This window comes from Agelaius tricolor, unplaced genomic scaffold (assembly GCF_023055355.1).
Source record: "Agelaius tricolor isolate 1412-34295 unplaced genomic scaffold, bAgeTri1.0.p SCAF_29, whole genome shotgun sequence".
NCBI lineage: Eukaryota > Metazoa > Chordata > Aves > Passeriformes > Icteridae > Agelaius > Agelaius tricolor.
The window spans coordinates 5,743,206-5,815,059 of record NW_027269289.1 but is presented as its reverse complement, the minus strand read 5'-3'; the positions used below and the strand labels follow the sequence as shown (position 1 = coordinate 5,815,059).

Below are 71,854 nucleotides of genomic sequence, written 5' to 3'. Positions count from 1 at the left end.
CCTAATTCAAATAAATTATATGTATGCATTTATGGCTACAAACAGCAGTGAAACCCCCCCCCCCCCGACAAACATCCAAATTGCTGAAATTCTCTGCCCCCCCTGCAGATCCACTAATGTTTATTGTACCCAAGAGCATCCATTTTCGCTCCCCTGCTATATATACACGCATGACGTTTCCATATGTTCTGCAGCTCAGCTCCCTGGTAACATCCACCCTCCAGGGGAGGGGGAGAGCCTGGAAGCAGGGGGGGAACTCAGAGAGAGACCCCAGGTCGGGCAGGAGCACTGGAGCTGAGATTTTGTGCTTCCTCCTCATCCTCATCCTCCTCCTCCTCCTCGTCGAGCACCTGAACCCAGCCCGTGCTGCCACACGGAGATGCCACAGCAAACACCGATTTTCCTGCCCATGCCCTGAAGCAGAAAACCTTCTCCTGCTCCTTTTTCTTTTTGGTTTTTTATACAATAGCCATTCCCAAGGTGTGAAATCTGCAGGAGGGGTGGGGGACAGGTTGAGGGAGGGGGTGCTGCATCTGTGAATATGATTACAGGTTTAAAACGTGTGAAGTCTTTTCAGATTTAATGAACCAGAATGTGACTTTCATTTTGGCTGTGCATATTTTGAACCCTAATATATGTTTATTTAGTCTAATTAATTGCCTTTTTTTTTTTAAATTTTCCCCCTCTGAAAGGTACCTGCTCAGCTCTCCCAAGTATTTTGCAGTACCCACACACAACAAAGGCTGTTCCTCTGCAATGCACTGGCTGAGACCTCCTCCTTCCTGGGCTCTGCACGGGAGGAGGAGGCTGATTTGAGAAGGAAACACTGCTCTCCAACAGATTAGAAAGTCATTTTCCCCTCCTGGGTTGATACTGAGGCGCTGCATTTACCTGATGTGGTTTGAGCAGGTGCTGTGGCTGGGGATGGAAAAGTCAGACAGGGGGTGAGGAGCTGTGCAGAGATTTGGGATTAAGGAGAGGCAGGGAGAGTGTGAACACTGCCCAAGTGACCTCCTCAGAGAAAGGCAGGGATTTGCATTTCTCCTCTGTGATTTCGGTCCTCCAGCTCAAGGCAGGACAATAATATGGCAAAATAAACCAGGAGGAGGAAGTCCTTGAATGGCAGCAACAGATACCAGCATGCAACAACCCACTGAGCCACGAGCCCTTGAGGAGCAGGGAGCACAGGCTGGCAGCTTGGAGATGGAAAAGCTGGCACAGCCATGAGGGAAATCCTTCCCAGCAGCTCCAAGACAAAGGGCAATGCCAGCCAGAGCCAGGGCAGGGGATGGGAATGCTCAGCCAAGGCATAAGGTGCTTAAATTGGTGATGTTGTACGGAGCACATATAGAGCCTTCCATCTGGTGACCCTCCTCTAACTGCCTTTGTCCTGCCAGGTGATGACCTGCTCAAAACCCTTTCTTATTTATTCATTTATCATTTCCATCGTGCTCTGGACATGATGCAGCAGACAAAACCTCGAGTCCTGAGCGTGAATCCGTCCTGCTCATGTGATCCCCATTGATCACAAATAGAAAATCTGCCTGCACTGATGGGCAGGATGATCCATAAACCCCCAACCAAGAGAAAGCTGCTGACCTGCAGTGAGTATTTGCAAAGCCACCTCCCTTTTCTGCTCCCTGCAGACCAGGGGCTGATCAGGCAAATCTGAAACCCTCATCGGGCACTTTCTGATCCCATTTTCCTGCCCTGGAAAGCCTTCACCCCAAACACCAAACAGGATTTTTTTTATTTTTTTTTTTCCCCCTCTACTACGAAAAGTTTTCAGGACAGGAAAACGGTTTCCTGTCCAGACCAGACACCGGCTTCCTGCAAGCTCTCCAGCAGATCATGTAATCCTACGCCCCTATTTGTAAAATGAAGATGATCGATTGCCTTTGTCTCCTCTACTCCAACGTCCAAGCTGTGGTCCTTAAAGCAGCCATGTGAGCAGGCATAACTCTGCCCTGATCTCACACAGCACTGCAGTCAGGCTCATAAATAATGGCAGAGTTACGAAAGTAGGATTTACAGTAATGCGTCAGAGCCCGGGATGACAAAATCGCCTGGGTTTACTCTGAATTTACATGAGAATAAACAAGGCCAGACTTTTGCCCTCATTCTGCACAAGGACCCCAGGTTGTGTGTCTGTGTTCCATCTCCTCACCCCCACAGCCTCTTACGTGGAATTACATTTATTTTAACGTGAGGGATTGGGAAATTGAAGATTCCCCCAGGCACACGGCTCGGTGGGCTCTGCCCAGAGGTGGCTGTGGGTGATGGATGGGGATGTGGGGAGGGTTTTGCTCCATGACTCAGCCAGAGCAAGCTTTGGGCTGTCCCTACCCATCCATGTGCCCCCCAACAGCAAGAGAACACTCAGCACACCTCACCCTCTGGAGAAATCCACACAAACTCACCAAAACCAGCTCTGCTTTGGGAGGACAGAGAACTGAAAGGGTTAACTGGCAGCTCTAGGGACGAGCTCTGGTTACACAGAGAAAATTTAAAAAAAAACCCACAACATTTTGGACATGAGCCATGAATGGAAATGCTCTGAAAAGGGGAGTTGGTGAGGTCAGACCTGGTAGGAACGAAATGGGGGAGCCAAGAGCCCTCCTGCAGTGGAGGAAGGAGCTTTGCAGGGCAGGATGGGGCAGGTTCCTTCCATCCCACAGCCCTGACACCTCCTCAGCCACCTGAGGCTTCCAACACGGCCCACATGGCTCCTGCTGCCTCTCCAGAGGGCGACTCCAGCGCGTGGAGCTCCAGGGAGATGCTCCAGACTCATGTCCAGGGGAGAGCCAGGAGTCACCGCTCCAACCCTGCACCCCACAGGGATCCATGGGATCCATCAGCTTTCAGACCCCCAAAATCCCATTTTTCATTTGCTAACTGGAGCACTGACCCTCTGGAGCACACCCAGCTCTGACAGAGCACCCCAGGGGTGGGGTGGATAGCTTTAGGACTTTGATTGTGTTTAGGGTGAGGAAAATGGTTGCAGTTATTGCAGCCTGTAGGTAGAAGTTGAGGAGGGTGAGTTTTAGGGTTGTGGATGATAATGATTGCTATTCAGCCTAGGTGGGAGATGGAAGAAAAGGCCGGGATTTTCTGGATTTGTGTTTGGTTGAGTCCTATTCATCCTCCCAGGGCTGCTGAGAGGACAGCCAGGATGCACCCAGCTCTGACAAAGCACCCAGTGGTGGCCACAGAGGGGTCCACGAGCCACTGCAGAGCCCTGGAGGACAATCCCTGTGTCCCCACATGGGCTGACAAGGGACAGGCTGGGATGACTTTCCAGGAAAAGCAACGAGTAGGAGGAGATGACAAGGAGAGGCAGCAGCCCCGGGAGGTTGGAGAGGGAGCTCCATCCCTCTGGGGATGGGCTGTGGCTGGATGTGGTGACCCAGGAGGGGCTTTGCTCCCGTGGGGAGGGGGATGGCTGGGTGGTTATGTAAGAAAACCATCCCTGCTGCAGCAGCACGGTGACAGCAGAGGCTTCTGAGGGAGAGGCAGGCGAATCTGCTGACTTGGCTGCTCCTCTGTCACTGCTGGCAGCACAAACAGGGACAGCGTTACAGCCAGGGCCTGCAACAACGGGGTCCTGCTCAGCTGTGCTCTGAGGAATTGATATTTTCTGCTCAGAGAGCTCTGCACAGGGCGTCAGGCTGGTGGGGTCTCTCCAGGGCTGGGAACTCAGCTTTCCCACCAGCTGCTCTGCCATCTCCTCCTCCTGCATGGAATGGCTGGGGTCAGAAAGGTCCATCAACTTGGAATGGTCTCATTCAGAAAGGACCTCAAACATGGAATAGTTGGGGTCAGAAAGGATCTTAAACATGGAATGGCTGGGGTCAGAAAGGACCATCAACTTGGAATGGTCTCATTCAGAAAGGACCTCAAACATGGAATAGTTGGGGTCAGAAAGGATCTTAAACATGGAATGGCTGGGGTCAGAAAGGACCTCAAACATGGAATAGTTGGGGTCAGAAAGGATCTTAAACATGGAATGGTTTGGGTTGGAAAGGACCTCAAACATGGAATGGTTTGGGTAGGAAAGGACCTCAAACATGGAATGATTTGGGTAGGAAAGGACCTTAGGAATGGTTGGGATACAAAGGACCTCAAACACGGAATGGTTTGGGTAGGAAAGGACCTCAAACACGGAATGGTTTGGATCTGAAAGGACCTCAAACATGGAATGGTTTGGGTAGGAAAGGACCTCAAACATGGAATGGTCGGGGTTGGAAAGGACCTCAAACATGGAATGGTTTGGGTAGGAAAGGACCTCAAAAATGGAATGGTTTGGATCTGAAAGGACCTTAGGAATGGTTGGGAATACAAAGGACCTCAAACATGGAATGGTTGGGGTCAGAAAGGATCTTAAACATGGAATGGTTGGGGTTGGAAAGGATCTCAAACATCATTGTCCATCATGGAGTGGCAGCTGCACAGTGGAGATTTCTTCCCTTAGTGTGGGGAAAACTTAAAGGGATTCACAGCAGTGATGACAAACCCACAGAACCACACATGGGATGGGGCAGGACCAGGGATACCCCAACTGTCCCAGGATGTCTCAGAATTCTCAGGGATATGCCAAGATCCTGGGGATATCTCATGATTCCCTGGATATCTCAGCATTACTAGGGATATCTCACATCTCACCATTCCCGGGACATCTCACCATTCCCGGGACATCTCACCATTCCCGGGATATCTCACCATTCCCAGGATATCTCACCATTCCCGGGATATCTCTCAATTCCCAGGGTATCTCACCATTCCCGGGATATCTCACCATTCCCGGGACATCTCTCAATTCCCGGGGTATCTCACCATTCCCGGGATATCTCACCATTCCCGGGATATCTCATCATTCCCATTCCCGGGGTATCTCTCAGTTCCCGGGATGGGGCCGGACCCGGGGCGCGCCTCGGGCTCGCGCCGCGCCCCGCCCCTCCCTCCTCCTCGCCCTCCCATTGGCCGGCGGGGCGCGGCCTCAGCCAATCAGCGTGCGCCTTCCCCGCCACGCCCTGGCAACAGGGGCGGCCGCCGGCCGGGTTCATCTGAGGTGCGGCGGCGGCGGCCGCGGAGCGGGGCCCGGCCCCGGCACCCCCTGCCCGGCCCCGATCGGCAAAACCGGCCCGGCCCGGGGGCCCCGAGCCCCCAGAGCCCCTGCCGGGCTGCCCCGGTACCCTGAACCCGCCCCCGGCATCGCCCGCCCCGCGCTCCCAGCGCCGCGGGCTGTGCGGGTTCCGTGGCACATCCCAGTCCCGGGGTGTTTAATGCTGCTGGGTATTCGGTGTACTTCTGTATTCAATATAGTTGCCTATTTAATGCATTTATATATTGAATATAGTTGTATAATCAATATACTCGAATACACACATATTGAAAATACTTATATATTGGATATATTTATATATTGGATATACTTACACATTGAATATACTGACATATTCAATATAATTATGTACTCAATATATTATATATTTAATACACTTATATAATCAATATATGTTGAATATATATATTTATATATCGACTATACTTATATATTGAGTGTACAAAAACATTGAATATACTTACACATTGAATATACTGACATTCAATATAATTATATACTCAATATACTTATATATTTAATACACTTATATAATCAATATACTTATATATTGAATATACTTATATTTAATACACTTAATATAGATTGAGTATACTTATATATTAAGTATACATAAACATTGAATATACCTACACATTAGATATACTTAAACACTGAATATACTGACATATTTAATATAATTATATACTCAATATACTTATATATTTAATACACTTATATAATCAATGTACATATATACTGAATATATTTATACATTCAATATACTTATGTGATCAATGTACATATATATTGAATATATTTATACATTCAATATCCTTACATACTCAATATCCTTATATACTGAATATACCCCAGAAAAAAATAGAATTAAATATATATATATATTTAATATACAGATGCAGCCTGCTGAGGTTGCAGAGTGAGAGAAGAGCTGGAATCTGTCGCCAAAAAGGTTTTAGATGAGGTTATACGCTGCCATTCCCATGTAAAGATCAAACCCCTCTGCTCGCTCTCCTCCTCGCTATCATTTTTAATTAATGAAGGCAGCAATGCCTGCGGATACGGAACCGGGGAGAGAACACCCTCCCCATCCCTCTGCTGCATTTCCTTTAAGGAAAAAAAAAAAAACCAAAACTAAATAAAAATGGCAGGGAATGATAATAAAATCATAATCTCCAACTGTAATCGTGCAGCAGCTCCAGGTGACCGAGCACAACATTTTGGTGGTTTTTGCACTGGGGACGAGGGGGTTACGGCTCAGGGCTGCTCCCTGTGATTTATGTAAAACATTTTAGCGCACCGGAAAAGAGACAGCGGAGAAAATCCAATTCCAGATGATTCAAAAGGCACAAAGACAATGGGAGAAAAGGACCAAGTTCAGCTCATTTAAATGCTGTTAATTGTCCATTCCCATAGTGAGACGGTTCCTTCTGCAAATGAGAGAACAAACCCTTTAACGATGGGTTAGTTGTTTTTTTTTTTTAATTATTATTTTATTAACACCGTGCCAGAACTGAAGTGAACCCAAATAATCTTAATCACTGAATAGCCCTCGCTGTTTTATGGCTTTTTTAAAAGAAAGAGGGAGAAGAAAAAGAAGGAAACCCGCAGATAACTGGCACAAAGAGGTTGGAAGTCACTGCAATCCGCACCCAGACCTCTTGGAGGTCTCGAGCACCGCTAGAAATGAGGGGAAAAAAAAACCAACAAAACAAAACGAACCAAACCCTTCGGAGAGGGAACAAAGTTCCATTAACTGCTCGCCGGTGAGGGCTGCAAGGGGGTGCCTGCACCTCCAGTTCTGCTGGAGGTGTCCCCCACTTTATTTCTCTTTATCCTGTTCTTTATACCTGTCCCAGGCTCGGGGTGCTGCTGAATTTTGGGCTCCCCTCTGCTTTATTTCTGTTTTTCCCGTTCTTTATTCCCATCCCAGGCTCGGGGTGCTGCTGAATTTTGGGCTCCCGACAGCGCTGGTCGGAGGCTCTGGCGAGCCGCCCTCGCCCCTCGAAGCCCTGACTATAAAAGGAGAGAGGAGGGAGGGCAAAAAAAAGGGGGCACAAGAAGGAGAAACACCATGGAGCACGTGTAGGGCAGGCAGAAATGCAGCTGAAGCTGGCAGGGCACACAGAGCTGGCTCTGATCCCTCCCCCGGGCTAAAAAACCCCGAGATGCTCGCAGGGATGCGGGTGAGGATCCTCCTCCTACCTCTGCGTCTGTCCCACCTGTGGGCTTCAGATCCCTGCAAAAAGGGATTTAATTCCCTGCCTTTTGTGCCTCGGTTTGGGCTCTGCAGGGCAGGAGTGGCAGTGCTGGTGCAGGCAGAGCTGCTCTTCCCCAGCAGCACAAAAATGCGAGCGAGGAAAAGCAGATTTTTCTGCAGGAAACAGAGAGATCTGCGTCTGTGGTTGGGAAATGCAGAGGGAAATCAACCCAGCGTGGCCATTCCTTGCCCTCACACCTCTAGCTGGGCTCCCAGAGGAATTCCTGGGCTCTGCTCTTGGAGCACTGCTGGGACAGGAGGAAGGGATGAGGCTCTTGCTGGGACTGTGCCCAGAAAAGACCCCGAAAATACCAGGACTGTGTTTTCCCTGCTCTTTTCCGAGTCCATGCTCCCTTTTGGTGTGGCACGAGCTCTTCCCTACCTGGACTGACAACAGCCTGGCTGGAGTCACCGGCTGGATTGTCACAGACACGTTTTATGAAAAATCCTTTTCTTCAGGATTTTTCCTCCTGAGAAGCTGAGAGGCCTCAGGAACAAAATGCAAACAATGGTTATCTGCTGCTGTGGAATGCAACAGGTGCAGCTGGGATTGGGCTCATGTGGTTGTTTCTAATTAATGGCCAATCACAGCCCAGCTGGCTCGGACTCTGTCTGAGCCACAAGCCTTTGTTATCATTCTTTGCTATTCTATTCTTAGCCAGCCTTCTGATGAAATCCTTTCTTCTATTCTTTTAGTATAGTTTTAATATAATATATATCATAAAATAATAAATCAGCCTTCTGAACCATGGAGTCAGATCCTCGTCTCTTCCCTTATCCTCAGACCCCTGTGAGCACGGTCACACCCTGGATGTGCAAGGAAAGGGCGTTTCCCAAGCAGGAATGGCACTGGCAGTGAGGAGCACAATCCCAGCCCCATCCCCACTGCACTGCTGCCAGGAAAAGCATCCCAGCATGTCCAGGCTATAGCAGGGGTCAAGACTCCAGCTCTTCTCTAAGGATCTGGCCACTTCCTTTAATTTTCCATCCTTCAATTCCCCACAAAATGGAAATACATTCAATATTTGCAAATCCCGGGCCTCTCCGAGGAATTGCTGTCGTTAAGGGCTCCACACATCACGGGGAAAACATTTGTTTTTGCCATTAGGAGAGCCAGTCCCCCCTCAAACTGCAAGGCAACATCTCTGTTGTGTGTGCCTGACAGTGTTCCTGCCCTGCTCCAAAGGGAAAAACGGGAGCCTTTCACTCCCTTTCAATGGACTTTGGAACAGGCCCCTCATGCAATATGCATTCACTCATATAGTGCTGGCAGAAAAGGCTCCTGAATGAGACAAAATATCTAATCAGCTGCATTTACCCCATGCTTCAGTCCCCCACCTGCACCAGGATTATATTTGAGAGCGTGCAAACTGTACCAGAGTTTCCTCTATAGCATCAATCACCACATTATGCTGCCACATTTTGCACTGGGGAGGAAAAGCAATTTATAATTTGAGGCAGCTTCGAGTTAGGAAGCAACTGATTACAGCATGAGAAGTTTGAGGCTCCCCAGAATATCCTAAACCCCACAGCTCGTGTGGGGGTTTAAATGGTGCAGCCTTAAAATGGCTGGGAATAATAATAGGGAAATATTCCAGGCAGAGTTCTGGTGGATTTGGAGATCCTCATCAATGGAAATGTCATCTCCAGTATTTATATCCCATTTCTTGGGAGTGGAAATGCGCTTTTTAAAAAGCTTCAGTCCTATAGGGGAGATCTTTTTTGTTTTAATTTTAAGGTGAGACACAGATCAGAACAACAAAAAGCTGGAAGTATTTGGGAGAGCTGCAAGCCTACAGGCAGAATTATATTCCCTCCATGCTGAAACCAGCAAATTTGAGGAAAATTTTGGTGTGGTGGGCATCAAACTTCAGCAGTTTTGTGCTTCTGTTTCTATTCCATGTTTTCCACACTGACCTTGACAGAGAGTATGTTGATTAAATTTGTGGACAGCACAGAGCTGGGAGAGCCCCACCAGCATGGTAAGGTCAGAATTAAGCTTCAAAATTGTCACATTTTGCACTGGTGAGGGAAAGCAATTTATAATTTGAGGCAGCTTCGAGTTAGGAAGCAACTGATTACAGCATGAGGAGTTTGTGGCCCCCCAGAATATCCCAAACCCCACGGTTGAAATGGTGCAGCATTAAAATGGCTGGGAATAATAATAGGGAAATATTCCAGGCAGAGTTCTGGTGGATTTGGAGATCCTCATCAATGGAAATGTCATCTCCAGTATTTATATCCCATTTCTTGGGAGTGGAAATGTGCTTTTTAAAAAGCTTCAGTCCTATAGGGGAGATCTTTTTTGTTTTAATTTTAAGGTGAGACACAGATCTGAACAACAAAGAAGAGCTGGAAGTATTTGGGAGAGCTGCAAGCCTACAGGCAGAATTATATTCCCTCCATGCTGAAACCAGCAAATTTGAGGAAAATTTTGGTGTGGTGGGCATCAAACTTCAGCAGTTTTGTGCTTCTGTTTCTATTCCATGTTTTCCACACTGACCTTGACAGAGAGTATGTTGATTAAATTTGTGGACAGCACAGAGCTGGGAGAGCCCTGCTACCATGGTAAGGGCAGAATTAGCCTTCAAAATTATCTGGATAAATTGAGAAATAAACTGAAAGAACTGTCTGAAATCGAGCATGGGTAAAAGCACCAGATATTGGACAGAGGCAGGAATATCCCAAAGCATAAATGAGAGCCAGGGTGGTGATGAGGAAGGGACCCAGCAGTGGTGAGGAGCTGAGCAGGCTGGGGCAGAGCCTGCAGGATTTCTGGTTTTTCCCTCAGTGAAGGTAATGGGGCTTGCAGGAAGGTGGGGAAGGTTCTCACATCCTGGACAAGGGATGTAACACAATGCACAGTGGGAAATTCAAATTTAAGGTTTGAGTTTGATTTAAGGTTTGAGTTTAATTCAATTCAAGGGTTTGGTGCCACCGTGGAGGTCGGGGAAATTCATCCTTCCCTCAACCAAATCTTGTCTTTGCTTGTTGGGTGCTTTTTTTTTCCACAAATGAGCCAAGAAAAGCCAAAACTACAGAGAAATTCCCTTTCCATGCCAAGACAGAGGCTCCAGTAGCTTTGTCCTCACTGGGAATTCAGTGATCCTGAGTTTGGATCCCTGTGTGCCCCCTCTGTGCCCCTCTGCAGATGATTTTGGGTTTCTGTGCAAAGGTGTGGGGATCATTTCCCTCATGGAAATTGGGATAACTGCTGTTTTACAGGTGCTGCATTGCTGCTCAAAAACAGCCAGAGTGCTCTCAAAAAAAAAAAAAAAAAATTAAAAATATCCAACCACAAAGCTGCATTTGCTGGGGGTTAAAGCATCTTCTGGCACTTGGAGGGTTGAGGATTATTTTTCCTACCATGCCACCAACTCTGCAGATGATTTTGGGTTTCTCTCACCCCAGAGGAGACACCACAGCACCAGGCCAGTCCCTGATGAGAAAAGCACCCTGGGAGTGCAGGGTCTTGTCCTTCCCCATCACTAATTATTAATAATTAACAGCAGATCACCTCAGCAGTGCTGCTTCCTCCTCTGCAGGGTAAAAACCCCACTCAGAAACACCCAAAGCTTTATTTTCCCTGGCAGATTCAGACAGCATTTTAGGATTTTTAGGTAATCCTTCACATCCAGGAGGGCAGGGAATGATTCCCCCTGCTTTTATTTCTGAGGAAAACTTCTGCTATCCCAACCCATGGCCTTTGTGGGCATTGGGTACTGCAGAAATAAAGCACAAAAATGGCAAATTCCTGCTAAATTCAACCAAATATCCAAGAGCTGCACTCCCACATCCCTGCTCCACAAGCACTCTAATGGCTTTGGGGGCCAAATTAATGTGAAATCTGTTTTTTCTCAAGGCATCACCATCACCTCAGAAGTGAAATACCACGAGGAGATCATAAATGTGTCCTTGAGGTGTAAAAGAAAAGCAGTGAAAAAATATGAGCACAAATAAAACCACTGGCTCAGGCTGCACACTCTGAATATTGATTTTTTTTTTTTTATTTTTTTTAATCCAAAACAGTGTCTTCCTTTCAGGCTGAAGGATTTATTGCTTTATGGATAACTGTTAACCTGACACTGACTGAGAAAAGTGATCATAACTTGGGGGCTGTTCTCTTCCACTGAACATTTAAATAAAACCAAGAATAATAATAAAAATAAGATTTATAATAATCAAAATTAATAATAAAAATTATTAATAAAAATAAAATAATGCTAATAACAATATGAATAATAATAAAATAATAATAGTAATAAAAGCACGATAATAATAAAAATAATAAAATAATAAAATAATAAAATAATAAAAATAATAATAAAATAATAAAAATCATATTAATAATAATAAAAACTAATAATAAAAATTAATAATAAGAAGAAAATAATGATAATAACAAAATTATTAATAATAATAAAAAATAAAAATAAATATAATGATAATAAGATAATGATAGTAATAACAATGATTAATAATAATGATAATAATGATAATAATGATAATAAAAAACGATAATAATAATGATGATGATGACGATGATGACGATGATGATGATGATGATGATGATAATAATAATAATAATAATAATAATAATAATAATAATAATAATAATAATAATAATCCTGCCCTTTTGCCCAGGTAGGATTCACACCCAGCCTGTGCTCCTGGATTTTCTGGGCATGCTGGGATCCAGCAGCTCTGGAATCAGTGGCCACCTCCACGCCACAGCTGAGCTGCAGCTCAGCTTCTCCAAGCCAAAAAGTGACTCCAAGCCAATTTTTTGGGAACACTCTGGTGTTTCCCAGCTTGGAAAATCCACCCAAATTCTGCACACAAAATTCTCAAGATTAACTCCTGCAAACTCCGCATGGACAAAAGCATTTCCTCCCTGGGATTTCTCCCTGAGGGAAGCAAAATCAACCCCAAAATGTCAATTTTTGTGCCCAGATTCCTCAAGATTAACTCCTGCAAACTCCACGTGGACAGAAGCTTTGCCCATCCTATGATTTCTCCCTGAGGGAAGCAAAATCAACCCCAAAATGTCAATTTTTGTGCCCAGATTCCTCAAGATTAACTCCTGCAAACTCCACGTGGACAGAAGCTTTGCCCACCCTATGATTTCTCCCTGAGGGAGGCAAAATCAACCCCAAATGCTGAATTCTGCACCCAAATTCTGTGCAAAAAATCCTCAAGATTAACTCCTGCAAACTCCACGTGGACAGAAGCTTTGCCTACCCTGGGATTTCTCCCTGAGGGAAGTAAAATCAACCCCAAAATGCTGAATTCTGCACCCAAATTCCTCAAGATTAACTCCTGCAAACTCCACATGGACAGAAGCTTTGCCCACCCTGGGGTTCTCCCTGAGGGAGGCAAAATCAACCCCAAAATGTCAAATTCTGTGCCCAAAATCCTCAATATGAACTCCTGCAAACTCCACGTGGACAGAAGCTTTGCCCACCCTGGAATTTCTCCCTGAGGGAGTCAAAATCAACCCCAAAATGTCAAATTCTGCGCCCAAATTCCCATCTGGGTGGGTGCAAACGGGACGGGTTTCCACCGAGCTGGGACAACTCTTGAACGAAAAACTCAGGAATTTTTTTTTTTTTTTTTTTTGTGCTTTTTCTCACAGAATGAGGGGAAAAAAAAAAAAAAAAAGAGAAAAAAAACCCCCAAACAACTGCCTGTCCTGGCTGCTGTGCCAGAGCCTGCCCTGAGTCTGTGTGTCCCCAGCATTCATTAGTGATTACATGCCCCCCGAACACCTGCGAGAGCAGCTCATAAAGCACGCATTCATGGGCCCTGGCAGCACCAGCCTGGGAACTGCAGGCTACAGGGCCACACTCATTGTATCTCCAGATAAAAAACATTCTCTCACCCAGCCCTCTGAAAATAGAAGCTGGCTGAGGTTTCAGTTCGGCACCACGGGGTATTTAAAAAAAAAAAAAAAATAAAAAAAAAAAAGAAATCAAATCAAATAAAAAGAAGGGTTATATTCACCTCGGTTGCTTTTAAAGTCAGTTCAGTGCATGGCTGGGGTGCTGTTGGTGCAGCAGCAGCCTCTGCCACACAGCAGGGACAAATCAGAGTCCCCAAGTGTTTCCTTGCTGCAGCATCTGGCAGTGCTGCCATTCCGTCCCTTGCACTTCCCATTTATTCCTCTGACAGGGCTGCAGTGTCAGGGTGGGCAGCACTTCCCCCTGGAAATATCAAAACACTCAAAGAAAATAAAAAAGGTCGTTAAAAGAAAGGGGAAAAAAAGCAGCTACAGCACTTAAGTGAAAAGGAATCCTGGCAGGGCAATGCTGGAGCACAATGGTGCCTCACACTGGGGCAGGGTGGGGCTGGGTGCTGCCAGGACCTGGCTCCAAACCTGTCCCCAGGTGCTGCCAGGACCTGCAGGTGCTCGCAGGTCCCCATCGCAGGCACCCTCAGAGCAGACACAAATCACACTGGGGACACAGGAGTGCAAACCCAGGGCACTGGGAACGTTCCTGTGTCTGCTCTGGGGTGCCCCAGGGCAGCCCTGACTCTGACCCTCATCCATGGAGAAAGTTTCCTAAAGACTTCAGGATAGACTGGAACCCACAAAAGTGTGAAATGGATTACAGAGAGCAGTGCAGGTGCATCACTGGGTGAGAAATTGAGGATTTGGGGTTTTTAGTGTGCTGTGGATGGCAGCAAGATGGAGGGCACAGGGCGCTGTCCTGGGTTTGTTCTTCACGCTGCTTCTTCCTCCTTCTCCATGGGTTTGGTGGGCATTTTGTAATTGGGCAGGAAAGTCCTCATTGCGGGCTCTGTGGGATCAGTTATTGGGTTAAAAGGGAAAATAATCCAGGTGTCAGCTCTTAATTGGAGGGTTTAGTCTTAAAAGACCTTGGAACAAGAGATTGTGGCCATTTTGTGCCTTGCTGCAGAACTCATGGTTGTGAGACTGTTTTGCTGATAAGAAATAATAAATAAACACCTGAGTCTGAACATGAACCAGTGCCTCAAGTGCCTTCAATCCAGACCCAGAGAAACCCACAGTTCCCCAGCCTGACTCATTCTCCCAGTTTAGGTTTGGGGTTTTTAGTGTGTTGTGGATGGCAGCAAGATGGAGGGCACAGGGCGCTGTCCTGGGTTTGTTCTTCCTGCTTCTTCTTCCTTTTTCTTGGGTTTGGTGGCATTTTGTAATTTAGCAGATGCTGGCTTATCCAGCATCTCTGTCAGGTGTCTTCCAGCCTTTGGGGTCACCTCTGGGTCCACACCTGCCCAGGGTGAGCCCTAAAGAATTCACAGAATTCACAGAATAACTGGGCTGGAAGAAACCTTAAAGGTCATCGAGTCCAACCCAGCCCAAACACCTCAACCAAACCAGCACAAACCTCATTTCCTAACTCAGATCCTCATTTCCTAACTCAGATCCTCATTTCCTAACTCAGATCCTCATTTCTCAACTCAGATCCTCCCCTCCCACCACAAAAATGCCACCTGCCAAAGAACCTGGGGAGATGCAGCTGAGCAGTGCCCCTGTGCAGAGTCCCAGGCTGACAGGAGATGTTTTAACATTTATGATTCTCCAGGATCCGTGGAAAACAGCTGCATTTTTAAAAACCTCTTCAAAGACTCGCTTGACACAGATTTCCCAAGCAGCCAACCTGGGGTTCACCTCATGTAAATTTTATTCCCTTAAAAAATTCAATGTCTGGTCTGAAGCAGCTATTTAAAGTCCCTCTCTAAGCAGTGGAGAGGCATCACTGCCTCCAGAGGGTTCCTTCTCCCATCCTAAATCCCCCAAATCATAGGATTAGAGCAGGGAGCAGCATGGAAACATGTCAGGAGCATTGCACAACTCAGGAGCAGCACCAGGGGGGTTTTCATGGCTGCACAGAGGGCAGGAAAGCTCAGCTTTCACCTCAAAAGGGAGAGGAGAACCAGGGCAATGCCCTTCTGGAGCAGTGAGCAGTGGAGAGAAAGCATCCCAGAGAATTCCCCTCTGCCTGTCCAGGAGGACCCAGAGCCAGGGAGGGGCTGGAATGTCCCAGCCTCTTCCCAAGCACCCCCCAGACCATCTCAGCCCTTCCAGGCCCCTCTGCACATTGCCCAGAGCCCCAGCCTGGGGAGGGGACAGAGCCAGAGCCGCCCTCCAGGCTGGCAGGGAACGGCAACCTTTGGGGTCACCCCTGGGTGCACACTGGCCTTTGGGGTCACCCCTGGGTGCACACTGGCCTTTGGGGTCACCTCTGGGTGCACATTGGCCTTTGGGGTCACCCCTGGGTGCACACTGGCCTTTGGGGTCACCTCTGGGTGCACATTGGCCTTTGGGGTCACCTGTGGTTCCACACTGGCCTTTGGGGTCACCTCTGGGTCCACACTGGCCTTTGGGGTCACCCCTGGGTCCACAATGGCCTTTGGGGTCACCCCTGGGTCTACAATGGCCTTTGGGGTCACCCCTGGGTGCACACTGGCCTTTGGGGTCACCTCTGGGTCCACACTGGCCTTTGGGGTCACCCCTGGGTGCACACCCGGCCTTTGGGGTCACCCGTGGTTCCACACTGGCCTTTGGGGTCACCTCTGGGTGCACACTGGCCTTTGGGGTCACCCCTGGGTCCACACTGGCCTTTGGGGTCACCTCTGGGTGCACCCTAAGCCTTTGGGGTCACCTCTGGGTGCACATTGGCCTTTGGGGTCACCTGTGGTTCCACACTGGCCTTTGGGGTCACCCCTGAGTCCACACTGGCCTTTGGGGTCACCCCTGGGTCCACATTGGCCTTTGGGGTCACCCCTGGGTGCACATTGGCCTTTGGGGTCACTTCTGGGTCCACATTGGCCTTTGGGGTCACCCCTGAGTCCACACTGGCCTTTGGGGTCACCCCTGGGTGCACACCCGGGATCCCCAAGGCTCGGCTTTGGGATCCCTGTGACTTTGAGGGTTTGGGAAGCGTCACTGATGGTTGGGAAGCTGCAGGAGGACGCCAGGCACAGGGACCTGCATTTCAAGGGTCCTTTTGTAGGGTGGGGTGGAAGAACCCACGAGCTCCAGCCACAGAGCTGGACACTCCCAGATCAGTGCCCTACATCCCACACCCCGAGCTGCCTCAAAATCCCACCTTTCCCACTCTTCTGCTGTTCAGGAAAGTGAAGAAAATACCATCTTCTTTCAAAGAAGGAGGGGAAAAAAAGGAAAGGAAAATATGCAGCAAACTCTCCTGTGTGTGTTTTTTGACTCAGTAATATCTGTAGCCAATTTTCCCAAGAGACACAAACAAACACATGCCAAACCTGAATATCAATGAGGGCTTTTTTAGAGCAGGCACATTAAAATGCAAAACAGGAGATAATGAGATAAAGCAGCAACTTACAGGTTTCTTAATTCCAGATTTTGAGAGGGAAGTGGCTGGAGGAAGGGAGCTGGTGGAGGGCTTGGCTGGAGGGGTGAGGAGGGACTTGGGGGGATCAGGGAGCTCGTGAGATGCAGGTGAGAACATTTCAGAGCTGTGACCTTGAGCCCTCCTCTGGGGGATGATGTTCTGAGCCTGTTTGGAGGTTTTGGAGGGGCAGGAGCAGCACGGAGGGTTGGGAGGGAATTCAGAGTGGGGCACCCTCACACCCCACACCTCCCCCAGGGATGGGTCCTGGTTGGTTTATGTTGGAACCCAGGGAATTCCTCTGGCTGCCCTGGAGGGCTCCAGCCCCTGCCCAGGGGGCTCAGAGACCCTGGCACAGAGCCCCAGACCCCCCTGTGCCTTGGATTGAGCCCTTGGAAAAAACAATTACCAACCTTTAGATGGAGAATTGCAAAATGAAAGTTTAAGTAGAATGATAGTGAATGTATCACAGGGTGAAAAATTGATTTTTTGGGGTTTTTAGCATGGGGGTTCAGGGTGCAAGATGGAGGAATCTGGGCATGTCCAGCCTTTCTCCTTCTTCTTCTTGGCCTCCATCTTCTGCTGTGCTGGTGGCACTTTGGGATTGGTTTAGAGTAGAAGCTCAGTGTCTAACACAGGTGATGGGTATTGGGAAGTTATGGTAAATATTGTACAGGTAGTTTTGAGTATAAAAAGATAACACCACCCTGGGGGCAGGCAGAGTGCCTGGAACTGTCCTGCTGGATGGACCTTGGCTGGACAGGAGAAAGAATTTTATAGATAAGGAACAATAAACAACCTTGAGACCGAGAACTGAAGAGCTCTGACTCCTTCTTTGACTGCTGGGCTGGGAAAAAGAGAATTTCTGACACATCTGGGGTCACTGTGAGCAGCAGAGATTCTGAGAGGTTTAGGGAGAGATGCCCATGCCTGAAGTGAGGTGCAAATGAGACCATGTGATGGCAACATCCAGGTTTTATTAAGGTGGGTTTTATTTAACAAGAAATGTGAAAAAGAGAGAGGGAAGGAAATAGGAAAGGGGTCTCAGAGAGGGAGAAAGAGAGCAGAGGAGAACCTGCTGGAACTGGATGATCTTTGAGGTGCTTTTCGAGCTAAACAATTCTAGAGGATGTGCATTTTACCTTGGTATTACTACAGCAACAACAACAACAACAACAACAATAATAATAATAATAATAATAATAATAATAATAATAATAATAATAACAAGAAATGTGAAAAAGAGAGGGGGAAAGAAATAGGAGAGGGGTTTCAGAGAGGGAGAAAGAGAGCAGAGGAGAATCTGCTGGAACTGGATGATCTTTGAGGTGCTTTTCGAGCTAAACAATTCTAGAGGATGTGCATTTTACCTTGGTATTGCTATAATAATAATAATAATAATAATAATAATAATAATAATAATAATAATAATTTGCTAGTACCAGTGCCACATCACCCCCAGCCCATTGCTGCTCACTGTTCAACACAATCTGCAGCACACAAAAATCCCTCTGGCACAGGAGGGGACCCCAAGGAGGGGCAGAGCACCCAACCCTGTGGGGTGGTGGGTGAGGTTGGGCTCTGGGACAAGCCCAGGCCGGGCTGACAGCGGCCTCAGAGCCTTTCCTGGGCTCAAAGCAGCCATGCTGAGCAGCAGAAAGGTGGTTTTGTTCCTCCTTTCAGAGCTCCAGCCCCTCTGAATGGCAGCTCCGTGTTTTCCCACCCGCAGCCCCGTAGGTGACACTGGAAAATTCGGGGTCACTTTGAGGAGGTGACATTTTGGATGCCGGTGCCAAAAAGATCATGAAAGGAAAACGAGAAGAAGAATGAATGAGAGGAAATGGAGAGAGGGGGAAAGCACAAGAAAGAGCCATTATTTAACCAGACCTGGCCAAGGGTAAAGGTTTTAATTCTTTCCAAGTGCCATATGTGGTTGCCTGTGGGGGAAAGGCAAAGCCATATTTATCTGACTGAACCAATAATTCATATCTGTTTCAGAAGCCGGCTTTGGTGGATTGTAGATCTCCAGCTGTTCCTAGTCTAGGTCCAGACTTTCCCTGTGGGAATCACTGTAGCAACACGTCTGACTTATAGGATTCATATGGAGGGGGAGAGGAGACCCAGAACTGTAAATTCAAACCGTGTGCACGTTACTTCTATGCCTTCAATTCAAAAGCATTTAGGGGCTTTTCAAAACACTCCTTTCACTACAGGAAAACTTCCCCCACACTCACAATTTAAAGGAAACAGATCTTTCATGTTTACCCTTCCTGTTTCTTGTAGGAGGTCTTGAAATAAAGGTAAGAATGCAAAGCCGGTTTATATTTTTCCAATAAAATTTGGAGCAGTTGCCCTGGTGGACGTGTGTGTGTGTGGAGGGGGATGGTGGATGTGTAACTGGGGAATAAATCACAGTGTCAGGATTAAACAAAGAAGGCTCAAGAAATGCTTTGACTTTCCTTTGCTTTGCTAAAGGCTGGTCAAGATTATGTCTCCCCACAAATTTGTTTTTTGACACACACGCCCCTCACAGCTTAAGAACCACCAGGGAGTAACACAGGAGTATTTTAAATTCATTTTCACAGCAGAAACTTGGGCATTTTCTCTTACCTGCTTGAGGAACTCCCCCCTTTCTCCCTGGGGACACGGAGCTGGTGTCACTGCTGGTCAAGATTGTCTCTCCTCAAATTTGTTTTTTGACACACACACACACGCCCCCCTCACAGCTTAAGAACCACCAGACAGTAATACAAGAGTGGTTTTAGTTCATTTTTTACAGCAGAAACTTTGGCATTTTCCTTTCCCTGCTTGAGGAACACCCCCCTTTCCCCTGGAGGTGGCCAGGTCTGCATCTCTTGGTGCTTCCTGATGAATGAGCCAGACCCAAGCACACAGACAGGAAAAAGAGACCCTCACCCAAACCCCGTCCTGCTGGAAATCCAGGGAGGACCATGCAGTGAGGAAGAGCAAATTTCCCTCAGGGATAGGCAGCTGAATCCCTGGCAGGGCCCTGAGATATCCTCCTCTGGACAAAACAGTTCTGCCAAAGGGCCAGAGCACAAGTCTGGCTTAAAACTGACTTTTCTAACAGGTTTTGTCTCTTTATTGGTTTCAGCAGCCAGCCAGGTGCTTCACAGCTACTGCAGGAGTCTGAATTAGGCACAGAAACCCAGAATGGTTTGGGGTGGAAAAGAACATTAAAGATCATCTCATTCCAGCCCCTTTCCATGCAGGCTCAGCCCAAATCTTCACTTGGTCTGAGCAGGATGAGCTTCAGCAATTCAGGGGGCACCCAGCACTTGGAAGGATCTGTGAAATTTTGGCTGCAACAGTCCTCAAGCTATGGATTCATGTTTTCTATAACTGATCTTAGCATCTCCCCTTGAAAATGTCAATGATGAGCTGCTGCTTAATGGTAATAACTTTTAATTTGCACCTCAGCAAGGGCCTGCTCAGGTGAGTGCTGGGACACCTCCTTAGGTGAGGGACAATATTTCTCTTGACTCTCAAAAAGCCAAAATCTTGTGGTGCTCTTAACCCAGGGGGTGAATGGTGGTAGAAAAAGCAGGGGGAACACTTTTAACTGAGTTTTTGGCCAAGAAAAAAAGTCCTGTTCCGTTTCCTAAAAGGGGTTTTCGTGGAGAACGCCCTCATTTCAAGCCCTGCTCTCAAAGGCCTCGCTGGTGAATCGGAGCTGACACAAAACTGCTTCTCTCTGAATCTCCCTGGCTGAGGTGCCACGTTCTGCTGGGTGATAGATGGGACAGACAGTGACAATTCCTGGCTGGTTCCAAAGGCTTTGCTGCCTCTCCTTGGGAAGGCAGGAGGGAACAGCCCAGCCAAGGCAGAGCTGGGAGCAGCAGCCCCCACACCAGGTCCTGGATCATGGCACAAATCCAGGATCAAATCACCCATCTCTCGTGGGATGCTGCACAGAGGGACCAGAGTGGGAGCTGAAGAGGTCCAGCAACACCATGGGCCACTGAAAATCTGTTTTACACCAGTTTGGGAGGCATATTTGAGGATATTTTAAGAATAAGAAGCAATGCTGTGTGGAAAACCACCTGCTCTGGGTGGGGCTTCCACCTCACCTGAGCCAAAAATGGGGAGCCCTCCCCCAAAAACTCTTCTCTCTGCACTGAAACCCTCAAAAAAAAAAAACCCAAAAAAAACCCCTGAACTTCTCTTTCCATCCTTCCCTCTCTGTTTCACCTTTGCTAAACGCATTCTAGCAATATTTTATTGGGTTTGGAGACCTCCATAGATCTCCTCCTCCTCCTCCTCCTCCTCCAGCAATTTTACACACAAAATGCTGGAAAAATTCACCTTTATGTTCTTGAGGGGGAGGTTTCTGCAGGGTAGGAATAAATCCACAGCAGCCAGCATCTGTCCCTCGTGTTGAACCTGGAGAGAGGCCCCAAAACCCCCATGGAGGGTTTTAAACTGGTTCCACTGGGCACCCCAAACACTCTTCTCTCTGCACTGAAACCCTCAAAAAAACCCCCAAAAACCCTCACTGAAACTCTCAAAAAAAAACCAAAACAACCCAAAACTTTACTGAAACTCTTTTTCCGCCCTTCCCTCTCTGTTTCACCTTTGCTAAATGCATTCTAGCAATGTTTTATTGGGTTTGGGGTCTAGAGTTTGGAGATCTCCGTGGATCTCCTCCTCCTCCAGCAGTTTTACACACAAAATGCTGGAAAAATTCACCTTTATGTTCTTGAGGGGGAGGTTTCTGCAGGGTAGGAATAAATCCACAGCAGCCAGCATCTGTCTCTTGTGTTGAACCTGGAGAGAGGCTCCCCAAAATCCCCATGGAGGGTTTTAAACTGGTTCCACTGGGCACACTGGACCCACAGGTGCAGCAGCCTGGCATCAATGCCACCTCCTGCTTCATTTTTAGGGACCTCCTCACTTCTGCCCTAACAGGATCTGCAGAGGATCTGCTGCCTACAGTCCTCCAGGCTTAGGAACCATGCTGCAAATTCAAAAAAAAAAAAGAAAAATAAAAAGGGATTAAATGTTTTCCTTTCCTTCTCTGGGCTCAGCCATTCCCCACCCCCTCCAAGGCTGGCCCTGGAAGGGGATTTTGCCTTTTCTCAGGTGATGGGGGAGGGATCCAGGGCTGGAGGCCCCAAACCCTGCTCTGACTCTGCTGCCTGGAGCACAGAGCTCTCAGAAAACACAGATGAAAGGGAAGCTGGGGGAGGGCTCCAGACTGGGAGGAACAGCCCTGGTGGCAGGTCCTCTGGCAGGGGTCAGGCTGCAGGACACAGAGGAGATATATTAAAAGGGGAAGCTGAAGGAATCTAAATAATCAGGCTCCCCACTGGAGAATGCCTTGACAAGAGGAGATGCTGCGGGAGCCAAGGAAAACCGACTCGCACAGAGGGGCAGAAAAGTAAAAACTGCCTGCACAGAGGGGCTGGGAGACCATGGGGACCTGGGAGGCACAGGGGGAAGGGCTGAGAGCTGGAAGGAAATTAAATAATAGCCTGAAATTCCCAGGTGAAGAACAATGGAATTGAAAACAGAAAGGCCCCGGGAGATAAACAAACCCGGACGGAGAGGCCAAGCACGGAGAGGCAGAGCTGGGGGCTGAGTTCTGCACCCTGTCCTGCCACCCCACCTGGGCTGGAATGGGGTGCAGCCCTGCCAGGCGCCCCACAAGATTGGGGCAGGTCCCAAATACCTGCCCTGAAAGTTCTTAGAACCTGAACCAGCAAAGCCACACGAAGAATATCAGTTATCCCTATTTTTGTGAGGCACGGAGAGATTACACCCAATTCCCATGCCCTGAAAGGATCTTTTACTCTCTGGTTTTCTTCCTAAAAAGACTTTTCAGAGGATAAAAAATGCCCCTACTTTCTCTGGCACAGCCCCACGGAGAGTTTGCTGCGAGAGGAGGAATTAAATCCATGCCTGAGAATCCCAGGAAGGATCCCTGGACGTGCAGGGCAAATTTCATGGAATATCCAGCAGGAAACAGCCTGGGAGACAGAAATCTGTGGAACAGCCCTGAACAACTTCTGACACAGGTGTTACAAACTGCTGGAGCCTCTCTGGCTGTGACAGATGTGTTTTGATTGAGGACATGGTCCTTGGAGGGTGGGAAATTATTGACTTGGAACCAAACAGCAGATTTTTTTGTTTTGTCTTGTTTTGTTTTGTTTTTCTTTTTTGGCAATTCTGTTGTGTTTTAAAAATTCATGGGCAAGCCCTGAAAGCACTCTACCAATGAGCATTAATATTCCCAGAGGAGAAACTTGGGGTTGGGGAGTGGGAGTTGCTGCAAGAACGAGGCAAAGAAGGCAGAGAGCTTCCACAGGGCTTCCTTGTGGAATTCCACACTGTGTCCTGCTGGAATTTACCCACTGCACTCATACTGAACCTGCCCACTCTGGTAAACTCCCTACAAATGGAAAAACACAGGAAGTAAAGAGGAAAATCTGAATTTTTCAGCTCCAACTGAAAGCTGCTCCCTAATATCAAATCCCTTTTCCCACCCTGCATTCTTCCAGCACCGGCCCAGTTTGTGTTCAAAAGCTTTTTCTATTTCCTTTTCCAGTGCCACATGCTGCTGTGTCAACATCATCCAGGGTCTTCCCAAACAAAGGAATGTGTGTCTAGAAACCATGCACAGGGCCTGACAGCCAGAACCCCACCAGCAGGGCCACAAACGGGTCCCACACTCCTCTTTATGGCACAGCCTAAAAGCTGGGGGCAGGCAGCACCTAACACCAGGTGTGACGCAGGATGGGGCAGGTCTGACACCCTGGAGGCTCCTCCACCAGCCCAAGGATTCTCCCTGCACAGGAAAGTTCATTTTTGTCCTTCTCTCTGCTCCTCGGGCAGCTAAAGGTGTGCAGGGATGGGTTTGAATGCTCCTGTGACCAGAACCACAGCCACAAAGAGCCAGGAACGTTCGTTTTTCTCCTTCTCTCTGCTCCTCACGTAGGTTGGAACAGCTAAAGGTGTACAAGGACGGGTTTGAATTCCCCTGTGCCATCAACCACAGCCAAAAAGAGCCAGGAAAGTTCATTTTTGTCCTTCTGTCTGCTCCTCATTCAGGTTTAAGCAGCTAAAGGTGTGCAAGGATGGGTTTGGATTCTTCCTGTGACCATAACTCCAGCCAAAAATAACCAGGAGTTCACTTTTGTCCTTCTGTCTGCTCCTCATTCTGGTTTAAGCAGCTAAAGGTGTGCAAGGATGGGTTTGGATTCCTCCTGTGACCATAACCACAGCCACAAAGAACCAGGGGAGTTCATTGTTGTCCTTCTCTCTGCCCCCCAGGCAGCTGAAGATGTGCAAGGATGGGTTCGGATTCCCCTGAGACCACCAACCACAGCCACAAAGAACCAGGAGAGTTCACTTTTGTCCTTTTCTCTGCCCCTCATTCAGGTTTAAGCAGCAAAAGGTGTGCAAGGATGGGTTTGGATTCCCCTGTGACCACCAACCACAGCCACAAAGAACCAGGGGAGTCAGGAGACCCCGCTCTGCTCCCAGCCCTGCTCCCAAATTGTCATTTCATCCTGGCCAAGGCCCTTCCCTGCCTCGTTGACTGAGCTCAAGCTGGTTCTGAGGCTGCAGCCAAGAAGGTTTTCATCAGAAAATATGGTTCAGAGGGGAACATATGACCTGCAGCTGAGCTCTGTCGGGGTGTGAGACCATTGGATTGCACAGTGGCATGCCAGACCTCCTCATTTCCATGCAGGATTGATTCAGAGCACTGCCAAGGATCTGCAGGAAGCATATGCATTTGTTTAACATGGTGGGAGCACCAGGAGGAAGCTCAGGAAACATCCAGCCTTGTTGTAAGAAATCCTGCCCCTGGAAGCTCAGGAGAACAGCCCAGGCTCAGCCAGGATGGATTTTTTTCCCCCCCAAGTACGTTGCAGGACATTGTAAAGGAGAAGTGGAGCCCAAATCAGCATCTCTGACTGCAAGGTGACCCCACCTTTCCTGCCTTGGCTGCCACTGGAGATCCCAGCCGAGCAGAAGGGTGAGGATATGTTGGGAAGGATGAAAGTTTGACAGGAAAGTCTCACAGATTTGTGAGCTTGGCAGAAAGATTTTTAAATGTGGAGTCTGAAGAAGGAATAGAGATGGAAGCAAGTTTTGATTTAGAAGAAAAGAATTTCTGAGCCAATCTCACTGGATAACCAAGGAGGCAAAGGGTGTGTTAGTTAGAAGGGGTTTTTATGGCTTAGAGCAAAGGATAAACCCACCCCAAACAAGAAGATGTTTGTACCAAGCACAAAGAGAGCACAGGCAAACAAGGCAGCAAATGTGGCAAGTGGAAAAAAGGTCTCAGAATTTTCCACTGCAAGAAAACTGAAAACCAACTTTGAGCTTCAACTGTAATGTACTAACTTTTAGTGATTGGAGAACAGTAACATGAACATGGTAATTACAGTAGTTATGATAGGCTAGAGGTAAAAGTTAAGGGATAGATTGGTTCTACTGTATGAAGATGCTCAGCAAAGAAAAGGATATAATGCATTGTAACCAAAAGAAAAGGATATAATGCAATGTAGCCAAAAGAAAAGGATAGAATGCATTTGTAATCAAAAGGAAAGTTTATAATGCACTGTAACCAAAACCAAAGGTTCTCCAGGCCTGCCTGCAGCTGGAGCTGACAGCTCTGTCACCCACAACCCTGGACTGCTGGAACATCTTGGATACAATAAACTGCATTTTGGATACAATAAACTGCATTTTGGAGAGCCCCTGGAGTCCTGCAGCTCTCATTTAGGCTCTTACAAGGATGTGCCTCCCACCCAGGCAGTGCCCTCTCCATCTGCACTTTTACTTTCTATAGTTCTCTCTCTTTAAGTCCAGCATGGCTTTTAAATGACTCAAACGACCTCTGGACTGGAATCTTGGTGCAATTTGCCTCTGTCAGGAGAGCAAGGGGAGCCTCTCCACCCTGCTCAGACACGCCAGACTTCCCTCACGAGGACTTGGCCCCTTCATTTAGAAGAAATCCTAAATATTTGTTTTAATTGCAAAATGGATCCTCATAAACCAGCAGGCCTGTGTGCTATCAGGCTTTGGATTGCAGCAAGCCTGGCATGTGGGCTCATGAGGCAGATGGTCAGGGAAAAGTACCTTGGCACAGCCTTGCCTGGCATCTCTCAGACAAAGGGCTGCACCAGGAGCAGGATTTGATCTGATTTTATCTTTCATCGCCCTTTTCCAAAGGCTGCATCCAGCAGGGTGCTAAGCTCCTGTCAGTCCCTGTCAGCCCTTCTCTCCCAATGTCTCTCTCCCCACAGTCTGGCTGCTGGGGGACTGAGCTCTCCTGGCAGAGGCCAAGGCCGCGTTTGCTCCCGAGCCGCCCGCAGGGCCCTGCCTGCAGCTCTGCCTGCACCCCCAGCCCCTTCCCCGCTCCTTTCCTGACCCCATCCCAAGAGCAGCCCCCTCAAAACTCAGGTTGGCACAAGTGTTCAACCCTGGCTGACGCCGATCCCCAATTCAGGATTTTAGGGTTCCCCAAAGGAGAATTTCTCAGTTGTTGTTGGGGTCCGGCAGTGGGGCATCTCTGCAGGGAAGGGGAATGCCCTGCCCAGGAATTCCAGATGTTTTCCTCTCCCTCAAACTCCCAGAAACGAGCTGCTGCTGTTCCACACCTCCCATGGAGACAGAGGAACCAGAGTGTGACCCCTGTGTCACAGGGGTCTGAGGATGAGGGAGGAGAGGAGGATCTGACTCCATGTTTCAGAAGGCTGATTTATTATTTTATGATATATATTATATTAAAACTATACTAAAAGAATAGAAGAAAGGATTTCCTCAGAAGGCTGGCTAAGAATAGAATAGAATAGAATAGAATAGAATAGAATAGAATAGAAAAGAATGATAACAAAGATTTGTGGCTCAGCTCTCTGTCCGAGCCAGCTGGGCTGTGATTGGCCATTAATCAGAAACATCCACATGAGCCCAATCCCAGCTGCACCTGTTGCATTCCACAGCAGCAGATAACCATTGTTTGCATTTTGTTCCTGAGGCCTCTCAGCTTCTCAGGAGGAACAATCCTAAGGAAAGGATTTTCCATAAAAGATGTCAGTGACACCAGAGGAGGGTTTGTCTCCCAGCCTGGAGCAGGAGCACTGCTGAGGATTTGAGAATTGGCTTCCTCTGGGCAACCTGGCCATCCATGGCTCAGCACATGAACATTTTGCCTCTATTTAAACTCTGTCAGGGATGAGTTGAGAAAAAGAAACCAGATTCCTATGGGTGCAAGTGATATTCCTCCCTGTCCTCCCTCATAGCTGCCCACATAAACTCCAATCTAAATCGACACCAGCAACCTTTTTATGCCTCCTTATGGCCAACATGGCCAATTTAGGCCATTTTAGGAGCTCCAGCATGGATGGCACAAACACAGGCTGGTAAAATTCTAGCATTTAAAAGTATTAATTTAGCCCGGCACATTAAGTCCACAAATCTTTCTGCCAATTATTTTGGATAATTGTAACTATCACCACAAACAGTTTGAGATGTACAGGATCTGCAATTATCTGTGTTTCCCCCCCACTGTAAATGAAAGGGATAAGGAGTAGAACCATCAGGGAACAACTTAAAGCTTCTATTTGCTGCTGGGAACATCTGAACCGTTTCTCTGACACCTCCAAAAATTGATTAAAAGGGGAAAGGGGATGGATGAAGAGAGATTTATTTACAAACAGACTGAAAAGGGAGCCTGGAAAGTGGGAAAATAAAAGGATGAAGAGTGAAAAAAAAAGGGAAAGAAAGGAAAAACGAAGTGAGGAACACGAATGTTCATAGCCCAGTTCGGGCTTTGGCTCTGGAAGGTGCTGGGGAGGGCGCAGGCAGCCATGGGCGCCCTGGTGCCGGGTCCCGCTGTCCCCAGAGCGGGGACATTGCCCGCCCGGGAGGAGCCGGGCTGAGCAGACCCAGCCGGGAGTGCCGCTAGAGGGCCCCTGGGCCGGCGGAATGAGCCTCTCCCGGGCTGGGACCTGGCCACCATCCCTGGGGACACACAGGTGACCTTGCACGGGGCCCTTCCAGCAGCACCGTCACCGTGGGCTGGCGAGACTGAGAGGGGAAAACGCTCCAGCGCTGCTCCATCCATCCCCACATCCATCCCCGCATCCAGCCCCACATCCATCCCCACATCCATCCCCACATCCATCCCCGCATCCATCCATCCATCCCCACATCCATCCATCCATCCCCACATCCATCCCCACATCCATCCCCACATCCATCCATCCATCCCCACATCCAGCCCCAGCCTGGTTAACATCTAATAAGTCAAGCACAGCCTGCAGAAGTCTGATTTCCCAGCCAGAGCAGCATCTTGCACCCATTGGAAATGTCCATTTGGAAATTCAGTGTGAATAACACAAACACAAGACAGATGCTGCCACTTACCCAAATGTCTTGGAGGAACAAATGGGGAGGCGAATTTGAAAGCAAATGAAGCAACCAGATTGTAGCTCTTAAGTGGACTCTGTGCTCCAGCAAGGGGAAAACTTGGCAGGGAGGGACTCAGTGCTCACCACTTTGCTTGATCTACATAAACCATAAGCGCACGTGGAGCTGTTCGCTCTGAGGCTGAAGATTTAATCAAAAACAGGTGAAAAATCCGTTTTTTTTTTTGGACTGTGGGGGATAGCTCAGCTCAAAAAGCCGTGCCAGGGGCTGTGCTGGGTCAGCACAGGTCCAGTGGCAGCTGCTGCAGGATGTGCAGCAGGTGCACGGGGAGATTTTGGCCTCAGAACTCTCATTTCACCCAAGGCTGCTGCTCAGGGTGCTCCCTGCGGTGCTGCAGGAGGTTTGGGAAGAAAACGGGGTGGAAACGGGGTGGAAATGGGCTGAAAAGGTGGGGAATGGTGGTTCTGAGTGCTATCCCCGAGCCACCCAGACACTGAGCATTCAGTGGGAGAGCACATTTCGTGCAGCTGGCGTCGTGTCAGACTAGACTGGCTCCGTGCAGGAAATACTGAGCACTCGGAGCGAGCCTGGGAAGGCGTCCAAGATTGTGCCTCACATCTGCTCCTGCCAAGGCACTGCGAGCCCTGTTTGAGCATGTGGGGTAAACAACAGCAGCCCCAGCAGAACACAAGCACAAGCAAATGTGGGGGTGCTGGGGGGAGCGCCCTGGTCACAGCCAGGACCTTTGGGGAAAGGCTGAGGAGCTTTGTCCTGGCACAGCCAAGCTGAGTGGCCATGAAATATTGCCCCAGAACAGGCAAAGGTAAAGTTCAAAAATCAGAAATTTAAGTCTTGACATCAGCAAAATGCTGGAGTTTAATCCATGTCCAGTACCTTGCACCCATCTTCCTAAAAATGATATTTTCTTTCAGCAATCTGAATTTATTTTTAAGAAAATAAACCAGAAAAAGCCACTGCGAGCCCTGTTTGAGTGTGTGGGGTAAACAACAGCAACCCCAGCAGAACACAAATGTGGGAGCCCCCATCCAGAATTTTTGGAAAAGGCAGAGGAGCCTTGTCCTGGCACAGGCAGCTCAGTGACCACAAAATATTGCCCCAGAACAGGCCAAGGTAAAGTTCAAATGTCAGCAGTTTAGGTCCTGACATCAGTGAAATGCTGGAGTTTAATCTGTGTCCAGTACCTTGCACCCATCTTCCTAAAAACCATCATTTCATTCAGCAATCTGAATTTATTCCTAAGAAACCAAAAGGAAAGCCATGGATGCACAATCCCATCCACCTCCTGACTTTCTGTGGCTTTTCCTCATCACCTCCACAGAGCACCAGCCCATTAAATGCTTCCTTTGCTGGTGTTGGCACCAATAAATCTAAATTTTCAAGCTTGGCAAAGCCAGCTAAACAACTGGCACGGAGATAAATGATTCCTCTAAGGTAATGTACAACTCTCATTACCCCAGGACTTCAATACTGGTTTGAAAATCCTGGAAAAAACACAGTTTTCTCCCCCAGCAATAAAGGTAGCAGTTTTCCCTGTGGATTTTCAGGTTTTTGGTTTTTTTCCCATTAGGAAATTCCCTGTGATATGGCAGCTTTCCCCCAAACTGGGAGCAAACTGGGAGCAAACTGGGAGATGGGAAAATGCGGAGCTGCAAAGAGGCTGGAGAAGAAACTCCTCAGCACAGCCAGCATCCCCTTAAACCATCCAATAAATGGCATTCAGCTCAAACTCTCCAGCACTGCAAGGGAACAGGAGAACAAAGGGATTTGAAGCGTGGATTAGATCATTCCAAATGGTCTCAACATTGCTGGTTTGGGGGTTTTCTTTTTTTTTTTTTTTTCTTTAATTTTTTTTTTTTCCTCTCCCTCGAGCCGTGTGGCAAAGGCTGGATTTGAACCTTTGAGGCCAATGTTTTGACACAAATATTTAAGCTTTTTAAAATAAGTAATAACCTTCAGTTACCTTCAAGAGTATTGTATTAAAAACAGAGAATGGGATTAAAACAGATTAGCTCCCAACGTTCCTTAATGTGGCAAACAGCATCAATCAGATCACGTCAACGTGAGCTGACAGCTCAGGGAAATCCAGAGGAGCAGATTCCCTTGGAAAAAAATGAGATATTTGATCAATTCTTTTTTGAAAAAAATTCCTTTTTTTCTGAGCTGTTAGAAAGTGCATTGACTTCATAAAAATGTAATGACAGCTCAGCCTTTGCTTAGCATAACATCCTGAAAGTGCCTGAGAACGTTGAATTAGGGCAGGGCCGCTGCAATCCAGGAGTAAATGCGGCTGTCAGTTTGCTCCAAACGCTGCTGCCCATCGATTGTCAGCGTTCAGGACACCCCTCTGGCTGTCCTGGAGTGCCCAAACCCCTGCCAGGGGGCTCAGGGACCCTGGCACAGAGCCCAGGATGCCCCTGTGCCCTTGATTGTGACCCATGGAAAAAGTTACCAACTTTATATGAGGATCTGCAAGCCATGAAAATCTTAGAATAATAATTAGTTTGTCACAGGGTGAAAAATAGATTTTTTTGGGGATTTTAGAATGGGGGTTAGGGGGGCAAGATGGAGGAATCTGGGTGTGTCCAACTTTTCTCCTTGTCCTCTATCTTCTGCTGTGCTGGTGGCACTTTGGGATTGGTTTAGAGTAGAAGCTCAGTGTCTAACACAGGTGATGGGTATTGGGAATTAATTGTAAACATTGCACAGGTAGTTTTTAGTGTAAACAGCGAACACCACCCTAGGGACAGGCAGAGTGCCTGGAACTGTCCTGCTGGATGGACCTTGGCAGGGCAGGAGAAAGAATTTTATAGATAAGGAACAATAAACAACCTTGAGACTGAGAAATGAAGAGCTCTGACTCCTTCTTCTACTGCCAGGCTGGGAAGAGAGAATTTCTAACACATCTGGGGGTCCCTGTGAGCAGCTGAAGTCCTGAGGATGGATTTCCCTCTCGGGGAAATCAGGGAAATGCTGTCCTGCAGTCCCAGCTCTCCATCCTGCACTCGCTGCTGCAGAGCCCTGGGGGGACCCATCAAGCCTCGAGGTTGAGGTGAGGGGTGAGGCAGCACAGGAGGCGAAGTTTGGGGATGCAGAAATTCCCTTTCACCTGCCCTCGCTCTAACCCTGCCCAGGGGAGCTGCTCCACCCCTGGCAGTGTCCAAGGGCAGCTTGGATGGGGTTTGGAGCCTCCTGGAGCGGTGGAAGGTGTCCCTGCCCATGGAAAGGTGATGACCTTTAATGTTCTTGTCCAACCCAAACTATCCTGGGTTTCTGGGAAGGTGTCCCTGCCCATAGCAGAGGGGTGAATGATCTTTAAGGTCCTTTCCAGCTCAAACCTGCTTTTTTGTTACCTGTCCCCCACTGGATGTGTCTGCTGGTCCCTAATTTCCCATCCCATGAAGAGCTGGGCAACCACCCTGACAAGTTTTCCTTATATTTTGTTGGATTCCTATAAATTATTCCAGGCAGAATTCCAGCCAGCTTTGTTTCTTTTCCTCACCAGAGTCATCTGGAAAAGGACAAGTTACAGACTTGTGAATTATTTGTAAATCAATCACCGCAGGGTCAGGTGGGATTTTGGGAAGGAATTCCTGGCTGGGAGGGTGGGCAGGCCCTGGCACAGGTGCCCAGAGAAGCTGTGGCTGCCCCTGCATCCCTGGATGTGGCATTCACATTCTCTGAACAGAGAGAGAGAAAATTCTCTCTCCCATTTTTTTCTTTTTTTTTTTTCCTAGAGAAGCACAGAGAGAAGAAGAGAAAACAATTCTTATCTCTGTTCTCTACCCCTGTTGCTTTTACACATGTGGAATGTGTTAGGAAGATTGTTTACCTGAAGAATATGTATTTATATCACCAAAACAAGGTTCACAATGTAAGAAACCCAAACCACCCTGCAAGGAATGCTCATTGTTTCAAGTCCACACAGCTGAGGTTCGGGAGAGGGTTCATTGGCTGGAGATGTTGATCTTTGACATCCCTGAATGTCCTTCTTGCTCCTGAAACAGAGAGCTGCTGAATCCTGAAACAGAGAGCTGTTAGAGAAAGTCCCTAACAACTATTGGAAACCCATCTTATGTAATGCTGTATAATTATTGAGAAAATTCCTGGAATGCCACGGCCACGGCTTTTGATTCAACCACTCGGGCTGAGGCTGGCTCGTGGCTTTCCAGAACTTTGAGCTGGCAGTGAAAACTGCAACTCCTGTGAGAGTCCCAGGCAGAGTTGGAGCACCTTGGGATGGTGGAAGGTGTCCCTGCAACTCCTGGGAGTGTCCCAAGCAGGGTTGGAGCACCTTGGGATGGTGGAAGATGTCCCTGCCCATGGAATTGGATGGACCTTGCCATCCCTTCCAACCCAAACCAATCTCTGGTCCTGAATTTAGCACCAGAAGGGATCTGGTGAGAGCAGAAGGGTTGGAGCACCCTGGGATGGTGGAAGGTGTCCCTGCAACTCCTGGGAGTGTCCCAGGCAGGGTTGGAGCACCCTGAGACAGAGGAAGGTGTCCCTGCCCATGGAATTAGATGGACTATTCCATCTCTTCCAACCCAAACCAATCTCTGATCCTTGGCACCAGAAGGAATCAGTGAGAGCAGCAGGTTGGAGCACCCTGGGATGGTGGAAGGTGTCCCTGCCCATGGAATTGGATGGACTTTTCCATCTCTTCCACTCCAAAGCAGCCTCTGATCCTGAATTTAGCTCCAGAAGGGATCTGGTGAGAGCAGCAGGTTGGAGCACCCTGAGGCAGAGGAAGGTGTCCCTGCCCATGGAATTGGATGGACTTTGCCATCCCTTCCAACCCAAAGCAGCCTCTGATCCTGCATTCAGCTCCAGAAGGGATCGGCCAGAGCAGCCACAGGAGCAGGGTGGCAGTGCCACTGTCACACGAGGGACCTGGGCTCCATTTGTGCTGCGGATCCAGCCAAGCTCCTGCTCTCCAGCACAATCAAATCAAGCATGAAGGAAGCAGAGCCTGGTGCTTAAAATGGCATTATCCGAGCGCTCCGTGGGAACCGCCGCCCAAATCCCCGCGCATTAACTTGGCCTAATCTTGGAGAAATCTCTTCCCGACTGTTTTGAAATAAATCCTGTTAAATTCTGCAGGGAATTGGCCTTATCTCTCCACACCTGTGTGGGTTTTTCTCCCTACCTTTTCCCTGGACAAAAGGGAGTGGGTCTGTGTGTGGCAGAGTGTGTGTGTGTGTGTGTGTGTGTCTGAGAGGAGCTAAAGAGACAATTATCTTCCGCTGAAAATAAACATCATGAAACTATAGATGCCTAATTTTTGCACCTGGAAGATCCTCTTACAGCTATTCACTGCTAATCACTCTTAGCTAATAAATGAATAGAATAACTAATGTGATTAGAGTAATTTGCCTATTCATCAGGAATATTAAATGAATTGAATATTTTGTATTTGACTCGTCTCTCTCAGTGTTTCCCTGATCCTGTAATTAGCCCCTTGTCTGTTCCTGTGGCAAAAACACCACGTGGCCTTTGGAATGGGACACTTGGGCTCGTTCTGCATCCCTGGACAGATGGACACCTGCTTTTATAGCCATACCTTCATGCTAGAATTGAATAATCCCACTGGAAAAGGCTCTGGACAGCTGGGGAAAGGAAATCAGGGCAGAAAATAGGGATAAAACTCTGGATTTGGAGCAAAAAAGAGATTTTACAGAGCAGCCACTCCTGGTCACCTCAGAGGTCACCCTAAGGGGTGGCATCAGAGAGGTGATGGTGGCAGAGGAGCTGCTCCTTGGCTCTCAGCATTGCTCAGGACGTTGTCCAGAAAATTCTTGGCCACGGTGGCTCTTTTCCTTATTTTGCAGTTGGGAACGTGACAGCTCTCTGAAGACATCCAGGTGAACTCCCAGACCTGTTAATACACGCTGGGATGGTGGCTGTTATATTTAAATCTTGCTGAGGAGTCAGGAGGAAGCTGAACTATGCAAATGATGGTATAAAATAACCAGTGGGCAGATATTCAAATAAGGATTTCACATATATACATAAAGGGAAAAAAAAAAATGCAGATCTGGGATGGAGTTTTCCATATCTATACAAGGCTTTTGAGAGAGAAGACAGCAAAGATTTAGAAAATTAATGCTGGTCCTTGTCTGCTTCTAGAAACTAATGGGGATATGCAGAACAACACAGAAAAGATGCATTAATAAAATTGCCAAAGATCATCTGTCACTTCCTCTTGGTAAGAAGCCAAAGCATTTTTTAAAATGCATTTGCACTTAGCCAGAATGATATCATAATCTTCCTTAGTCATATCTTTCCCTGCCTTCCTGCTACTCCACAAGGCAGACAGCGAGGTTTGCAGGAGACAAACTCAAAACGCTGCATTAAAATTAAAAAGGGAAGAGGCTGCACGGGAAAGCTGCGCAAACAGAATCACCTTGAGCTAAACCTTGAGCGAGAAACACACGGGGCACGTTCGGAGCAGGGAAGGAAATTAGGAGGAGAAAACAATGAATTATTGAAGGCTTCAGGGTTCTCCAGTCTGGCTGGCTCTAAAATCAAGATGTCACGCAGCCTCTGCAGGGTTTTGTGCTGGGTTTTGTTGGGGTGAGGCAGATGTGAGGTGGTTTTAATCTTTGGAAGGGCAGAATTAGGGGTTCGTTTGGGTTTCACCTCCCCTCTTTCACAGTTAACTCCACAAGTCCCTCCTTTACATTTATTTGGGGCTGTGGGTTGGATTTTTTGGGGTTATTTTTTGTTTTTGGTTTTGTTTTGGTTTTTGGGTTTTTTTCTGGTTTTGGTTGTTGTTTTTTTTGTTTTTTTGTTTTTTTTTTAATATAACTGCAAATAAAGCCCAGACCCGCAGAACCTAAAATGTGAGCATCACTGGAATTCTGCACCAGCCTCCATCCTTATTAATTATGCCATAAATCTCCACCTGAACTCCCAGATGTCCCCGTGCTGAAGCAAGCTCTGGATTCCTGCTTCAGAGCTGATCTATTGTGCATCACACTCAGCTACCTGGAGAACATCCTTCAAGGCAGAGATGAGGCAAAGCCTCTTCTAAATTCTCTTTCATATCTTGTTACACAACAAAATTTCTTTCCCAGCTACCCACAGCTCCTCACCATTATTTTTCTGCCTCCTTGCTTTGACCTGGAGTTTTCACTGCGAACCTGAAACCACTTTCACAGATTTATTTAGGTATTTTTAACACTCCCCCCGCCCTTAATTTCTCCTTTCAGATTGCTTTCAGACAGCAAGAGTGTAAACCACTTTGATTCCTGGGTTGTTGGGAGAAAAATGCTATATGAATGAATAAGTAATAATAATAATAATACATTACAGTGATAATGATGGATGTGTTTTAAACAAAGCCTCTGGCTGCCAGTGTGGAGGAGCTATGGAAAAAAAAAAAAAAAGAAAATCAAAGATAATCTTGCATGAGGAGAATTGTAATGAGAAAGACCTGGAATATTTTATCTCTGAGCTGCTCCTATCAGGGTTGTCCCAGTTTGGCTTGAAGAGTGTGGCAGGTCTGGAGCTAAATTTAGGCCCAGGTGCTGCTCTGCTGGCAGGAAGGGAGGGCTTGGATCCATCCTTGGATCCATCCTTGGATCCATCCGGGGTTCAGTGCCAGCCCCAGAGTGGGGCAGGAGCCCGTGGTGCTCAGCACCTCACACACACAGAGCCCATCTCATCCTCAAGGCCTCTGCCAGGCAGCCAGGTGAAGGCAGAAAAAGGGATTAAAAGACCCAACAGGTCCCTGGCAGGGCTCTCCCACTGGCAGCCAGGAGAAATCTGCCCTGGCAGCCCTGTGCCACTGCTGGAAGGCTCAATTCAGCTCAATTCAGCTCATTTGTAGGGAAAAAATGGGGATTTTGGATCAAACTGCCCTGGCAGCCCTGTGCCACTGATGGAGGGGCAGGTTCAGCTCAATTCAGCTCATTTCTATGGAAAAATGGGGATATTGGGTGAAACTGCCCTGGCAGCCCTGTGCCACTGCTGGAAGGCTCAATTCAGCTCATTTCTGAGCTCAATTCAGCTCATTTCTGTGAAAAAAATGGGGATTTTGGGTGAAACTGCCCTGGCAGCCCTGTGCCACTGCTGGAAGGCTCAATTCAGCTCAATTGTAGGGAAAAAAGGGGATTTTGGGTCAAACTGCCCTGGCAGCCCCATCACACTGATGGAAGGCTCAATTCAGCTCAATTCAGCTCATTTCTGTGAAAAAAATGGGGATTTTGGGTCAAACTGCCCTGGCAGCCCTGTGCCACTGCTGGAAGGCTCAATTCAGCTCATTTCTGAGCTCAATTCAGCTCATTTCTGTGGAAAAATGGGGATTTTGGGTCAAACTGCCCTGGCAGCCCTGTCCCACTGCTGGAGGGGCAGGTTCAGCTCAATGCAGCTCATTTCTAGGGGAAAAATGGGGATTTTGGGTCAAACTCGGTGCCTGCAGAATGCAACAGATTAAACCAACAGGAATGCTCTGAAGAAAAACTCCTGATTTTCAAAAATAATGAGATTTTTAGAGGAAGGGCTTCACCATTTATCCTAGTGGGGATAAATCCTTTTCAGCTTTCTCAAAATCAATCCATTTTGATTATTTATCAAAATATCACCTTTGACATGAGCAGAAGTTGGGCTGGAATGACAACCCATCATTTCTTTCAGCACGTGCACCTGTACAGCTGTTAAGGAGAGCTCCTCAATCTCTGGGATTTTGGAAGCACAACACAAGGCACCGAGTCCAAGACAAAAATCTCTTCTACTCCAATTTCAATCCCAAGAGCTGCCGGACCTCAGGATGCCAAAGAGCTGAGGAACAGAAAATATTCTACTCCTTTAGGAAATACAAAGCAGAATAATGTGGATGTGTCCAAATTTCAGCAGCATCCCCGGATCTGGGTGACTGCAGAGCCCCTTCAGCCACACTAAATGTGAGCCACAAAAGCAGCAGAGCCTTGCAAGTGCTCCCTAAAATGCTCTGGAGGCTCCACAATCCTGCCCTGGTGTGCAAGGCTGGGCCTTGGGGGTCCCTGGGGCCAGGGATTCACTCCTGGCCACTGATTGGAGCCAACATCCCCATTTCCTGCGCTGCCTAAATCTCCCCACCCTCAGGACAGCTCCTAGGACAGGCCCTGAGAAAGTAATCTCATGATTTATGAGCTTTTCCAACAATGGCAATAAGCAAGGCAGCGTTTTAAGCAGCTAACTGAATTGGGATGTGGGCTGGGTTTTTGGTTGTTTTTTTTTTTCCTTTTTCCACAGCACAATGTGGATCTATTTAGCCCTTCCAGCTTGAATTTCAGCCTTTCTTTGCCCATGAGAAAGCCTGGCAAATGGGATTTGGGCTAGGAGCTATAGGGGAGAATATCTTTTAATTAACCAGGAGGGCGGCTCAGGGAGGATCCAGCACTGCCTCTGAGCTGAGTTTCCAGCTCCACTGCGAGGCAGACAGGTACAAATTAGGGCAGTGCACACCAAATTCCCAATGGCTCTGGTTTTCCTGGCCTTGTAGAGGGCAGGGATGACTCCAGTGCTGCTCTCACCTGGCCATTTCCACCTGAGCAGCTCAGGTAATATCAATCCACATGGATTTCCCCCCTGTTTCACACATGGATTTCCCCCCTGTTTCCCACATGGATTTTCCCCCTGTTTCCCACATGGATTTCCCCCTGTTTCCTACATGGATTTCCCCCCTGTTTCCCACATGGATTTTCCCCCCTGTTTCCCACATGGATTTCCCCCCTGTTTCCTACATGGATTTCCCCCGTTTCCCACACGGATTTTTCTCCCTGTTTCCCACACGGATTTCCCCCTGTTTCCCACACGGATTTCCCCCTGTTTCCTACACGGATTTCCCCCTGTTTCCCACATGGATTTCCCCCCTGTTTCCTACATGGATTTCCCCCCTGTTTCCCACATGGATTTCCCCCCTGTTTCCTACATGGATTTTCCCCCTGTTTCCCACATGGATTTCCCCCCTGTTTCCCACATGGATTTCCCCCCTGTTTCCTACATGGATTTCCCCCCTGTTTCCTACATGGATTTCCCCCTGTTTCCCACATGGATTTCCCCCTGTTTCCTACATGGATTTCCCCCATTTCCCACACGGATTTTTCTCCCTGTTTCCCACATGGATTTCCCCCTGTTTCCTACATGGATTTCCCCCTGTTTCCCACACGGATTTTTCCCCCCTGTTTCCCACACGGATTTTCCCCCCTGTTTCCCACATGGATTTTCCCCCTGTTTCCCACATGGATTTCCCCCATTTCCTACATGGATTTCCCCCCTGTTTCCCACATGGATTTCCCCCCTGTTTCCCACACGGATTTTTCCCCCCTGTTTCCCACATGGATTTTCCCCCTGTTTCCCACATGGATTTCCCCCATTTCCTACATGGATTTCCCCCCTGTTTCCCACATGGATTTCCCCCCTGTTTCCCACACGGATTTTTCCCCCCTGTTTCCCACACAGATTTCCCCCTGTTTCTCTTTTCAAGGCTTGGCAGTCAAACCTCTCATTACACTGCTGGTGTAGGGAAATATTTTTCCTTGAGAACACAGCGAGTTCCTTCTGTCCAGAAAGCACAAACTGGGCACGGATCCTGCCCTTTCTGCCCCAGCAGCGTGGCCGGGGGCTCCTGCAGGGCAGGGGGGTCACCCTCAATCCTGGGTCACCTGCAAGACACGAGAGGCCACAGCCTGACCAAAGGCAGAGCAGGATTTAAAATATTCAGTAATGAAAAACCCACAAAATATTCAAACTCCGGGGAGGCTGGAACAGAAGCAGAGCTTTGAGGAGCAGCTGAAATGGCTGTGCCATCCTTCCCAGGATGGAGCCAGGGATGGAGCCCAGCCCAAAGCACAAATCCTGGTACCCCCACCAAAGGCAGAGCAGGATTTGCACCCACAAAATATTCAAACTCTGGGGAGGCTGGAACAGAAGCAAAGCTTTGAGGAGCAGCTGAAATGACCCAGTCTCAGGAAAGGCCAGAGATGGGACAGCACAGAGCAGCCCTGGTGGGATCTCTCTCCTTGTTAAAGGTTGAGTAAAGCAAAAAGGAGGCACAGCTACAAGGAAAACCAAATCTCCCCAGCTCCAGCACCCAGGGAATGGCTGTGCCTGCTCCCAGGAGGGATCCAGGGATGGAGCTGAGCCCAAATCCTGGATCCTGGTACCCCCACCTTGTTAAAGGCTGAGTGAAGCAAAAAGGAGGCACAGCTACAAGAAAAAACAAATTTCCCCAGCACCAGCACCCAGGGAATGGCTGTGCTGCTCCCAGGGATGGAGCCAGGGATGGAGATGGAGCCCAGCCCAAATCCTGCATCCTGGTACCCCCACCAAAGGCAGAGCAGGATTTGCACCCACCAAATATTCCAACTCTTCCTGCAGTGCTGGCCCACACCCAGAGCATCCCTCCCCTGGCCCCTCTCCCTCCCCAGGTCCCGCCGTGTTTTACTGGACAAGGCATGCGAGTTAAATTTACATTTTATTTGAACAATGTTTCATCTTGTTCCTGTGTGTCTCTGCTGGCGATGAGGCAGCGAGGAGCTGATGAAATTTATTCCTGCTCTTGCTGCCACGCTGTATAAATAAAGGGGAAGGAATAAAATACTTCTCCAACAGGAAGTGTGAAGGCTTTAATGCTTTGTTTAAATATGCAGTTGAGAGACTTTATTTATCACGCAGCATCTGTATGTGCCTACAGCTGAAATTTGCTCCCTAAAATTAAAATATCTCGTTTTGCATGCATTTTTTAACCTGCATCACGCACCACCAAACCTGGTGGATTTACCCTTAAATCTATGCTGGGCAGGGATCCCCCCCACTAAAAAGATGCCCAGAAATATCATGGCCACTGAATTCATGTATCTCAGGTGCTGTGAACTCTGGCTGGCTGCATTTCCCAAGAATAATTGGTGTATACACACACCCTGGGAGATTTATATTCCCCTGCATCTTGGGCTATATACAATATGATTTAAATGGCACAGGCACTGCAGAAAGTGGACAGTAAAGCGTACAGTATTTGAAAATAAACATAAAGCAAAATGGTTTGACATCCTATTTCACTTAAAATGTAAATGGTGAACATTCAGGGCGTGATTTACAACCTTTTTAAAAGCACAAATGTTTTTTCTTTTTGGCCCCCTCACTCAGATGCCACAAATCAGGAGAATTCTTTGCAGCATCAAGAAATCCCCCGTGGTGGGTTGGCTCCTTTTTGTTGCTATCCTAAGGAATAGCCATGGATCCCCCAGATCAGCTTTCCTGCCTCTCCTTTTGTTTTTTCCCTCTGGTGTCCTGACTTGAAATGTGGCTTTATTGTGAATTTTAGGCTGCAGGCTCTCAGAGGGAGAGGAAGGGGGTGCAATGTGTGAGGAGCCTGTTGCTCATTTTTGCAGCCTTTTGCCCAAAGTTAACACCTTAAGGTGAAGTGAAGGTTTCCATGCCTTCAGTCCTGGCTGTGTCACTGCTCCCATCACAAGGGCAGGGTGGGAATCCCTAAATTCCCTCGTTCCTGCTGCTCCTGGAGTCACTGGGCCAGGACAGCATCCAGCTATGCTCACTTTCCTTTTAGGTGTCCCTCCTAAGCTGTTTTTTACTGTATTCCAAAATGTGATCACCCTGTGCTGGCACCATCCCTGCACCGCCTTTCACCCCTGCCTCCTCCTCACCTGGCACAGAAAAGGTGCAGAGAGAAAAGCACAAACCAGAAAAGCACAGGGGAGGTACCTGAGATGTTTCCTTCAGGACTGAGCCACTTTTATGCCCAGATCACAGAATCCTGAGCTGGAGGTGATGCCTTGAGAGTCTGCCTGGAACAGAGGCGGGGCAGAGTTAAAGAATAAAGTGGGGATTTGTTAAAAGGGTTTCAAAGGACACACCTTGGGCTGTACAAGAGCCCGGCCAAGGCTACACCCAAGATGGACTCAGAGTCACGAGTTTTCACATTTTTATAACTTTTGGTCCATTTCCACATTGGGTTTAATTGACCAATTCCAGCTCAGGTGATGCAGTCCCCACCTCCCAGTTTGCTCTCTGTTGTTCAATTTTCTGTTGTTTATTGCTCAGTTCTCTGTTGTTTGCACTTTTTGGGCTGGAGCTGCAGCGATGTCCTTGGTTCTGGGGCTGGACAAGGATTGTTCTGTGGGGCTGAGCTGTGAGGAGAACTTGGTGACACTTTGTATGGAGTTCAGAGTCACACACCAATGCAGGGCAGAGGCTGGGAAATACGAAAGCTCAACCTGAAGGCATCAGAAGGGTCCAGCTCTTAAGGGAATGATCCACATCAGTTGGGTGAGAACTGATTGGAACTCAAGCTCCAAAGCATCAACAGGGTCTTGTGGCCCAGAGGCATCACCTACTGAGCCCCACAAGGCACAAATCTGTGAAACCAGATCTCCAGGAGATCTCCCTGAACAGAGAAGGATGGAAAGGAAGGAAAGGGAGGAAAGGAAGGAAAGGAAGGAAAGGGAGGAAAGGAAGGAAAGGAAGGAAAGGGAGGAAAGGAAGGAAAGGAAGGAAAGGGAGGAAAGGAAGGAAAGGAAGGAAAGGAAGGAAAGGGAGGAAAGGAAGGAAAGAGAGGAAAGGGAGGAAAGGGAGGAAAGGGAGGAAAGGGAGGGAAGAAAGGAAAGGGAAGCAAGGGAGGAAAGGAAAGAAAGGGAGGAAAGTGTCCCACAGGAAAGGAAGGAAGGGAAGGAAGGGAAGGAAGGGAAGGAAGGGAAGGAAGGGAAGGAAGGAAAGGGAGGAAAGGGAGGAAAGTGTCCCACAGGAAAGGAAGGAAGGGAAGGAAGGAAATCTCTTCTTCTGCATGGAGATGAGGAGGAGAGCGCTCCACCAACGTGGTCCTTGTTCAGCCCCATGGCACCAGCACAGTCCAGCCTCCAACCACAGCTACACCTCGGGGGTGGCCCAAAACCACTTCCCAGCACCTCCTGTCCCTTTGCCAAGGCTCTGGGATGCAGGATGTGCTCTGAGCATCTGTCCTGGCTCACAGAGGACTCTGCAGCACCTGAGCACACCCCGGAGCCTCCGCCCTCCTCCCCGCGCTCCCTCTGCACCATCCAGCCCTTGAATCTTTAATCACCTTCCTCTCCCTCCCTGGGAGCACACGAGGGTGAGCACATCTCCCCAGATCAAACCGAATCCCTAATTGGGGCAGCTGTTAATAAGGGTTAAATCTGCAGGCTGCGGTGGCCATCGCCGCTCTCACCGTCAGCGGAGCGGGGAGCCTGAAGGGTGCCTGTCCATTTTGAAAAGCCATAATGAATCATTTTTCCCTTAGCAAATCTGGCAAACTTCAATCCTGGTTCCTGCAGCCTCTTTTTCACATGTCCAAGCCCTCTGTGACACATCAAATTTAATGAGACTGCACAGACCTCAAATAAGGCACTGTAGCACTGCTGGGATACTTTATTAAGGAGGATCAGACAGAATGTGTTTGCTGTTTAAGAGCCTTTAAAGGCAAATTACACTTCTTTTTTGGGGGGATGAGAGCCTCCCATTTTTGTTCAGTCCCTGGTCCTCCTCAAACACATCCTGCAGGCCAATTCAAACACAGAGTTAAGGTTTCTGCAAACAGGGGAAAGCAGCAAAATTGGCAGCGAGGGCTGGGAGACCAAGCAAGGCTGGATTGAAGGTTGTGGGGTAGGACACAGACAAAGGAACGTGTGATTTCACATAATAATAATAATAATAATAATAATAATAATAATAATAATAATAATAATAATAATAATAATAATAATCTGCCTCTGACAAGCTGTGTAAGGGAACGCCCCACCCTGCTAGCAGGTGCTGCCCTGCTAGGTCCAGGGAAAGGCCAAATTAACCCTCTCTGGCTGGTGGAGAGGTGGGGAAAACTTTCTAGAAAGATCATGAAATGCTAGAATGGTTTGGGTTGGAAGGGACCTTAAAGCCCATCCAGTCTCAGCCCTCAAAATGATGATGTGAGATATGCACTGAGCCATCCTCAGGGAAAAACTGGGGCAGCCCATGAAGAATGGGGGAAATAAAACAGGATTTTTATTTTAATGTCTATGTAAATAAAAATAAGCAGGGAGCCAGGCAGAGTTCAGTCTCAGGCTCCAGATTTTGGGGCAAGGGATGCTCTTTGGTTTTGCTGTACGAGGTGCAAGATGAAACCCTGGGTGACTTCAGGAGTTTTTTCCAGCCATAACCAGCTCAGGTTGTGTCCTTGCAGACGTTTTTTGCTTGGAAAAGCCCATTTTGTGCAAGGACTCATTGCTGTAACTTTGGTTGGAGACTGCAGCAGTCTCGTGGCTTAGCAACCTCCTGCTTAATTCAGAGCATCTCTTCTGAGATCATCGTGTTCAGCTCCTCTGTGTCCACCTCTGGCCACGTCCAGCTCAAAAGAGAGCTGTAATTTATTTCAGCAAGTGCCAGGCTGCTGGACAAGGCAGCAGAAAGCCAAAATGTCTCTCTCAGCATATGGAGTCCAACCTAATTGGGGTTTATAGGGAAATATAAAAGCTGGACCGGCTTCCAGAGAGCTCTCAAGGATGCCTAAAGAAGAAAGTCTGTGTCTCAGAAGATTTTTCATGTGACTAGAGGAAAAATGATAACAGTTTTACCTTGTTGGAGTAAGGGCCCAGCCTTCCAAAAAGCACAGTGAGAAATGAAATAATTTACACCCCACAAATGCTCTGGTTGCAGGATAAACCTAGAAATGTTTCCTGTGTCAGGACAACTGAGGCACGACCTGTGGAAGGTTAAATTTGACTTTTCTTCTCCATTTTTTGCTGTCTGAGGAGGTTTGGGGCTCAGCACTCAGGGGCCATTTGGATCCAGGTCACATTTTCTGTGAGCCACCTGCATTTGGAGTGGAAGGAAGAGTGTGGTTAATGGATCACTTTAATGACATCAGTTCTGATCCATCTCTAATTAAGGGCTCTGCCAGGAATACAGTCAAGCAATTCTAATGGCCCAGAGGAAAAATTGTGAAGTCAGGTAATGAAATTTGCTTATTAGACAAAATGGGAAGAAGGAGTGCAGGGGCACAGAAATCAATAGGGAGAGCGGGGCAGCAGCATTTCCACAGCCCTGCTCATGAAGGAGAGAGCCCAGCTAATGAAGCTCAGAGCTCACAAGTGGGACAACAAAACCCTGCCCTGCTCCCAGCCCTGAGGATGCTCACCTGGAAAAGATCCAGCTCGTGTGAGCTCCCAAAGAGTTGGTTCCGCACCGCGGCTTCCTCAGCTGGAGGATTTCACCACCGCTGGGTTTTTGTGTCCCCCAGGGCTGTCAGAGACAGCTCCAGGCCTCCTCCCAGAGGTGCCTGTGGTGGGACATGCCCAGGATGGTCACACAACCCTCCAGGATGGAGAAAAGCAGGGTCACACCTGCAGCCTGGAAACTGCTTGGATAAACGCCATAATGGCCCCCATTAGATCCCAGTAAATGTTATGACATAAATACCCCTGGAAAATGATTCACCTATGGCCTTTTCATCCCAGGAACTTTTCAGTCTGTTCCCAGCTCCAGTGGAAGGTGTTCCTGGGATGCCTTTCAATCCCAGGAAGTTTTCAATCAGTCTGTTCCCAGCTCCAGTGGAAGGTGTCCCTGCCCATGGCAGGGGTTGGAATGAGAGGATCTTTGGGGTCCTTCCCAACACAAACCATTCTGGGATTCTGGGATTAGCACAGAGAAGATGCAGGTAAAAAAACAAACAAACAAAAAAAACCAACCAACCAACCAAAAAAAAAACAAAACAAAACAAAACAAAACAAAAAAAAAAACAGAGAGAAGAGTGGATGCTGCCAAAAAATCAAAACCTATTTATTCTACAGAGTGCTGGGGAGGGAAATATTTATAGGTGGGATGGTTCCAGCTCCAAACCCTTCACTTGCAGGCTGGTAGGAGAGGAACAGAGCCTCGTGGGTTTTTGGTTTTTTTTGTTTTTTGTTTTTTTTTTTTTTTTTTTGGTTGGTTTTTTGAGGGGTTTTAAATATTTTTTTTTTAAAGGGGGAAAAAGTGAACTGAAGTTTATGAGCTTGAGCTGCGGAGCAGAGCCTTTTGTGTCTCGCTTGCCCACATAATTGCAGTCCCCCCTCCTCTCAGCCGGTGGCAGAGGAATGTAGGTGGAATGTCTTTGCACGGAGAGCGGCTCACACAGGGACTGCACAATGAGGGCAAGAAACAGGAGCCAATCTAAGGAAAGGATCAGGCAAGGAAAATAATATTGGGCTGTCTGCTACCACGTCTAACCCCGTGAAATGCCTCCATGAATCCCCTGCTTCCTTCTGCCTTAAAATGTCCTCCTCCTTTCTCAGAGGTTCAGGGCACATATCTTGTTTCAGTCTCCTTTTTAACACTTTGCTTTTCCCCCCCTCTCCTTTCATCCTGCTGCCGCAGATATATTTACTGGCAACGGAAAAAATCAATAAAGGAGAAGGAAATGACTTGGCAGCGTTCCCAAGTGTTAAAATAATTCTCATCTCATCGAGCCCCATTGTTTTTAAACAACATTGCCAGCTCGGGAGCTTGGCCTCGATTTCCAGAAGCAACTGGTGATTTTTGGGCAGGTTCTGGGTGGTTTTTTTTTGGGGGTGTCCTTAAAGGGACAAGTTTGGCAAAGCCACAGAGGCTTTTCCACCTGGCTCCTGAATTGATCCGTCCCTCGGGGGATCCCACCCCACGAGTTTAAATTTGGGGGCACATTTAAAGTGAAACGGCCCTAAGAAAAGCTGGACATCCCATAAACTACCCCAGCTGCCTTTCAGCAGGGGGAAAACTGGGAATGACATTAGCAACCAGCGGCCCGAACCAGGTGCATTCCAGGCTGTCAGTCCCTCCCGTGAGTTATTGCCGCTTAAATACAGACTTTCTGTCCCAGCAGTGAAATATTCTGGCACGTGCAGCGCAGGAACACGCAGAGCTGACCTTCACACTGAGCTGCTCCTTGTAAGCTGCAGTCTCTCCCGCGTTTCTGGGGTTTTTTTTCCCTCCCCACATTTTTGAGGTGGATTTTGGAAAATCAGAAGGAGGAGGGCTCAAAAGGTTGAGAGGGCTCAAAGATCCTCTCAGCTCCCACACAAAATATTTCTTGCCCAGGTCCAACTAAGATCCAAAGAACTCCATTTCTATTTTGACTTTTTTTTTTTTTTTAAAGTATTCGTGCTATACAGAAATGGTAAAGTTATTTCCAAATGGGTAATTGGAGCATTTAATTTGGAAGAGGATGGAAAGCACACCTCCACCTCAGGAATGCTCCATCCTGAGTTGAAACAGACTCAATAAATTGGTGGGCTTTTCCAAAACAATGGTTTTTCACAGGGAGGCAACAGCCTCAATGAAAAGTGCTCCTTTATCAATATTTTGGCGGCTTCATATTTAGAAATTAGGTGTTCTCTGCTTCCACTTCATTGCAGGAGAACGTGATCCCATTTTGCACACCTGGAAAACATCAGAATTTGCCTTTTTTGCCCCTTTTAGACCCAGACATTCCCTTTCAGACCTAGAAATCCCCTTTTAGGCCTAGAAATCCCCTTCTGGACTTAGAAATCCCTTTTCAGACCCAGAGATCTCCTTTCAGACCCAACTGAACCCCTTTTAAACCTAGAATTCCCTTTTAGACCCAGAGATTTCCTTTCAGACCCTTTTAGGCCTAGAAATCCCCTTTTAGACTTAGAGATCCCCCTTTTAGACCCAGAGATGCCATTTCAGACCTAGCTGAACCCCTTTTAAACCTAGAATTCCCTTTTTAGACCCAGAGATCCTCTTTCAGACCCAGAGATCCCATTTTCGACCCAGAGATCCCCTTTCAGACCTAGCTGAACCCTTTTTAAACCTCAAATTCCCTTTTTTAAACCTCAAATTCTCTTTTTAGATCCGGAGATCCCCTTTTAGACCCAGAGATCCCCTCTCAGACCCATCTGAACCCCTTTTAAACCTTGAATTCCCTTTTAGACCCAAAGTTCCCCTTTCAGACCCATCTGAACCCCTTTTAAGCCCAGAATTCCCTTTTTTACACCCAGAGATCCCCTCTCAGACCCATCTGAACCCCTTTTAAACCTCGAATTCCCTTTTAGACCCAAAGTTCCCCTCTCAGATCCATCTGAACCCCTTTTAAACCCAGAATTCCCTTTTTTACACCCAGAGATCCCTCTTTAACCACTTGCACACCAATCCCATCCCCTCCAAGAGCGTTTTTCTTACCAACACCAACAATCAGGAGATTATTTTAATGGAAAAAAGCCTCTCCCAAAGCCCAGGTGTGCCCATGCCCAGAGCCCTGAGCAGGCTCCAGCTGAGAGCAGCCGCTCCCCTCCGCCATCCCAGCTTTTACTCCCGATGGGAACGTGAGCAAACCGTGCAAAGAGGGAATTCCCTGCTCCCCAAATGTCCATAAACCCCAGAAACGTGCACCTTGGAGGTCCTCTCTGTGTCAGCCCGAGAGAAATGAATTTTTTTTGGGGTGGGAAACATCTGCCCTTCTCTGGGGTGGATAATGGGGCCCATTGTGCGTGCACGGGCACAGAGAGGGGGAATCAATAAACCAGGAAAGCCTCAGTTGTTGGATCAAATGCCAGCCATATCTAATGGCTCCAGGATGCCTCTGGAGCCCACCAGGTCCTGCTTGTTTGATGTCTTCACTTCCTGGCAATCCCAAAAGGGACAAAAGCCAAGATATTGACTTTCCTGACCAGAAATGCGGTGTGGGAACGTGGGGAAAAGCTCAGCTTGGCCAAGCTCAGCGTGTCTGTGGGGTAAAGGAGAGTCCAGGACGTCCCTGTGGGAGCTCCAGAGCGGTGGGATCCCAAATTCCCACCCCAAAAGCACCACCAGCACCCCATGAGGGGATGGTGTTTCTGTGCTGCATCAGACGGAATAGAAACCCAAATTCTCCGCTGTGGAAAGCACATCCACCATCCAACAGCAAGGGCAAAACAGGGATATTCCCAACTCCTTGAAAAGCAGCCTCAGAGCAGGGATTGGACTGGAAGGACTTTGGGAATCCTGGCATTGTCCCACCCAGTGCCCAGGTACCAGGGCAAGGAGCTGCATTTCAAACCAGCAGAGGGGTTCAGAGCACAAAAATGCTTTGGGATTAGGGGGGAAAAAAGGAAAAAAAGTCATACAAAATGAAATGATTTTTCATTTAGTATTTGGAAATTTTTCATTTGATAATTTTGCATTTTTCATTGGAAATTGGACTTGGCCACCGTGCAAGGACGTCCTACAGCAAGGGCAAAACAGGGATATTCCCAAATCCTTGAAAAGCAGCCTCAGAGCAGGGATTGGACTGGAAGGACTTTGGAAATCCTGGCATTGTCCCACCCAGTGCCCAGGTCAGCCTTTCTTCCATGCAAGCTGGCACCAGGGCAAGGAGCTGCATTTCAAACCAGCAGAGGGGTTCAGAAAATGATGATGGGATTAGGAGGAAAAAAAAGGAAAAAAAAATCATACAAAACGAAATGGTTTTTCATTTAATATTTGGAAATTTTTCATTTGATAATTTTGCATTTTTCATTGGAAATTGGACTTGGCCGCCGTGCAAGGACGTCCTACAGCAAGGGCAAAACAGGGATATTCCCAACTCATGGAAAAGCAGCCTCAGAGCAGGGATTGGACTGAGAGGACTTTGGGAATCCTGGCATTGTCCCACCCAGTGCCCAGGTACCAGGCCAAGGAGCTGCATTTCAAACCAGCAGAGGGGTTCAGAAAATGATGATGGGATTAGGAGGAAAAAAAAGGAAAAAAAAATCATACAAAACGAAATGGTTTTTCATTTAGTATTTGGAAATTTTTCATTTAATGATTTTTCATCTAGTCATTTTTAATTTTTCATTGGAAATTGGACTTGGCCGCCGCGCCGCGTTTGGAGAAAACCTCTTTGAATGCAGCCCATTGTGCAGGGAAATTCTCCCTGCAATCTGGGTTTCCAGGCAGCTCCCAGTGCTCCTGAAATCCCCTGGAAAAGCGAGGAAAGAGCAGCGTTCCTGGCAGGTCTGGCTGTGCTATGTGGATTTTTTGGGACAAGTCTCTGCAAGAGCTGCGAGAGCTGCAGAGACAAAACCCCTGGCAGAGGGTGGCACAGGCAGTCCCATCCCAGCTCCTCTCAAATCGTGTGTGGGAAGGCAGAATCAGCTGTCTGGAGGTAGATTTGGGTTTCCATCGGGGTTTTTTTTGCTGCTTTTGTTTTGGTGTTTCCCTCCTTTCTCTTCGTTTCCTCGTCCCAGTAGCAAAAGGGGAAATGGAGGGGACAGACACAGCCCAGGTTGCACTGAAGGGGAAGCAATAAAACTTTCTTATATGCAAGAACAAACTCTGCCACTCCTGAATATCCCCAAACTGCCTGAAATAAAGGCATTGGAAAAGACTGGGGTTTTTTGTTTGTACTTTTTTTTTTTTTCCCACCCATGATAAAATGGAGTTTTCCTCCTCACAGATTTAGGATCAAGTAAAAATAGGAGTGAAAATAACAAAACTTCTGTACCTTCTGCACCTGAGTGAGAGATTCTCCTTTAACATTATCCAGCAAACTTCATGGGATCATTCAGCTTGGGAAAAAAAACCTTTAAAATCATCCAATCCAATCACCAGCCAGCCTCTAAAATAATAAAAACATTTCAAATATTCTTCTTCTTATTCTTCTCTTCTTTCTCATTTTCCTTGGGTTTATGCCATTTGTTGTGAAGCACCTGCGCATCAAGGGTGAAAAGGGAGATTTTATTCCGTACCTGCAGTTTGTAGGACAGAAAAAGGAGATTTTATTCTGTGCCTGCAGTTTGTAGCACAGATTTAGGGATTTGGGGACTCTGCCATGCAACGTGGGCACCGTAGGGTGACAAATCCCATGGGAGAGTGTCCCTGCAGGTGTTTAGGAGGACACAGCCCTGGGGGTCTGATATGATGGCATCACAGAATATCCTGAGGGAGAAGGGACCCACAAGGGTCCTCCAGAACATCTCCTGACCCTTCCCCATCCCCAAAATCCCAGCCTGTGCCCCAGAGCATTGTCCTGGAGCCTTGGTGCCCATTCCCAGGGGAGCTGCTCAGAGCCTGGCACCCTCTGGGGGGAGAATCTTATCCTAAAATCCAACAAAACCCCTCCTGACACAGCTCCAGTGGTTCCCCAGGTCCTGTCCCTGCTCACAGAGCAGATTTGTGTCCTTGCCCTTCTGGGGCTTCACATCCCAATGCTCCAGAAGGGAAACGCAGTGAGGTGAAAAGAAAGAGCAAGGATGAGGCATTCCCAAAGGGAAGGGGGCAGGAGGGTGTGGGACTGGGAAAAAAACCCCAAGTGAATTATTTGGGGGTGTAAAACCTCCCCAGAGCACCCTCCCAGCCCCAGGCTGTGCTCTCCACGCTGTCAGGCCGCAGCAATGAGCCGGGAGCCCTTTGGGAAGGGGAAGTTCCTGTGTGAAAATCCAGCGGCGAGGGGCTGGGAGGCACAGCTGGACACAGCTGCACACAGCTGGGGCTGGCACTGGAGCTGCACGGGGCTGCAGGCAGCTCTGGCATGTGCACAGGGGGCCCTGCGAGGGGAAGTGCAGCTCGCTCCTGGCTGAGCTGGGCCGCATCCACCTCTGCCACAGCTCCTCGCTTCAGCCTCCTTCTTACCCTGCCTTGCTCTACTTTTTGGGTTTTTTGGTTTTTTTTTAATGGATTTCATGGAAAAAAAATTCCTCCCTTTTGACCCCTCGCTGCTGGCAAGTTTCCAAATGCTTCGAGCATCTGATGGGACTCTCAGTATCACCACAGGGTGTGGGGGGATAAATCCTACAGCTCCCAGAAATTCAGAGGGGAGAAGCTGCTGCTCCCCAAACCTTTCCATGATCCCAAACCAGTCCCAAAAGGGGGAGAAGCTGCTGCTCCCCAAATCTTTCCATGATCCCAAACCAGTCCCAAAAGGGGGAAAAGCTGCTGCTCACCAAACCTTTCCATGATCCCAAATGTTTCCCTGCCCTCAAACCAGTCCCAAAGGGGGAAAATGCTGCTGCTCCTCAAACCTTGCTCCCTAAACCTTTCCATGCTCTCAAACCTTTCCATGCTCCCCAACCTTTCCATGCTTCCAAACCATTTCCAAAAGGGGGAGAAGCTGCTGCTCCCCCACCTTTCTATGATCCCAAACATTTCCCTGCTCTCAAACCAGCACAAGAGCCCAGCCAGGGCTGCACCCAAGGTGAACCAAAATGAACCCAAAATGGTCACAAAATGGTCCCAAAATGAACCGAAGATGAACCAAAATGGTCCCAAAATGAACCCAAGGTGAACCAAAATGGTCCCAAGATGAACCCAAGATGGTCCCAAAATGAACCCAAGGTGAACCCAAAATGGTCCCAAAATGGTCCCAAAATGAACCCAAGATGGTCCCAAAATGAACCCAAGATGAACCCAAGATAGTCACAAAATGAACCCAAGGTGAACCAAAATGGTCCCAAAATGAACCCAAAATGAACCAAAATGGCCCCAAAATGCACCCAAGATGAACCAAAATGGTCCCAAAATGCACCCAAAATGAACCCAAAATGGTCCCAAATGAACCCAAGATGAACCCAAATGGTCCCAAAATGCACGAGCGCTCCCGGGGTCTCTCCCTTGGATCAGTTCTGCTCCATTTGCATCTTGCAGTTCATTGTCCCATTCCAGCTTTAGCCCCTGCAGTCCCATCCTTGTTTTTCTCTCTCAGCCCACGGTGTTTGTGCTCCTGGGCTGAGATTTGGATCATTTGTCCTTGGTGCCCAGCTGGAGCAGGAATTGTTTTGTCTCCCTGCTCTGTGCACAGAGCTCAGCATCCCCTGATGTGAACCCAGACCCACACACTAAAGCAGCACAGAACCTGAAAAATAGAAAATCCAAAACCTGAGGCATCACCGTGAATGGTAAAAACCAAACTAAATGTATTTGAGTGCTGGCTTCTGGCCAGATCTCAGAGTCAGTGAAAGGGAAGCAGTGTGGGCTGGCTGAAGGGGCTCTTTGAACTCTGCCCACTTACAAGGTGCTGCTTCCGTGGTGGTGGGGAAAACGAGGAGGAGGAGGAGGAGGAGGAAGAGCAGCAGATCCAGCCTGGCTCCCTGCTGAAGGCAGCCCCAGAAGCTCAGAGGTAAAGGGAAGGAACTCACCAGGCTGACATTTGAAGGGTTAATGGGATTTAAGCTTTGATCTCCCAAGAAAACACGCTGAAAACATAGCCCAAGGCGTGCTCACCATTTTGTTTGCCTGTAAAACAATGCAATTTGATTTTTGTTGGCTTGTTGTTTTTAAGTGGAACCTCATGGGTGTTCTGTTGAATTCAGCCCACAAAAGCAATTTGTGTCATTTTAATGCAGCTCCTGTGCTAGAAATGTTTGTTTTTAAATGCAAGTTTTATTGTTTTCATTGTTGGCACATTAAAAGCTCGATCAATAAGAAAAGCAATTCGTGATGCTGCCCTTCAAAATTCCAGCCTTATCTACCCCATAAATTGGGGCAAATTTGAAAGTGAGGAATAACACAAGCTCATTCTTTTGGGATATGAAAAGAATAATTCAGATCTCCTCTGCTTTGACCTGTCCCTATCCATCATCTGTCTTAATATTTCCAGGAGAGCCAGGCTGAGGTGCAGCTCTGGGACAGGGGATGGAGCAGAGCATTCTTTGATTTGTCACTGTGGTAGTTACATTTTAGTGCAGGCATCACTTTTAAAATGGAAGAGGAGCCTTATTTCTGCAGGAAACATCCAAATCTTGACCAGATATGAAGTATTTGGGCACAGATTTAATAAAAAATTCTCCCCAAAATGGTGACAAAACCCAAACCCTGGCCTCAGGTCTGTCTCCTGATCTGCTGCTGGGATTCCATTTAGCCTTGTGCAATTCCTTCCACCTCTCAGGGCCTCCTTTTCCCACCTTTACCCAGGGGACAGCACTACAATGGGTTTCTTGCTCTTTGATATTTGAAACACGCTCAGAGATTCCTCAGATGGAGGCGGGAGGAAGAAATCATTATTGTTATATTTTTATAGCCCGTTTCTCCCTGCAGGCTCCTGGAGGTATTTTAAAGTCTCCAAAGTCTTGGGCAAGAAGAAGCAAAGAACAATCAGAGTAAATTTGCAGGAGCAGGACATGGGTGATCCTTGTGGATCGCTCCCAGCTCAGGGTATTTTGTGATTTTCTGACTGATCACTGGATCAGTGGAGCTGCCACTTCCATTTCCTCTCAAACATCCCCTTCTGATCTCATTTTTTCCTTAAGGAGGCTGGCATTACAAGCAGGAGCAGGGGCAGCATCAGGTATGGCTCTGCACGCCTTCACACCTCGTGAAACCCCATCCAGAATGGCCAAATTAATGAGGAAAGCTGCCTACTGCAGCAATTTCTGAAATAGCTGTAAATGTTTTATTGCCCAAGCATATGCAACAGCAACTTTACAAACATGCTCCAGCGAGTGGGGTGGAGAAAGGACACCACAGGACCTTTTGGGGAGGCAGACAGCCACGGCCTCGCTCGATTCCTAAATAAATTGGCATTAATCAGCTGATGACTGCACGGCTTCCTGCAGCAAACCACGCTCAGCAAAGACATCCCTGCCCTATCTCCTCGGTTTCCTGATAATGCCACCAGAATGGCGTTTTTCAAAACAATAAATGAGCTGAAAATGTGCCACAGGGGCTGCTCGGTGCCTCAAAATCCAGCTGGGTTTGGGTTGGCACCCCAATAAAGCCTTCGGGGAAATGGGCCCTTGCTTGGAGCTCCCACCAGCAGTGGGATTATTTCTTTTGGGTCAAAGATTTTTCTTCTTGAGAAGTGACTGCCTCGTAAATTTGGGGGGTCTGGACCAGCCCAGACCCCCCCAATAATCCCAAATAACCCAAATCCCAAAGCATCCAAACCTTTCCATGCTTCCAAACCTTTCCCTGCTCCCAAACCAGTCCCAGAAGGGGGAGAATGTGCTACTGCTTCCCAAACCTTTCCATGCTCCCAAAACAGTTCCAAAAGGAGAAAAAGCTGCTGCTCTCCCAACCTTTCCATGCTCCCAAACCTTTCCATGCTCCCAAAACAGTTCCAAAAGGAGGAAAAGCTGCTGCTCTCCCAACCTTTCCATGCTCCCAAACCTTTCCGTGCTCCCAAACCTTTCCCTGTAAATAAGATTTGAACCCAAGGGGTGCAGAGCACCAGGAATTCCTGCTTTAACCCAGCCCAGGGTGCTCAGAAATTTGGCATCTTGCAAGCTCAGCTCAGAGCTGCAGAACTGATTCCTTAGACCAGCGAGTAGCTGGGGATATAACTCATCTATATGCTGCAAGTGGCTCCCAGAAAACATTTGTTAAATAATTTAGGAACAAAACCTAGCGATGATAATAAAAAAAAAAACCCAAAAAAACCCAAGAAGTTTGCTCCCAGATGATGTGCAAATACAAAACAGCAATAAGTCTATCAAATGAACTCACCTAGTGCTACTCTCATATTCCCCACCATCCTCCCAATCCTGATTCTCCTCTGATTCAGCAGCTTTCCTCCTTTTGGCATTTCTGGCTGGCAGGGCTGGATGTACTTGGTTAGAATTCAATACCACGAGGGGGTTTAGTAACTGAAAGCTGCCTTTTTTCTTTTTTTTTTTTTTTCTTTTTTTTTTCCCTTTTCTTCCCTTGTTTCCCTCCTCTCTTCAGCAGCTCACAGGAGGTAAACAAAAGTTTCGAAGGGTGCCCTGCACCATTAAGGTCTGTCGAGTTTAAACTGCTTCAGTCCTCCTCGGGTTCCACCAGTAAAAGTCAAAAGCTCCTTTTACGTTCTCCAATTAAATTAAAAGAGGAAAATGAAACTGCTGTTTGAGATTTCTGGGCCAGCTGAAAAAATCTGAGAGCAGGGCCCTTGGCAGGGTGCTGTAACATCCAGAGGGAGCCTGTCCCAGGTGCTGAGCAAAGGCCTGAGACAGGTCTGGGCTCTCATGAAAGCCTTTGAATGAAGTGAAGCAAGAGGAAGAGAATGAGAGGAAGAAAAGGAGCACCAAGCTGGAATCCACTTGCTGGCCCTCCTCCAAGGCAAGGCTTGCTCCGTGTGTTACTTTTGAGATCAATGTCACACAGGGGCCTTCAGCCAGACCCTGCTCTGCATGGAGGGACAGCCACGGCCATGGTCCCTTCTGGAACCATCCAGCATCATCCTGAAACCCCGTTCTCAGAATCACTGCAAAGAGGGGAGAGAAATATTAACAGCCAGGAGACAGATGGTGCCATAATAAAATCCTCTCTCTCTCTCTCTCTCTTTTCTTACTTTTTTCCATTGCTTTTGCTTTTCAGGACAGCTCCCCCCAAAGCAGATCGTGCTTGCACTCCACATGTTCATTTTGAGCCTGCTAGATGATCCAAAGGAAGGGCTGAGAACCTTTCAGAGCTGATGGCACCAATCTGATGACCTGACGAAGCTCAAATCAAGAACCAGCCACTAGGAAATAAAGACAAACCATGGCTGCTCTCCAAAAGAACTCATAAATCTGAGCATCTCCTGCTTGCTCTCCTGTAACAGCTCTAATATTTCTTCTGCTTTCACCTTGTGAAGGCTGTTCATTATTACTTTCACCTCTTAGCCTCTCTCAGGATGTCAGCTCCATCTGCCACCACCTACCTGGGGTGAATCTCAGCAAGCCCAGCTCAGGTGCTCACTTCTCCCTCCTCCTGAATTCCCATACTTGACACGACCCTTCACAATACACAGAGTACTTTTCTTTTTTTTTTTTTTTTTTTTCAATCAACATGCTGCAGTCTCCTCACCTCTTGGCTTTTCTTTCCCATCCCCAATCACTCTCTGCTCACCCCTTCATTCCGTTCTTACCTCGGAATTACTGACAGTGATACAGGGGGTGATGATGATGCCTCATTTTGCTTAGTAATGGCTTTGCTGAACATCTCAGCCTCCACTTCAGCTGGCACATTAGCAAGCAGAGAACAAACTCTGATTGTTTTGACACTTTAGCACTTGCCAAGCCTGAGCACAGGTAGGGCTGAAGCTGCAGCACTCAGCTCTGCTTGGAGGAGCAGAGAATTCCAGCCTTTGTTGACTCGTGCTTGGCTTCTCCCGTACAAATGTTTTCTGAACTCCTTTCATCTTTCCCTTGCTGCTGCTGAGCATGTCATTTTCCATTCCCTGTTATTCAACAGCCTTTATATTCACACGCAGCCCAATTTTCTGCCAATATCATCTTTTCATTTATGTCAACTGGATTACATGTTGCTCCTACCTGCCTCCGAGTTACCGCTCATTTTCTGTGTCAGGTGAAGTTATCTCACAGCACACAGAGCGGGTTTTATTCCACAATTGCATTCCTTTATGCCTTCAAATTGCTTGCCACAGAGCAGGCTGTAATTCTCCTCTGGTGTAAAGCTCATCAAGACAAAACAGAGAGATGGGAGCTGGCACTGAGGGTTCTGGTCAGCTGTTCCTGCAGCACGAGCCTTTCTCCAGGAATTACAGGAGCAGGCAGCACTGAGGAGGATTCTAACACTTGTGGGATGAATAACCTGTCAGTAGGTGAGGCTTTCTCTCTTGTCACATTAATTAGCAGTCATCTCCTTCCTTTAAACATAATCCCTCCAAGACTCCCAGCCTTATTTATTTATTTTTTTTCTCCCCCCCTGCAGTTGGGTGTTCTCCCTCCAGGCTCGGGGCTGGCGTCAGTAGATGGCACTGTGACATTCACTCTTCCAGCTCCCTTTTTGTTCAGCCCACGAACAGAGCTTTGAGTTTCTACTAAATTTTTGTCTGCGTGTGTGTGTGTGTGTGTGTATTATAATTAGTTTTTGTTTATGCAAGGTTCTGGAGTCCTTCGGGAGCAAACTGTGGAAGCAGGGAGATAATTTGCTTTTCTGCTCTCTGATTGAGGTCAGTTCTTGAGCCAGAAGCAGCCTCTGGGTACCAGTCACTGAGGTGATGCTGAGGTTCCTGCAGGAAGGGATTATCCTGCAGATTGTTCCACCCTTCTCCCTCCAAGGCTGGCACACCAGACCGACCTGGGCGATTGAAGGGGGCGTGCAGGGGCAGTGCCCTCAATCCCCTGGGCCCAGCTCTTTCTAGAAGCCTCCTGGCAGCAGATCCGTGGTGCTGGCCTTGGGAGAGGACCCTGTGCTCCAAAGAATGGCACAGGCAAATAGAAACCCATCCTCCGGCTGAATTCCTAACGTTGGGAACCCACACGACAAAATCTGAAATTCAAAATCTGATTATTTGCAGAGATCTAGGCTGGGGTTAGCCCAACACATCCAAAACCTGTGGAATGTCAAGACAAAAAGGGCTCAAAAAAGAATAAAATTAATAAAATTCAGTGCCAAAATATGAAATGAAAAGCCTCCCAATTGGCTTAGTCTACCCCATCAGTGTCAGATGCCTCAAGTTATTTGCTTTCCTTTTGGAGGGAGAAAATAACAAACTTTGTTATGTTTTATCCGTGCTTAAGATTCTTGATCTGATGATACCTGGAAACCTCAGTGCAGGCACAAAGCCCTGTTGAGCTAAGTGCTTTTCAAATAGAAGATAATAAATGGATTTAGATGAAGATGTTATCAACTGATTTCACAAAAACCCTTCTCTTTTTTCTTTTTTTTTTTTTTTTAAGAGCTGAATATTTACCAAGTTTTTTACTAAAGCGCCTTTTAAATTTTTTTGTGTTTTCCCCTCTGTTTTGAGCAGCAAGTTCACCCCTCCCTTTTAAATTCTGGTAATGATTTAGCAATGAGCAACATTTCATAGATGCAAAATGACAGCAGCAAATGAGGGAAAGGAGAATGATAAAAAATTTACCCCCAAAAAAAGAGAAGTGTTAGCATAAACATCTCTTGTAAATATAAACACGTGCCCATGGATTCAGTCACACACATGCACAGAGTGCATCCCAGTGTACAAAATGTCCTTTTGACCTCCTAGGATGAAGTGTCCTTAGCAAGAATTACAATTATCATCAAAGGTTGATTAGCAAGTGTCAGATTGACAAGGAGTCATCAGCAAATATAAATATAGGTCCTGGAAGGAATAGAAAGCCTTTGTGGGAGCTGATAGTGTCTTCCAGCACTGAAACTTGATGTTCTACTTCTCCATGACTTTATTTTTACTCCAAGGATGTCAGAGAGAGGAGAACAGCTCAATGGGATTCAATGTCTCCTGTAAAACGTATTCCTCAGAGTGTGACTGACCAGTTGTAACACCCCTGAGACAAGGACAACTCAGGAAAAAAGTTGTGAGTTACTTCAGGGAGGATTTTTGACATCAGAGACCCCTGAAATGTGGCAGGGGAATTATTTTCCTTTTAATATGCTTACAGCTAAAGGATTGGCTTCCATTCAACTAATAGAAGTGTTAGTGCTTCGAGCCTGCATGCCTGGCATTCCTGCAGTAATACAATTCTGTATTAAAATCTATTCCAGTTGCTTGATTTATGAAAATGGTTCAAATGTGCTGCACTCGTACCCAGCTCATTGGATCAAAAGGGAGGAAAAAAAGCAAAAAAGAAGAGAATTCATTTTTAAACAGAAAGAAAAAGCAAGAGAGAGAGAGAGAGAGAGAGGGGACACACTGTTGTGCCTATCTCAGAAGTGGAGCTTTAGTCCTTATAAAAGTTGCCTGTATCCAAAATGTGACAATTTTATTTCAGAAGGTGACGACGTTTTAAGAATTTGTTGCAACTTGTGGACAAAGCCGCGGTTGATTCTCTCTCCAGCATTCCCTGGATTTTGTAATATGTCAATACATCATGTTAATGCAAGTTTTTAAAAAAGGGGAAGAGAAAGCAAAAGCTCCCTTCCTTTTTAAGTATGAGTAATCTATCCAAATCCTACTGAGACACACAAAGGAACGCCGGCAATTTTCCCTTTCATAAAATGCGGACTTTCTTTAAATACTTCCTCCCTACATTTTCAAAGCGGGGCTGTATGAAATGAAGGGGAAATGACACCCTTCCCCATTGAAAAGGAGATTATGTAAAACTGCCTGGAGAAGCCAGCCGTGTTAATGCAAATACAAGTATGATCTTATTCATAAGTTGCCATTGTGCTGGCAGAACATGCCTCGGCTCCGTGTGTCCACCTCCAGCTCTGGGTGAAGAGGAAAACCCTTTTCTTTCAGGAGCTGCACTGCCCCTGGTTTGCAAATAAATATGAAACCCCAAAGATCACTTTAAAGAAGTGGAGGGCTCGGTTTGCCATTGTGCTGAGCACTCGATGCCACTTGAAGTTAATGAGAGCAGTCAGCAGCCCTGACAATGAGGCACGGAGAGGATTTTGTGTGCCCAAAGGTGCTGGGGGCACTCAGGGCTCCTTCCCTGCTCCTGTGCTGGCAGCCAAAGCACTGAGTGGGGTTTGGAAAAGTCAAACCCACAGATTGCATTGGGCACAGCATTAGTGGGGATAGCAGGGCTCTAGGAAGGGTTTGGAAAAGTCAAACCCACAGATTGGATGGGACAAAGCACTGAGTGGGGATAGCAGGGCTCTAGGAAGGGTTTGGAAAAGTCAAACCCCACTGATTGCATTGGGCACAGCACTGAGTGGGGATAGCCTGGCTCTAGGAAGGGTTTGGAAAAGTCAAACCCACAGATTGGATTGGGCGCAGCACTGAGTGGGGATAGCAGGGCTCTAGGAAGGGTTTGGAAAAGTCAAACCCACAGATTGGATGGGACAAAGCACTGAGTGGGGTTTGGAAAAGTCAAACCTCACTGATTGCACTGGGCACAGCACTGAGTGGGGATAGCAGGGCTCTAGGAAGGGTTTGGAAAAGTCAAACCCACAGATTGGATTGGGGCAAAGCAATGAGTAGGGACAGCCTGGCCCTAGGAAGGGTTTGGAAAAGTCAAACCCCACTGGTTGCATTGAACTGAGTGGGGATAGCCTGGCTCCAGGAAGGGTTTGGAAAAGTCAAACCCACTGATTTAATTGTACAAAGCACTGAGTAGGGACAGCCTGGCTCCAGGAAAGGTTTGGAAAAGTCAGACTCACTGATTGGATTGGGCGCAGCACTGAGTGGGGATAGCCTGGTTCTGGGAAGGGTTTAAAAAAGTCAAACCCCACTGATTGCATTGGGCACAGCACTGAGTGGGGCAACTCAGCCCTAGGAAGGGTTTGGCAAGGTCAAACCCACAGATTTAATTGTACAAAGCACTGAGTAGGGACAGCCTGGCCCTAGGAAGGGTTTGGCAAAGTCAAACCCACAGATTGCACTGGGCACAGCACTGAGTGGGAATAGCCTGGTTCTGGGAAGGGTTTGGCAAAGTCAAACCCACAGATTGCACTGGGCACAGCCCCTCTTTCTGCAGCTGGAAAAGCGCAGGTGATTCCCAGCCTCTCCCAACGCCCTCAGCTGCAGGACGCCCTGCATCGGTGCCTTATTAAAAAGATTCAAATCACGGACTCATTAATGTTGGACAAGACCTCTGAGATCACCAAGCCCAGCCTTAATTCATATTCCAGGCCAGGAGTGTGGGATGAAAGAAGAAATTCACCCCAGACCGAACCTGAGACCAAGTGATGGCTCAGGGGAAAACAAAGAAGGGAAAGTTGGCATTGCAAAGCTCTGAAGTCCAATCAAAGCTCATGGTTGAAAAATTCAAGATATAGGTACATGAGTTTGGCCTTTTGAAAGGAAAGAACATTGCATAGAATAAAGGAGGTGGGAAGCCCTCAGCCACCAGAAAGGACAATAAATAGAACATGGTTGGAGGAGCTGCACTACTGCAAACAGGCCCAGAACGTGACCCCTGCCTTGCCCAAAGTGCCCCTTAAGGCATTTTATCCCTCTGTGTGAGCAAGAAAAGCCAATCCTGGTGCATTTTTTAATTTACTTTACACGGGAGCTGAGCTTCCTTCTCCTGTCCCCCACTTTTTACTCTTCTCTGCTTTCCATGGAAACTTTCTGTGGCGTGAGGAAGCCCAAGGCCTTGGCTGTGTGTATTTAACTCTGGGCTGCATAACGAGGCCCAATTAATCTTCATTATGAGTGGCTTTTGAAATGGATGCCTCCACTGAGTGCCCTTCCTGTGCAGCTCCAGTCCAGAGGAGTTTCTGGCTCAGCCTGGAGGACCCTGGGGCCTTATCATAGGAAAGGCTGTTCAGTATTTGATGGGGAAATGATTAAAAAAGCTCTTCCTACCCCGTTCCACTTGTATGTGGCACCAGTCAAACTGTATTTATTTGTTCGCTAGCTAAAGGTAGAAAATGACCAGGCTTACCCAAAAAAATCACATTTTTTAAATTGTCAGTACTTCTTCAAAGCAGAAAAGTTTGACTCCCCCAAAAACTACAGCAGAGATAATTCATTTATTTTAAAATAAGAGTAATACCAGGTCAGTTGATAGAAAAAAAAAATCTACCTGTTTTAATTCCTGGAGGGTTAAAGTTTTGGTTAGCTTTAGTTTTGGTTTAAGTTTTGGTTATTTAGGGGTTTTTTTAAGTAATATCTCAAAAAAAAACATAACAGGAATTTACTATTTTCATCAAAGCAATCTGAGTTAGTTTTAAGAAAACATTTAAACTGCAAGGTTTTCTAAGCTACAAGAAACCAAAAATTAATGTATTTTAGCAGTGGCAGTGCAAAGACCTTCAGATCTTGCTTGGTTCAGCAGCCAGGGCCAAACCCAGCCCTGTGGTTGAAGGTCTGGCCTTTTGGAAATGTGTGAAACACCACAAACCCCAACATGGTGGAAATTCTGATTTCCAGGCTTTTAATTACTTTGCTTTTTAGCTCCATTTCCATTGGAGAGAGGCACATTAGATCATTGCCCAAAATCTTTATCTGAGGGGTCACATTTCCGAGTGTTTCTCCACTACAAGGACTCAAACATGACATGCATCAACACCCAAAAAAAAGAGTTGATGTGGGGAGAAGCCAACTAAATTTAGGGATTTGCTCTTTTTTATTTACTATTTTGACAGAATCAGGGGTGGGGGAGAAAGAAAGTTAACTTCCTCTCCTCCTCCTCCTCCCAAGCCAGTTTCATTCTTTAATCTCTCCAAAGAATTATTAAATCTTTTAAAAGATCAAACACTGGGATCCTTCACAAAGGTTGTCACAATGAATTCATTTGCAGAGCTTTCATCCCTCCTTCCCCACTGTGCTGAAATAATGTTGACTATTTTTCCCTGTCTCCCTGGCTTGCTGCAAAGATCCAGTGGCAGAGGTTGTTGCAAGGACTCAACCTCCCACTCTTTTTTCCCCACCTGGCTCTGAAATATCCTCAGGAATTAAAAATGCAGGTGGTGGGACCTGGCCGTGGCCGTGCTGTCCAAAAATGAGCTCAGAAAAGAAGATTTTCAAAAAGAGATGGATGACGGTGCAGAGCAGGGAAAGGGAAGAGCAAAGGGATCACTAAAAAGGGAAGGGGATCCCCAAAAAGGAAGCAGAAACCCCAAAACCAAAGGGTAATCCCAAAAACCAAAGGGTAATCCCCAAAAAGGGAGCATGGTCCCCAAAAACAGAGGTTAATCCCCAAAAAGGGAGAGGGATCCCCAAAACCAAAGGGTAATCCCAAAAAACTGAGGGTAATCCCCAAAACCAAAGGGTAATCCCCAAAAAGGGAGAGGGATCCCCAAACCGAAAGGGTAATCCCAAAAAATTGAGGGTAATCCCCAAAACCAGAGGGTAATCCCCAAAACCAGAGGGTAATCCCCAAAAAGGGAGCATGGTCCCCAAAAACAGAGGTTAATCTCCAAAAAGAGAGGGGGATCCCCAAAACCAAAGGGTAATCCCCAAAACCAGAGAGTAATCCCCAAAACCAGAGGGTAATCCCCAAAAACCAGAGGGTAATCCCCAAAAACCAGAGGGTAATCCCCAAAAACCAGAGGGTAATCCCCAAAAACCAGAGGTCAATCCCCAAAAAGGGAGAGGGATCCCCAAAACCAAAAGGTAATCCCCAAAACCAGAGGGTAATCCCTAAAAATTGAGGGTCACCCCCCAAAAACTGAGGGTCACCCCCCAAAAACTGAGGGTCATCCCCCAAAAACTGAGGGTCACCCCCCAAAAACTGAGGGTCACCCCCCAAAAAGGGAAGGGGATCCCCAAAACCAGAGGGCGATCCCCAAAATTTCCATTTTTTTTTTTTTGGAAGTGCTGCTCTTGGTTTAAGAGAGCAGATTTGATTTTATTGCTTGGTAGCCCAATTAGAACCAATCAGTGCCGTGCAGAACATCAAATTTCTTTGGCTTAATTAGAGATATCTCAATTAACAAACACACACACCACAAAACACAACCAAAGAGCACAGATTTCTAGAAGGAACTACAAAAATCCAATGACAAAAATTCCACAGTTTTCTAGTTGTAACTACAAAAATCCAAGAAAAACATCCAAGAAAAAAATCCAGGAAAAAAAATCCAAGAAAAAAAATCCACAGATTTCTAGAAATAACTAATAAAAAATCCAAGAACAAAAAAAATGGAGATTTCTAGAATTACTACAAAAATCCAAGAAAACATCCAGAGATTTCTAGCAATATCTACAAAATTCCAAGAAAAGGAACAACCTTGTTGTCTAATAACCACACCAACAAATCCATTCACTGCTGGCTTGATTGTTGTCAAATTGCTACTTTAACAATGCTTATTATTAATTTCATGGAGTTATTTCATGGAAATCTTGATTTCTTGTGTCTCTGCCCCCAGAAAACATTGATTTTATCACGACCACAGAGGCTTTTCCTCCCCAGAGGTGAATTTGCTCAGGAACTGCACCTCTATGAGGAGATTAAAACTCATTTTTTTCCTAAATCTTTCAGCTGATAGCCAAGAATGGAGTTGTGAGAGGCAACAGCTCCCACAAAATCCTGGAGTCACAGAAGCACTGCTTGGGAATCCATCTCCTTCAGCTGCTAAGTTGAGTTTTCAGTCAAAATTTAGAGTACAACAGCTCCTAAAATGATCCTAAGATAACTTTTTACTGATTTTCTGAGGGACCCAGAGCAGGAGGATCAGAAAACCCAACAAGGAGATTTTCCAGCTCGTTGCCTTTGGCCACACCGTGCGACCTGAGCTTTCTCCCAGCTCCTTTCCTGCCCTGCCTCCAGCTCTTTGCTTTTCCTATCCCAGGGTTGGATGGGGCTGGGTTTTGGCTGCTTTTCCCTGGATTTTTGCAGCTCCCAGCAGCTGTGGGCAATTGTTTCCTGCCCACCATCTGCCCAGGCTGGATCCTGCTCCCTCTCACGCTGGGCCTGAGCAAAGGCCTCGCTCCGAGCTGGGGAAATCGGCATTTGCAGCCCAGGGACCTTTGGAGGACAAACAGCCCCTGCTTCTGCCCATGCAGGTCAAATCTCAATGCCAACAGCCAGAAGTTTCTGGATTATTTTATTTTTTACAGCCCTCCCTCACCTGGCCATGAATAACGAAGTTTTTGAGGTGTGTTGTGCTCATAGGGAGCTGAAATCTTCTTGTTTGTCACCCACATCACCCTGCTTCCCTGGCGTTCCCATCTGCATTCAAAAAAATATATATCCAATGATCCAATATATCCAAAATAAGCTTTTTTTGCTAAATTTTCCCTTGGAAAAAAAAAATCACCAAGGGCAAGAGCTGAATTATAGCATTGGGATATATAAGAATTTTTAATATAAGAATCCATTATATTATTGAATATATATATTCAATATAAGACATTATTTTATTATATAAGAATTCATTATAAGACATTATATTATTGAATAGTGAATATATATTCAATATTAAATATATATTGAATAGAAGACATTATATTATTATATAATATAAGAATTCATTATAGGGCATTATATCATTGAATATTGTACATCTATATTTTCAATATTGAATATATATATTGGATATAAGAAACTTGATTATTATGTAATATAAGAATGCATTATAAGACATTATATTATTGAATATATATATTCAATAATGACTATATATATTGAATAGAAGACATTATATCTTTGAATACTGAGTATATTCAGTAATTACTGAATATATATAATAGATAAGATAATAAGATATATAAGATATATAATTCTTATATAATATAATATCTTATATTCAATATTGAATATAAGACATATTATTGAATATAAGACATTGAATATTGAATTTATTCAATGAATATAAGACATTATATTACTATATAAGAATTCATTATAAGACGTTATATTCCTGAATATTGAAATATATATATATATAATGAATTCTGAAGGAGAGACCTGATCTAAAGCAGGAAGAAAATGAACCAATGAAAGATGGCAACAATAAAAACTGGAGAAAAGGGAAATGTTGGTGTTTTAAGGAAAATTAAGGCGAATAAAACCCCCATTTCTTTTTAAAGAGCAGTGAGAAGCTTTTCCCTCACCTCAAGCTGAGCACGGATCTCTCTCCCCACACCACCATCATCACTTTTCTCCCCAAAACTTCTTAATTTTACACCTAACGCTAATTTCGGGAGCTGGAAGAGCTTTGAAAGCAGCAGAAGTTTAAGGAACTCTGAGTTCAGCCCCAAACTCATCCTCACGGAGTCCCCAGCCAGCAAAAGGAGCCTTGGGAATGATTTACCCCCCAGCTCAAGCATTCCCAGAATCTGGGACCCTGACATAAATCAGCTGCAGGCATCCAGCAAATTGGATGTGATGCTGCAGAACTGGAACTTCAGGTTGCAATTCCCATCCATTTAAGGGCTGGCTCCAATTTTGTTAAATTAATTTTAGCACTTTTTTTTTCTCTCCCCGTTTTTATGTTTTTTTTTTTTTTTCCCTTCCTAATCCTGGTGCTGTAATGAGGCTGGGATGGAATATTTATGGATTATATAATATGTGCTGATATTTGAGGTTTCATACATTATCTGGCCGGGATTAAGGTTAATTAAGAGACTGCAAAAGAGGAAAGAAAGGAAAGAGACGAGACTTTAAATGCCTAAAAAAAAAAAAAATAAAATCACATTTTCACTGCTCCATCCCACCCTCATTTCTGTTAAAACAGTGATTTTACTCTTGATGAATGGTGGAACAAAGCCCAGAGATTGCTGTGCCCTCCTTGCAGGCAAGGAAAATTCTTTTCCCTGTGTCCTCCTGCCCTTCCCAGATGCAGGCAGCAGCTGCAAACCTGATGCCACAAAATCCAGGCCAGCTTTGCCTGTCCAAGGTGCAGAATTGCCATCCATCATCCTGGCTGGCAGCTCCTGCTGCAGCTTGGGCAGGGCCGAGGGCTCTGCAGGTCCCCAAATCTCCACAGGGCCCAGAACTGCCTGGCTGAGCAGCCAGCTGCTCCAGAGGAGGAAACCACAGCCCTTCCGGCTGAAAATCCCAGTGCTTCAACCCCAAAATTGACTCTGTTGGTCCAGGATCAATAAATCTGATGTATTGGTACCAATTTCCCTGGCTGTACTCACACTGGACCAGTCCTACAGGAATTAGCAGCAACCAACAAGGTGATAAAATCGCTCTTTTTTGGGGAATAAACACCCACAGAAGGGTGGGTGGTGACCCCAAAACCTGACACAGGGACCTCTCCACCTGAAAATCCCAGTGTTTCAATCCCAAAATTGACTCCGTTGGTCCAGGATCAATACATTTGATGTATCGGTACCAATTTCCCTGGCTGTGCTCAGACTGGACCAATCCTACAGGAATTATTAACAAAAACAACAAGGAGATAAAATCCCTCTTTTTTGGGGAATAAACACCCACAGAAGGGTGGGTGGTGACCCCAAAACCTGACACAGTGACCTCTCCATCTGAAAATTTTGTTTTAATCCCAAAATTGACTCAGTTGGTCCAGGATCAATAAATTTGATGTATCGGTACCAATTTCCCTGGCTGTGCTCACACTGGACCAATCCTACAGGAATTAGCAGCAACCAACAAGGTGATAAAATCCCTCTTTTTTGGGGAATAAACACCCACACAAGGATGGGTGGTGACCCCAAAACCTGACACAGTGACCTCTCCACCTGAAAATCCCAGTGTTTCAATCCCAAAATTGACTCTGTTGGTCCAGGATCAATAAATTTGATGTATTGGTACCAATTTCCCTGGCTGTGCTCAGACTGGAGCAATCCTACAGGAATTATTAAAATCAACAAGGTGATAAAATCAGCCCTTTTTGAGGAAAAATGCTTTTGGGGAAAAAAAGCACCCACAGAGAGGTGGGGGATGATCCCAAAACCTGACACAGGGACCTCTCCATCTGAAAATTCTTGTTTCAATCCCAAAATTGACTCAAATGGTCCAAGATCAATAAATTTGATGTATTGGTACCAATTTCCCTGGCTGTGCTCAGACTGGACCAATCCTACAGGAATTATTAACAAAAACAACAAGGAGATAAAATCCCTCTTTTTTGGGGAATAAACACCCACAGAAGGGTGGGGGGTGATCCCAAAACCTGACACAGTGACCTCTCCATCTGAAAATTCTTGTTTCAATCCCAAAATTGACTCAAATGGTCCAAGATCAATAAATTTGATGTATTGGTACCAATTTCCCTGGCTGTGCTCAGACTGGAGCAACCGTACAGGAATTAGCAACAACCAAACTGAGCAGTGTTGCAGGGTTGGTTTGGATTATTTTTTTAAACATCTGAATCTGATAATTTCACTTCATCCAGTCCCATGGCTACTTTCCTGATGACCACCAATTATCAGAGTAAATCAATATATTATATATATAGATATATATTCATATATATTATTTACTTCATCAATAATAATTAGCAACAACAACAAGGTGATAAAATCACTATTTTTGGGGAAAAAAAAAACACTCAGAGAGAGGTGGGTGGTGACCCCAAAACCTGACACAGTGACCTCTCCATCTGAAAATTCCAGTGTTTCAATCCCAAAATTCACTCAAACAGGTCAAGGAGTGTTGTAGGATCAAGAAATTTGATGTATTGGTACCAATTTCCCTGGCTGTGCTCAGACTGGAGCAATCCTACAGAATTATTAGGAATTATCATCAACAACAACAAAAAGGAGATAAAATCCCTCTTTTTTGGGAAAAAAAACACCCACAGAAGGGTGGGTGGTGACCCCAAAACCTGACACAGTGACCTCTCCCATCTCAAAATCCCAATGCTTCAATCCCAGAATTTCCCAGTTTCCCTGGCTGTGCTCAGACTGGACCAGTCCCACAGGAATTGGCAACAACAACAAGGTGATAAAATCACAATTTTTGGGGAAAAAAAGCACCCCCAGAGAGGTGGGAGGTGACCCCAAAAGCTGGCACAGTGACACCATGGATGGCACACCCACCCTGGAGCTCATCTTCACCTGTCCCGCCCCTTAAAAAGGCTTTAAAGAACCCCATAAAATCGTGGATTAAGCTTGGGAAAGATGTCTAAAGTCAAGTCCAACCAGCACTAAACCCTCTCCTCAGGTGCCACATTTTTTAACACATTTTTTAAAATTTTTTTTAAAAATTTTTTTAAATTTTTTACCACACATTTTTTAACCCTTCCTCCACCCCTTTTTTAACTCCACAGTGACTCCACCACTCCCATTCCAACCCTTCCCATGCAAATATTTCTGAATATTCTACAATATAATATCCCAATATACCACAATACCCTAATATTTGTCCTAATATCTGCTCGAAATCTCTCCTGGGAGTTTTCCAGGGAAAATTTTCCATGCTGTGGGCGTCAGGAGGGAATTCAGGAGATGGGGAAAGGTGAATAACGCCCGGCCCAGGGAAGGAGCAGCATCCTGGGCTCTGCTCCTGCTCTCTGGGTGGTTTTGTTTTGTATTTTTTTTCTTTTTTTCCAGGGGCTGCTTAATGCAAAATGCAAAAGCTGTCCCAAATCCATGCATTTATGGTTAATGGCACTTGAAGTCAAAAGCACCCTGATTCATTTAGTGGGGAATGATCATTTAGTGTATTAGCTAATCTATTTATCAATATCAAGTCAATTATTACGAGGCATGGAGAGGGGCTGGTAATTACACAATGTAAACAGAAAGGATGGGCTGGGGGAGTAATTCTATTTACTCATAATTCCAAATATTGGAAAACAGTGGCTGCAGAGCACAGAGCCCACCTTAAAGAAACAGGAGCATCAAATTCTCTCCAAATGAGGATTTTTTGATGATTTTAACCATTAAGAAACCAATATTTTTAACCATGAAAATATTTAGAGTTGTAACAATTTTAATATTTCTACCTGTATGAGACTGAAAAAAAAAGAAGTAGTTACAAATACCAACTAGGATTCTGAATATCCCATAGTTCAGATCCTCCTGATACATCCTTGAATTCACAATTTATCCCCATTTATATAATTTATTATATAATTTATATAATTTATAATATCCCCAGATATTTTCATCTGCGTGTTCACAAGGATGACCAAGCAAAAATCATCTTTGTGGAGAAGCAGAGATAAAACCACCAAAATAATGTATGGAATGGCTAAATTGTATGGAAAGGCTAAAAATTCACAAGAATCTGGATTATAATTGCCATCAGCCAAGTGAAGAAGTAGAATAAATCTAATCAGATTTCATTATTCTTTTAATTTAATAATTTATATTTAATAATTTCCCTCACAGTTGTGCTGTGAAAATATTTTTTGTGTTGCAGAAATTTAAGTGCCAGTAATTGCTGCAGTCTCTGAAGGGCCCTGCCCTTGATGTTTGACACAGAATAAACCCAAAAGAAACCTTAAGTACATTTGGCATTTCCATAATTTTTTCTCTAAGCTCCAATCCACCAAACTGAGCAGTGTTGCAGGGTGGGTTTGGATTTTTTTTTAAAAATCTGAATTTGATTAATTTCACTTCTTAATCCGGTCCCATGTCTACCTTCCTGATAGCTATTAACAGAGTAAATCAATATGTGATAAATGAATATATATATATGATTTATTTCATCAATATTTATCAATATTAACAAATAATTTATTTAATCCATATTAAAGCTCCCGAGAACTGCAATTGTCTGATTTCCAATAATTTGTAGCACCATATTGAGGTTTCCAAATTCCAAACAGAGAGGGAGTTTCTTGGCCTTAACCTTTTAAAAAAAGTGATCTGCACTAAGAATAGCCCAACATCAGAGTGTACTCAATTTTTAATGGAGTTACAACAAAAAAACCCCAATCTATTCATAGTTTTTATGGCTTCAGCACTCCCTTATCTCTTTCCTTCTGCTCCCTTGCCATACATAATAAATAATTATGGGATATAATAAAATATATAATATGCATTATATATAAAATATAAATAATATATATAATCTATGTCACAGTCTGTGTGATGTCACAGATGAATTTGGCTTAGTGGTTGTAATCAAATATGGAGAAAACAGTCACCAAGCCACCCGAATAAATCAATAATTAATTGATTTAATCAATTAAAATCAATATTTGATTTAATCAACTTGGGACAAACCATAACTGGGTAATCCTTGAACAATGTGAGGATCTGACTCTTGCATTGTTATTTTTTTTCCCTTCTGGTTCATTTTTTTAATTGAAAAAAAACAAATTTGAGGGTAAACCTGCACAAAGCAGCATTTTACACACAGGGAGGCAGCAGGGGAAGCTTTGGCACAGTTTTAAATCCCTCCACCCTTCTTTTTTATTTAAAAAAAAAAAAAAATATATATATTCAAGTTGAGAAAACCTTGAAAAAAACCAATTTTCTCTTTCTAGCTCAGCATCATCCAGAGGTAGAAAGGGGAAAATTTCCCAGCAGGCAGAGAAATCCCCTCAAGAAGTTGATGTAGGGATGAACCAGTGGCTCCTGTCACCCACCCCAACCCAAATGTCACCAGAACAAATGTCCAGCAATACCAGAACACAACTGAGGGCACCAAGGGATGAATCTTGAAGCTTTAATTTCATTGTTTTTAACTTTGTCCTTTCCAATGGTCTCAACTGGAAAAGAAAAAAAAATTGAAAAAAAATTAAAATTGAGATGCTGCATAAAAAATGGTGGGAAAAAAAAGAGACTTTTTGCCTCAATTCTGCCTTAAATCCTCATCACCCTCCTAGCAGGCCTGAGGTGAAATGGGGATTTGATCAAAAATCCCAATCCATGGGGGGATTTCGTCCAAAAATCCCAAACCACAGGGGGATTTCGTCCAAAAATCCCAATCCACAGGGGGATTTCGCCCAAAAATCCCAGTCCACGAGGGGATTTCGCCCAAAAATCCCAGTCCATGAGGGGATTTTGTCCAAAAATCAGAGAGCAGGGGATGCTGGAAGGCCCAAGTCCGTCCCTCCTGCAGCCCCTGCACGGAGGGGAAATGGTGGGGTTAAGAAAATAAAGTTCTCTCCCAGTAAGGCAGGCACATAATGAATACAGCATTATTATGCAGAAGGCCTCTTGAGACAGGGCCTAAAAAATTCCACTGAAAAAGGAAACACCTGTTGGAATATTAACTAGGGCAAAGTCAGGCAAGGAGAAAGAGGATAGGTGGCCAAGAGGTTGGAAAATCCAAGAGGAAATGTCGGAGGGATTTTTCTTTATTTTTTTTTTAAAAGTGTGACATTGGTAATAATTGAGTTTTTAGAACAGAAAATTGCCTTTTCTTCATGCAGGGATCCAGAGGTGACAGAAAAGAGCAAAAAAAGCCAATATTGAGCAAATTATCTTGGTTTCTAAGAGCAGAATTGTGCTGGGCATCCTGAAATTGTGCATAATAATCAGGTACCTCCAGAAGCTGATGGGTTCCAGGTATTGGAAAAAAACACTTATAGCTCCTGCTTAAGAAAGAATAAAAAAATATAAAAGAATAGTATTAAATAAAGGATATTATTAAATATTTTAAAGAAAAACCTCAAAATCTATTTTGGCCAGGGGAAATTTCCTATTAA

The 71,854-nt window shown here is 46.3% G+C and overlaps 1 long non-coding RNA gene across 5 annotated transcripts; it reads right to left on the bottom strand.

The window, feature by feature from the left end:
- Positions 1-38,545: 38,545 nt before the first annotated feature.
- On the bottom strand, positions 38,546-57,073 carry LOC139600936 (uncharacterized). 5 transcript variants are annotated; one of them, XR_011682724.1, is made up of 6 exons: positions 56,311-57,073; positions 54,524-55,517; positions 52,219-52,315; positions 49,590-49,794; positions 40,865-46,546; positions 38,546-38,805 (listed from the first exon to the last, which is right to left on the bottom strand). It is a non-coding gene; the product is annotated as an uncharacterized lncRNA (long non-coding RNA). The 5 variants fall into 5 exon arrangements; XR_011682721.1 differs by lacking the exon at positions 38,546-38,805 and adding an exon at positions 39,605-39,712; XR_011682722.1 differs by lacking the exon at positions 38,546-38,805 and having other exon boundaries at positions 39,605-43,963; positions 44,289-46,546.
- Between the last annotated feature and the right edge of the window lie 14,781 nt (positions 57,074-71,854).